Source organism: Cheilinus undulatus, linkage group 3, assembly GCF_018320785.1.
Source record: "Cheilinus undulatus linkage group 3, ASM1832078v1, whole genome shotgun sequence".
In the NCBI taxonomy this organism is placed as follows: Eukaryota; Metazoa; Chordata; class Actinopteri; order Labriformes; family Labridae; genus Cheilinus; species Cheilinus undulatus.
The window spans coordinates 23,481,736-23,549,534 of record NC_054867.1 but is presented as its reverse complement, the minus strand read 5'-3'; the positions used below and the strand labels follow the sequence as shown (position 1 = coordinate 23,549,534).

The following is a 67,799-nucleotide window of genomic DNA, read 5'->3' as shown; positions in this document are numbered from 1 at the left end:
TGGGCAGGCGGTGTGGGAACGAAGGTGTTATGATTTAATACGATGCACTGTCTCTGTAGAGGGAATAGTCCTGTAATGGTCGTTTTTACCTCCTTCACCAGTGTGCCTTTGTTTTTCAGCTTAAGGCTTTGACCCATACAGTTGAAATTTAAATCAGCCAAACACAATCACCATCGATATTACTCGGCTGGAATCACAACATGAGTCCTGCTTTGTCATTAATTTTTCATTCTGTGCATTTTGCTGCATTATTTCTTTGACACATTGCAAATGTGTGCAGTGAGGCGTGTGTGTTAGAGGGGTGTGTCTACTCTGCGGTACAGTGGTAGGCTGGGAAGCAATTCCGCTGCATGGCGATCTTACCATGCATTTGCAATGCATGAGAGATGGGCGAACAAGCTAAAAATAGACGATTAAACAACTCTACTACACGATCATGCAAGGCAAATATAGATGGTATTCGTGTTTTCCTCCGAGTGAGCATCTCGTTTGTTATGGAACCTCTAAGGATAAATGTGCATTCACGGTGGTGTTCACTGGGGGCTCTGGTATGTGGTGTAAATACTGTGTGTGTGAGTGGTGGTGGGGCCATGCGGAGGGGGCTTAGGTGAAGGTCAGGGGTGTGTCTATAATGTAAACACAGTAAAAGCGACAGATATGAAGGGGAGAGGGAAAGAGTGAGGAGGGCCTCATCCGGTCCCATATATCCTCTTCCAAGTAATGGTTCTTTCCTCCTGCTGCTGCCTGAAAACAAAAGAGGAAACTGTGCAGTTTCAAAAGAGAGTATAGAGCTTAATGGTGCGAATAATGGACAATTTAAATGATACCACAGAAACTTCTTTTCTCACAGTTCACATTCTTCACAAGTCTTGGACATACGTTTTTAAAGCCTGAATAAATGCTAGATCATAATACATTTGACATTTGAAAAAGCAAATAGTTTAACTATTTGAGCTTAATGATCAAACGTCTCTTTTGTTAACGCAATCTTTTAGTTATTCTATGTTCTATTTTAGAATGATTTTTAACGTGAAACAGCTTTGCAGCTTATAATGTTTCGTTCCTTTAAATAAGTTAAGCAGTCATGAAACAGGCAATAGGCTTACTGATGCCTCTGTCTACAAAAGCAGCCAGACCATTGGCAAGAAGTTGCTTATTTCTTGATATTTATTTGATGGTTGAAAATGCTGTAATGGGCAGGCCTGCCCACAGAATTGTCTAAGCCCCTGAAAAACCCAGTGAATAGGGCCTCCCCAGTTTTGATTTATTGATGTTGCCAATACATGTGTGTTGGATCAGTGGCATTGCATCCGGGCTTACAATAACCTCATTTTAGAGCTGAAATGTGTATCAAGCTGTTATTGGGTTCTGATGTTCAAATAACTTATTCATGCCACTTTTAGACCCATTTTCATCACTGCTTCTGCCCATTTTGTCACATTGTTTTCTACCTTTAACCCATTTTGCCTCTTAAATCCAAAATTTGGACATATTTTTACTACTTTCTTACAAATTTACTTCTGATTTTCACCTCTGTTTTGCCAATTTTGCTACTTTTTGTCTATTTTTTACCCAATTTTGCAACTTTTTAACCACTTTTCACCTTTTTCACTACATTTCTGCCTGTTTTTGACTTTCATCATCCACTTTTACTGCTGTTATCCATTCTAGGCAATTTTGGCCAATTGTAAACCATTTTGCATATCTTTTACCACTTTTCACTAGTTTTTCCTGCCATTTTTTTTCACTTCTTCACTTCTCAATTTTCAACTTTTTTGCCTCTTTTCACAATTATTAAATTAATTTTCCCTTAAAGCTATATCAGTCCCTTTTACTCTATTCTCTGGCATCCTAAAGTTTGTGCACATCATGACATTAGTAGCTATGAAGTCTGACATTACTTTCATAATGGATTAGTTCAATGTGCATATCCATATTATTAACATAATCTAAAAAATCTAATTCTGATTTAAGGAAAAGGGTTTACATTCTGAAATGGGTCATACTTTACAACAGTTTAAATAAATAAAAAGTCATTTTTGTAAGTTTCAGAACAGTGGTTATTATTTAGGTTAAAAATAAATATGGTTATCACAGATTGACTTTACAGTGGACCATAATTTTCCTGACTTATGGGCCCCTATTTTGCGGCGCTCCAGAAAGCTCTCCTTTTCCGCCTTTATGGGTGGCATTTGTCACAGGGTAGGTGTCAGACGACTTTTTTTCACTTTCTACAGAAAAGATTCGCAGCAAGTGAAGCATTTGACCTTTGCATGAAAGCAGGAGATATTTTTGTTCATAAAACACGTGTGCAGAGCAATATTAGCAAAGAAATACCACTTCATCCACAGGGGGTGCTAAAATCACCACAAAAAAATTCCCCACAGGAATTTTAAACAAATATTATGTGTTTATTTCAAAAGCATGCTGCAGCACCATCCATTGAGACAAGGCTAAACCTTCCTCTCTTGAGTATATCAAATGTTTATCAAGTACTTTAAACTCTCATATGCTCCTATTAATCCCTTGTATCAACAGTCAGAAAAGTAGTCTTCCTAGCTCTGCCTTGTTCTAAACAAGAATTTATAAAACCAACATTTCTTAAATATTTCACTCCACTTAACAATACGCAGACAGGATTCCTGTATTTTGTACCAGCTGTTCAGCAAAAGAGTACAAACCACTCAACAATTAGGCCATTCTATAAAACCCAGCACACATGCAAACTTCAATACCAAGCTCTCTAGTTTGTGTGAAACTACAGAATTAGCATAACCCAATCCCTGCAGCACCCTCAACGTATGTCACAATCTTGTTAAAAGGTGATTTATGTGCAGTACGTAGTAGTAAAGTGTGTGGGTGTTAGGTTCATGCTCATGGAGAGTTGATCCTTGTCCTGTGGCTTGGGCGGTCTCCAAGTCTGGCACCAGCACTGGATCAAGCCGTTCAGCTAACGGGGATTTGTTTGGCTCCACAACACCCATGTCAGACATGTATGCTGGCCCAGCCAGTTTGTGTCCTCAGATGCTCCGGCCCTGCACACTGTGCTTGGCTTGCCGTTTGGAAAACAGGAGAGTGGAAATCATAAATCAGAAACACTTGACCCACTAAAAGTAAGGGAATTAGTCTTTGTGGCAGTGGTGCAGAGACATAAATAACTTGCATATTAACTGAGTGCATAATGGCACATGCCTTGAGGAGAGGCTGACTTGACTTGAAGCTAATTTAAAGAGCATTGGGACACTGCAGGACAGGTCAGTGCTAGAATAACTTTTATAACACTTTTTTATAGCATATAAGATAACCCTTCTCCAATAGCCGATCAAATTCATTGCACCACATTAGCATGTAGACTGATCTCATTTAACTGGAAGTAAGCCTCTCTTCAGTCTAATTTAATTGAATGAATGAATTGAGAGATAACTAGATTTGCTATTCATGTGTTTCTTAACAGATTCATAAAAGTGACTTTAATCTGGTATTTGGTCTACAGGTTGCAAAGAAATCTATTTCTATTTCTGTTTGGACAATTCATTTCAAAATGTTCACTTCAAAAGAACAATCTATTATTTCTTATTAAGGATAAGCGTCATGTAGTTTTTCTGTATATTCATACTCTGGCTGATACTTTGGCAAATCACTCACTCCTATCCCTGTAGGTGGTGGGCCCACAAAGCGGCGGCTCTATGTCTTCTTTTTGGGCTAAGCCCGACCAGGTCCCATGGAGTGAAACTGGGCCACCAGACGACTCCTTCATGTTGAAAGGAGCCAGCTGAGGTGGTTCTGCCTGGATGCCCCTCTGTGGAGGTCTTCTGGGCACGTCCAACTGAAAGGAGACCCCAGGGATTATATGTTCCATTTGGCCTGGAAGTGCGTCGGAATCCCTCAGGAGGAACTGGAAGATGTTGCTGGGGAGAGGGGCGTCTGGGTGGACTTACTTCACCTGCTGCCACTGTGACCTGACCCGAATAAACAGAAGAAGATGGATAGATGGGCAATTTTTCACCTTTTTTAGGTGAAAAACAAGGAGTAAATTTGACCTTTTTCATTTCAGAAAGTAGAGGAAAAAGTGAACAATGTGACACACTCACTGTGTCCACAGCAAATATGAGCAGAGTCCTCAGGTGTACAAATCGTCTGAAAGCACCATGTCTCTGGTGGGATGCTGAAGTGTCTGGAGAAGCTGATTCTCCACTCCACAAACTCTCTGGACCCTCTACAGTTCACTTACCATCTCAACAGATCTGTGGATGACACAGTGCTCCTGGCACTTCACTTTAAACTTAAACACTTGGAAACCATCAACAGTATACTCTTCTGCTCTTTCTAGATTACAGCTCCACCTTCAACACAATAAGGCCTGATTGGGAAGCTGGCAGAACTGGACCCTGGACTTCCTGATGGACAGATCACAGGTGGTCAGGATAGGAAACAAGGTCTCAGCTGAGCTCACACTTGGCACAAGAACCCCACAGGGCTGCTTCATCAGCCTCAAACTTTTCTCTGTACAAATAAGCCCATGAAAGTGTCTCCACCTCAGACAGTATCATGATCATCAAATATTCCAATGACATGACCATTGTTGGCCTCATCAAAGGGAGGAATGAATCACCAAACAGGGAGCTAGTCTACAAGGTCTAGAGGACAACAACCTGGTGCTCAACAAAGACAAAACCAAAGAACTGATTCTGGACTTCAGGAGAAGTCCTCCTTTGCAGCACCTACCATCAAGGGGACTGAGGTGGAATGAACTAACAGCTGTTTGCCTTCACAGCTTTGAAAATTGAAGCTTTGACAAAGACAGTGAAACACAGAAGTATGCATGAGGCTACCAAAGAAGGCCAGACCTAACTCATCCCAAGACCTACAGAGGACTCGCTAAAGTTGAGTCACCATGTGGTTCTGAAATACCCCACTGGCTGAGGGGGAATCTCTTCAACGGGTCATCAAGACTGCAGCGAGGATCATCTTTGACCTTTCTTCCACGGATACACTGCACTCAGCACTGCAGGAAGAAAGCACAGAGCATATCCAGGGACAAACACCATCCAGCCCTTACTCTGTTCAGGTAGAAGGATTCAACCTGAGACGCCACATCACCACTCACAAGGCCCACTTCCACATCAGCCTCTGTCCACCCTTCATAAGACTCATAGAAAAGCACATAAAGGTGGGAAGAACACATCTCAACCCACATCTCATGGTCTCAATGGATAGCTAACTATCTCACAGGCCAGTAAAAATGTGCAATAACTAGTGGCAAAAAGTGGCAATAAATATCTATTCTTATTCGCATGTAAATTCAGTTTAGAGAGCTTTATTGGCATTAGAACATTCTGTTGCGCGCCAAAGCAAGTATACAAATAAAACAGAGTTACAAAAATAATTTAAAAAAAATTGTAAAATTACAATAACAGGTGAAGTTAAATAACAGTTTAAACAAACAGAGCATACAGGTTCACAGTATAGTAATTTCATATATACAGGTCAAAAATGGAAATTTTGCTGTTAAAAATATACAAAGAAGTTTAGATATCTTTAAGATAATATATAAAATAGAAATACAATTCCAAAAAAATTGGGACATCACACAAGGTAAATCAAAACAGAACATGGTGATTAGATGGAACGGTAGAAGATAGAATTTTTTTGGAATATGCAAAACAGAGTGCAAGGTGATCGTACAGAAAGAAAGAAAATAATGCTCTTAAACAAAATTAAAAAAACAGTGCAATACAAATGTCACATGCAACAAATTGATTTACATGTCCAAAAAGGAGTGGTAAGAAGTACACACTTATTTAATCCCACCCCTCAAAACTTCCATGTACCTCTCAGAGTTAATGGTGCCTTCACAGATGTATGTTACCCACTAATACACCCCAGCACCATCACAGATGCTGGTTTTATACTTTGTTTTAATACTTTGTATTTATAACAAAGTACAAAGGGATTGTCCTTTTACTCAAAGGACTTGTCAGACCTTAGTACACATTTCCGCTTGGTCAGTCCCTCTCCGATGAGCACAGGCCCAGAGAAATCTGTGGTGATTCTGGATGTTGTTGATATATGGTTTAGGCTTTTCATGACTGAATCTCAGCTTACATTTGTAGCTGCAGCTACTGACAGTGGTTTTGCAAAGTTTACCTGAGCTCATGTTGAAATCTACTGTATGTCAGATATTATTTGTTCTGTGAGAGGATGTCACAATAACTAGCAGATATGATGCTGGAGTGGAGGTCAAACACAATTTCAGTGGGTCAAGTGGGCAGGGCTACTTAAGATTTTATAGATGATAAGTTATATTCTAGTCTTTTCTTGCTTGTTCGTGAGCAGATGTCCTTTTAGTCACATTCAATCATAGCCTGTTTAAGTGCTGTAGCATGCACTTATGCAGAGCCTATGAAACCCAGGATATCCTGCCTGAGGTACTACCACCCTGTTCCACTTACATCTGTCATCATGGGATGCTTCAGGCTGCTGGTAAAACCCCACAGAGAGAGAGACTCACTTCCCTAGGGCAATCTGTGTTGCTTTCATAGAACAAATAGATCATCTGAGGATCATTTAACCCCTCACTGCCCTGCCATACATACGAGAATGCTGCAGCACAGCATTCACTTGAACTGTCCTCGTCCTCTGGGGCCACGTCTTAAGCATGTGCGACTGGACTTGCTGACAGGCAGGAGACCTGTGGTGGAGACTGGCACTTCCTCCTTTCGCTCTTAGCACTCCAGCCCATGCCAGTACTCCCTGGTCACACATTAGTGTGTGGCAAAGCTCAGCAACACTTTCATCAGTCTGAGAACAGCACAGAGGCCACTGACTCATGACAAGTTTTCATTTAAGAGGCAAGAAAATCTGATTGTGTCATGATTTTGATAATGGCCATATTTCTGATCCATAGATTTGGCAGTCAGGCAAAATAATAATGATAGGAAAAAAAAAAAAAAAAAAAAAAAATATATATATATATATATATATACATATATATATATATATATATATATATATATATATAAATGGTTCTACAACATTACTTCAAATATGGTTAAAAATCTGAGATATGCTTTTGCCTGCCTGAGAAAAGAGTTATAAGATTAGCTGGATATATTGAGGGCATGCAAATCCATTTGTTTATTTATGCAGCATCTCCCAGTAACCTGGTTGTGCATATAAAAATAGATTCTTATAGTGACAAAAGGCAGAGTCAATACCTTTAAATATGGTGCCAGGATAAGTAGTTGTAGGATATTATAGTGAAGGAGAAGGGGGGGTAGACCCTCTTTCTCATCAATATGCCATTAAGCTGAGGGAGTCAGCAGTTTCAGGTTCCTTTGGATCAGCAGTACAGAGAAATGTCAACATGTAAATTCAGCAGGGCTCCTTAGATCCCCTCTATACCTTCTACACTGAGACAATCTGCAGCAGCTGCATCACTGTGTGGTGTCCAAGCTGCACCACCCTGGACAGTACAGTTTTACAGCAGGTGATGTAAACAGAACAGTTTCTCACAGGCAATAAACGACCAACCCGCCGGGACATTTACCACACGAGACACTTGAAGGAGGCCCACAGAAACATCCAAGACCACACTCAGCACAGGCCTCAGACTATGCAGGCTGGTAGCTTCTGGAAAACATTACCAGAGCACTATTTCCAGAGCCGACATGTTAAGGAAAGCGTCGTCATCAATGCCATCAGACAGTTACATTTGTAAGCAAAATATTTCACACTGTACTGCTTTGTTTAACTTGCAAAATCTTTCTCTCTTCTTTAAGTCGTTGTTAAACTGCTCCTACTCTTTTTTTAATTTGCAAATGAATGACTCAAGCGAAGAGCGGCTGACAAAAAGAATTGTTTTGAAATTTTAATCTTCAAAACTTTTGATTGTTGTTGAAGTACGAAGTGTGCAAAAGCACTTTGGTGGATGTTGTTAAAATCCATTTTTGCTGTACATGATAACAATCTACAATTGTCTTCAGTGATTAAGTGTGTCTTAACAAAATGCTTTTCTTCTCTACCTGGTACAAACTATAGTATCACATCTTAAAGAAATTAACTATTCTAACAGTTAAAATACTGTAGATTACTCAAAGGCAATTTTAATATGTGACATATGCTTAAGTAACAGTATAGTGTGAACTCTTCAGCTTCTACTTAAAGAAAAATATACAGTTTTCTTGTCTTTTATGTTTTGTGTAGCAACCGATCTTGAGCATTGTTGGAATTCCTATGTCTTCTTCAAATATTTACTTAAGAGACCAAAGGTTAATTTTCTTTTTGTAATTCCTCAGAAAACAGCAGGGGCTGAAGGGCTCTTACACTTCATAAAGCACTTCAATGACAGGACTTTTTGAAAAGTTGCTACATGAGCTAGATCTTATATTAAGTGATGTGGTGAGACTGTCTGTAATCTTTAAACTGCAGGCACACAAATTTGAAACCTTGTGGCACAACCTTACTTTTTTCCTTCTGTGACTCACCAGGAGCTTCAGTATTGAGAACAGGCTTCTCATGCAGAGGACCACAGTCTATAAAAGTCCCTCTAGTTCCCTCTTCTGGAAAGACAAAGGATGACTTATTTCCCTACACTGGACTATGAAACAAGTATTCAGACTATAACAACACAACATTGCAATTTACTACACCCTAGACTGCCTGCCAGAGGCATGCACAGATGTGCAACCGGCTGAGCAAGTTACAAGTAAGAATACAAAATAGAAGTCTTCATTCTATTAGATGAATACTTAAAGCACAAAGATCTTAGTATAATACTCTTATTAGTATCATACTATGTTAAATAGTGAGTAGGCTACCTTTAAGATAATATTATAACATTTACACCATCATGGTTTTAAAGGAAGAAGAGGATAACGTTTAGATTAAAGAGTTGCATGGTAAGTCAGTTAAATAACACTTCTGTGTGTGTTTAATTATTAAGAGCTGGAACACCTAACAAAATCAGTGTTGTTTGTGTGTAATGCATAAACTAACTGACACAATTGTTCGGCTACGGCCAGAGCAGTAGAATATTTGTATCCTTTTTTACCTTTAAAAAATTGGAATAATTTTGGTGCTATGTGCCTTATGTTTTGCAAATGTTTACATTAGCAGATAAATTGCAGGGTTGTGATCCAGCCCTAATATCAGAGGGCTTAGACAAAAGTACGATTGCTCCACAAAAAATGGGGAAAAGGGAAGCTTTCACAAAAACTCAGTAGAAATACTGCTGTAAAATCGGATGACATGCGTTGACAAATTTATAAAAGAAATTAACTGTTACTTTGCAGCCTTTCAAATCTAAACTTTATTTTGAAAATAACGCTTTTATTTTTTGAGACACCGGAAGACTGATAGTAACTAGCTAGCGGCCCGCCTAATTGAAAGTAGCTAGACTGAGTTTGGAATATTTATAATGTAGCTGTTATTACATGTTTGCTAGCGTTGTCAAACAAACGTGGTTGATTGTCTCAACCTATAGATGGATGCGTTTGAAAATAAGAAGTTGTCTAATAATTGAGACTCTGACGTCGCAACCAGCTTTGCAAAACACGCTTCGTTAGCATGTAAGAGTTAGCTAACGTCAGGTTAGCTTTAACGATGTAAAGCTAGTTGGTAATGTTGATAATTCGGTGGACGCTATCTCGGAAAGGGTTCATTGCTCTTAATTTGGTTACTTTCTACAAAAGTATAGTTTCTAACCTGCATGTATATGCTATAATATGTAAAGTATGGTGTTTGACTAGTGTGCTTTCAAATTCCTGCAATGCTGGGATCGGTAGCAGTGTCGGTCCCATGGTGTAATGGTTAGCACTCTGGACTTTGAATCCAGCGATCCGAGTTCAAATCTCGGTGGGACCTCATCCTTTTAAATTTCGTCCGTATAAAGCCATTTAGGTCGTGTAAATGGAAATAACAATGTAAAATGACTAGATATTCAACGGAGAAATGCTAGGAATGTAACGATAGAAACTGTAAGGCGCCCCTCATTGTCAGACGGTGAACGAAGATGTAGAAAGAAAAACAAACCTGAAAATGGAGGAGATACAAACACAGCACAAATGTAGGCGTGGAAGAGTGCGCCAGAAAAACAGAAATAAAAACCCCTTATTACCACTGAACACTGATGAACGAAATTCGCTTTGGTACTTAAAGTAAGAAGAATAACCTTCAGCAACACACACGCCCATAGTGGTCGTAAAAAATTAAAAAAAAAAATAAATAAAAAATGTAGGCCTATATTTAAAAAATGTGATGACAGGTGGGAATCAAGTGATGCCTTCAGTGTCAGAATCTTTAAATACGTGAATAACTCCACTTTATAAAGTCGTGAATTACAGGAAATATTAACCAGGAAGTATTTATTGCCGAAGAGAGGCAAATACACCAAAATAACATTGCACATCAGATGCCATTCAGCAGAAAATTAAATGTATTTTGGACACCTTTTTACAGAGATGAAGCTACATTTGTAGACTTGATTTGGGAACTATGGGTTGCTGGTTAAAGAAATTCTGGGAATTGGTGAAGTCGCTGGAAAGGTGCTGGTTTACTTCCTGAGGACTGCTGATGTGCGTTAAGAATCAATCTCCATTTGAGGAAGCAATATCTTCTACTTGATGAATTTTAGAACTCGAGCATGCTGAATGTTACGGTGGTGTATTGTATTCACTTGAAAATAAAAAAAATGCTTTACATGCTGTAAAGCATGTGGAATGTAACTAATCTTTCATTTTTGAGTATATGCATCTTTTGCATGTTATGATAAATATCACTATACCAAGTTTTGATCAGAAAAGGCAGTAAACGTGCCAGAAATATTAAAAATTGGGTGTTTAATCCAGATATTCAGCTCTGTCTGGTGTACAGAGAAATCTTATCCTGACATGCCGGATGGATTTGTTTCACACATCCATCTGAAAAACCTTCCATAGATAGCGTTTGGGAAAAGGCAGAGCCTTTGGCCTATTAAGCCTATTAAGGAGGAGATTAGCAAAGACCACATAAAGTATTAGTAGTGATGTCACAAATCTAGCTGTGTAAAAGTTGCAGGTAACAGATGCTCTAAAGATTTTTTCAGATACTTAATGAATTCTGATAATGTGAGTCTGTAAAGACAAACAATGAGACAGACGCTTGTAAATCATTTGATTTTATTACTTAAACTTCCTGTCAAATATTTGACATATTTGCACCATCTCTAAAATATATTACTTCTTTTACATAAAAATCCATTATGAAAAATAATGATTGTACTTAAATCATCTATATACTGTATCAGTTTATAGAAAACACACATACCGAAAAAATGTAATAGAAAACAAAATATCTTTACATAATACCCAGTCTTTGGCTTGAAGTGAAACTCCCTCTTAAACTTAAATCCCTATATGTCTCTTTGAAAGGTCAGGGTCAAACTGTTGTGGATTATTTCTCATGTAAGAATGCTCTGATGCCATGATATTCTAAATGTCAAAAAATAAGTCTTTAAATGATTTGACTTGTAAATATTTTGTCTAAATTGTTTATACTGTCATTTTTTCTGCATGAAAGCAGAGCGCTCTTTTACTTGTGTATAGCGTAATAATAGCTACATAATATTTATATTTTTTAATCATATTGTCTCTGTTAACCTTGTTGCTAAGTTTGGCTTAATACTTAAAAAAACATTTATTTGCCATAGGAAGAAAATGTTGATTGTAAAAAAATGTGTGATGCTACGTTTTAATGCATCCTTTTCCTCATAAATAATCAAAACAACCCTCATTAGATTGCATCAGAAAAATACAATAATACTGATTCACACCTTCATCCATGACTCTGACAATCTACATTATTGAAAACCAGCCTCACCCTATTTCTCTGTTAGTTTAGGATGTTGATATAGAGAATTATTAACACAATAACAGCGCTGTTAATGGACAGCTTGTTTTGTTTATTGTACATTGTGTGAACAGTTTAAACAGGATAATCATTAAAAAAGCTGAACCAAAACAAAACAACCCACTCACACAGTGTTATTTCAATCTCATTTGGCTAAGGATTATAAAGTGAGGTCACCTTTGGCTTATTTGGCTACTCCTTCTCTCAGTGTTTGCTCTGTAACCCGACATTTTAACAATACTTTTCCCTTCAGAGCAGTGATCTGTAATAGAAACAGTCATACAGCCAGGCACAGCAGTGCCACCTGTACAAATACACACACACATCATTAAAAAAGTCAAAATCACATTAAAATCTTCCCCCAAGGTTCCCCTTTAGCCCAGAGTCTGTGCTCTCTCATCTGTGTAGCTGTGGTCCCAGCATGACTTTGTTGATAAAGTTGACAATAGCCACAGCTGGCTGCTCGGGGTCCATCTCTGCAAACAGGTGGCACACGTTCTCTGTGGTGCTGCCTGTCCGCCTTGCCACAAAGCCAAACATCCTGAAGCAGAAAGAAAACAAAAGGCCCTTATGTAGGAGAGAAAACAAGCAGAAAAGATTTTTTGTACAAAAAACTTTGGCCCAAAAATTTTTAGCATCAAATCTAGCTGTTGTGATTGCCATGCAAAGTAGCACATGGAATTTGTCTACAATATCACTTGCTTTAGGAAATAACGCACAGTAAAGCGAGCACTTACTTGCTTGAAGTGCTATCAGAGTTAGTCCACCTGAAGCATGAGTGCACAAAGAGAGACAGACAAGACATTGGAAAAAGTGAACAACCAAGACAAGGAGACTAAAGACTCCGCTCTGACTAGCGGTCTAGAGCATGAAACTGGCAAGCAAATCACAGAGAACTTATATTTACAGATGAGGATAAAATGATTAGCCCACTTTCATTACTTTTAAAGTATTTCCCTATAGCACCTAAACAGAACAAAGAATGTTTAACAGCTTTACATCACATCCTAGTTGGTACGTTAATTTAGTCAAAATTAAAGCTTTCAAAAAGTATTAAAAACTCTTAAATACATGACTGTTAGGTCTTCAATTTTTCTGCTTTTTAAAATTTGTATAATCACCAAACAAGGGTGTAATACTTTTTTCTGCTTTTGAATTTTATTTTATATTAATCACATGTGATGTACTTTGGAAACTCAGATTATTAAAATGAATATGAGTCAACTATAGTGAGCTATACTTTATCAGTTTCAACAGTGAAGTGATAATGGATACAGTAGTGCATCAAACTCAGAGTTAAAGAAAGCTGTAAGTATCCTGAAATGGGCAGTAATGCTGTGTTATGTTTTTCTCAAAACCTAAATGTAGGCTGTTCTACTTTTTAGTTTCAACTGATGCACAAAACTTGTAAAGGGTTGACAGTGATATGGCTACTCTTGGCTGTTAGAAAATAAGACCTTCCTTTGTCAGCTACCTTATGGTAGCAAACCAAGGTATTTTCACTCATATTCTAATCTGAAAATGCTCCAAAAACTTGATATGCATACTAAAACAAGAAATACTACTGGTCTTTTCTATGTTGTCACATTTTTATCCCACATTTAGCACAAAACATAAGAAACTGTGTCCCCGCCAAAAAGGGATAGAAATTTTAGATATGATAGAGACTTAAAATGTATGAAGAAGGGTCTTGAAAAGTGTACTAAAAGTATTGAATTTGATGTCCAATTTTCTGTACCCTGTTTTTTACTTTGCACACAGAAACAAAATTATTTCACAAAAACCAAAAACTAGTAAATTATTAGCCCCCCTGATGCTAATAGTCAGTAGTGTCTTTTTTTTGCTGGATAACAGCCTGCTGTCTCAGGCTTGTCTCCTGAGCAATCCCAGCCCATTCTTCTTAGGTGAAGCTCTTCAGCTCCTCCAGATATAATCTTCTGGCATGGACTTTGGTTTTCAGTTCACTCCACAGATTTTCAGTGGGATTCAACAAGTCTGGGTTCTGTGCAGGCCTGTTAATTATGCTCACTGGTCCTCTGAAGGTAGTTTTTCACCAGGAGCCACAGATGTTTTTGGTTGCTGTTGTGTTGGAAGACAACGTGATGGCCCAGACCCAGTTTTGTTGCTGACTGCTTCAGGTTTTCTTTCAAAATCTCCACATATCCTTCTTTCTTCATGGTTCTTTCCACCTGGACTAGGTCTCCAGTTCCAGATGCACTGAAGCATCCCCACAACATATTCCTCCCACCATCATGCTTCACTGTGGGGATGTAATGGTGTTCTTTAGTTGATACGCCTCCTCCTTCTTTCTCCAACCATTAGCGATGTCTCTATGGCCAAAGAGTCCTAGTTTAGTTTCATCTGGCCAAAGGACACGCTTACAGTACGCATAATCATCCTCCAGGTTGTCCTTACTTCAGTCTGGCTTGAAGGTGTCCCTTCTGCAGAAGTGGAGGTTTTTATTTTTGATCTGCAACGTTACAGTCCATTCCTGTGCAGGGCCCTAGTGACTGTCTTCTTTGAGACTACAATTCCTGACTTGGCTAAGTCATTCACTAGTGTCTTGGCAGTTGTTCTGGGATCTTTAGACACATCTGTCACTATTTTTCTTTTCAGAGTCTTTGAAATCTTTCTCTTCCTACCCCTACCAGGCTTGGTCTGTCCTGTGTGTTTCTCATTGAATTTCTTGATGATACTTCCCACTCCAGTTCTTAACACTTGGAAACCCTGTGATAACTTTGTAGATCCTTCTCCTGCTTTGTGAGCACCAACAATTCTTTTTCTCAGGTCTAAATTGATTTCTTTTGTTTTTGCCATGATGTTTTCTCCAGTGAGAGGTCAAACCCTCACTTACGTTTTTATTCTGTGTGTGAATTGGAAGATACCCCTCAGTTTTAACCTGATTTTACAAGCTTTGAGCATTGTAAAGTTAAAGCACATCACTGAACACAGTGGTTAGTGCTGTGGCTCAAAAAAGCTGGTTCTAAAGGGGGATAGTAACTCTGACTGGTAGATTTTTGGGAAATATTTTTGTTTCTGGGTGCAAAGTAAAATAATGCTAGCATCCAAAATAAAACTTGGTTGTTTGGAAAGCTGTTTAAAAATATGTTTGCTCTGTTCAAAAGCACATGGGAAATATTACAACAAAAAGATATTTTAAATGGGGATAACAATTTGGTCCTCATTTGTATGTAATATAAGTGAAAAAGTTTTTTTTTTTTTTTTTGCAGTAACAGCCAACAAACAATCTGTACCAGCAAACGTAGTCAGCAACCCCCTGTATGAGCATCATATTCTTACTAATATGACACTTTTTGATTAACCCACCTCTTGTCTTGAGGGTCAAGACTGCTAAAGGTCACACTGTTGATTGGATAATGTCTCCTGAAAAATAACCTGTTTAAACACAAACAATATAAAACACTTCAAAGTTAATATCTAATGAATGTATTACAAAAAACAACACTGTTGAAATATAAAGTTACAGAACATCAGGTGTATTTAAACTGTTGTGTCTAAGCTTTCACCTTCTCTTGCTGTCTGTTAGAGTGATGCCCTGAGCGGACACCTTGAAGTGGACCACAGTTGCCACCGGACGCGGACTCAGAGCCAAAGTACACTTAGTTGCCTTGGAAACTGCCTCTGGGCCCGTCAACGACTCAGTTTCCACAGAGTTCAGGTAGAGCACGTTGCAAGCTTGTTAATTAGAAAGATAAGAAAATTTAAATAAAAGACATGCCCTCCTGGGTCAGGGCTTTGAAATATGCGGCTTGTGCAGCCCCTGCTGGTCACATTGGAGACCTGCAACTATTTCACAGCACGTTTCGGCAAGGCGAGGGACATTTACTGTATTTATACAGCACTTTTTAGCAGTACGGCAGTTCAGAGTACCTTACACAAGACATAAAATCATAATGACCCGGGGAAAAAAGGAGCGGTACAAGAAAACATTACAAAAGGTATTGAAACAGACAAGAAATCTGTAAAAAGACTAAAACAAAGACAGAAAAAAACAGCTGAAACAAAACCTAGAATATATCAAGATGGTAAAAAAAGAGGGTAAAAGTACAGTGTAGTGCTGTTATTACAAACATTTAATTGATGGATCCTCTTGCATTGATCAGCTCACAACAGGATCCGCAAAAGCCAAACTAGTTAATGCTTTACCTGCTCCTTGTTTGAGGAGGTCAGCTGCTGTGCTTGTATTTGTAGCGCTCTGAGCCTCCTGAAGCTCCCCAACCAGATCTGAAACGTCATCACAGTCAGTCATTCAGTAACTCCTCTCTCTGACGAATATATCTTACAAAAAGTAGGTTTCTAAGTAGGAATCTAAGCTTAATATACACATTTTTACCTTTTTCTGGTATGCGAAGGGCACACGGCAGAGAGATGGGAGTAATTGAATGCTGGTACACCAGGGCAGATAAACTTCCTGAAATAAAGACAGGAACAGAAAATAAGTAGAACATGTAAAGAAGGCATGCAGGGAAAGACAGTTTTAGGGAAAAAATAAAGGAGGGACTGTATTCAAAAGAAACATTCTCTGTGGTTTTCATGTGTTTCAGTATCTCTTACATGTCTAAATATATTAAATATATTGTGGCAGTTGTGTCTCTCACATGACTGACCGAAATAGGACTCGTTCTGACAGCCCTTGATCTTCACTCCCCGTGGCCCTGTCTCGATGAGGAAGTGTCTCACCAGCTGTTCCAGTGGATCCCCTGGGAGAGAGGGGAGGAGAGGAGAGGTGAGGATAAAAACACGACAGACTTTCTTACAGCAGAACGAACTCCATGAGAAAATACGAACAGAATTACCAACGATCATGTCGCTTTATTTTCATTTAATGACAGTGCCTAAACTGTCATTTTATTTGATCCATTAACAGAATGAAGGCAGAATGCATGCCATTTGTTGTACTGCAAGAGTACCATTAACAGAAAAGCACAGTTACATACACAGAAATGCTTGATGCAAAAATAGGCACAACTGTTACTCTGTTGTTCATTATTATGTATTATGCTTGATTCAACATTTACACTTTATGAAAATATTGTATTATTTATCAAAAAATAGAAATAATTTGGATTTTGAATGCAAAGTAATTTAAACAAAGTGTAAAAGAAAATCATCGATCACATCCTGTTTTAATTTTCATTACTTTGTTTACAAGTATCTACTTCTTGATCCTCTCACCTTGCATCTAAAAACAGGATTTGCAATTAAATGAGGACTATGTTATTGACCATTAAAGCATATAAATGTTAACAAATATGTAGACATAGTTTTCTGAACACCACTATGGTGAAGAGAAAAATTACTGAAGGGTCAGCACTAAAAAATGTCCTTTCAATCTATTTAAATTTCACAATAAGATTTTAATTGCATGCCAGAAAATATTTGAAAAACACATAGAGAAATCTATACATACACAAAACATCAAATATACTATATATATATATATATTACACTTCAAAATATGTGTTCGTTGTGTCTTTAGTACCACCTTACTCTGAATTAAGATAACTTGAAAGGACATTTCTGAGTGTTGACCTTTCAGTTTAGATTTTTTTTTTGGTCGTGCACCTTAAGAAGCTGGATTGTTTGACTGCATGCCTATATTTCTCTACAGAGAAAAATAACCAAAATATTTTTGCACAGCTGAGATTTCACTTGTCCTTGTTGGGTGAACACAGATGTTACTCATTATGATCCAGATGTCACTCATATCGATAAAGAAGGCTATGTAATGTAATGTGCCTTGAAGTTTAGTCTTGTCCTGTTTGATTCTATGTTTACAAAATCCAAAGGGCACCTTTTTGAGGCAGGAAGCACCCCTTCCTGTGTGTTTCTGATATCAAAGAGGCCCACCAGAAGCCACCTCAGTGCTACAAATAATAAATGAGTATTGTATACCTTTGATGCCAATGGTGTTGGCATTAGGAGGTGGAGTGGCCACTTTGAGGGCAAGACCGTAGGCCCCCTGAAAGGAGTTACTGTCTCTGATGAGGAAAGTTCCTGGTTCTTTATCCTTCAAAACAGCTATTGCTACAGAAGACAGATCAGAGTATGCATGTTTTAGTATCCAATAAGAAACAACAATGAAAATTAACAGGTTAAAGCAGAAGGTCAAGCTCCTGTTAGGTTTGATTATTTGATAATCATAAGATCCATGACAAAGACTGTTCATCTATTGTCACAGTTCACTGGTCCCCTCACCTTGGTCTCTGGAGATGCCTGGCTTGTACCAGTACTTGGAGCTGTCCTGGACAAACTTGGCATTGACTTTGATGTCAGGGTCATCCCTACAGCTGAACTGTGCAGAACCCCGTCTCTGCTCCCCCATAGCGGGGGAGAAACTAACATGGTGCGTGGGAGAAGGAGCTGAGGAAACCCGTAGCAGAGAGTTGTGTCCGTTCAGGGATCCTGCTGAGCTTGACAGACGCTTCTTCTCAGGCAGTGGGGGCTGGATGGCTGGGATGGTAATGGCGGTGTACCCGGTGTATGGTACATGGGGGACATTTAGTAAGGGGTAATAATAGGACGCTAAGGGGAAGGTCGGTGTATGGTATCCATCAGGCACAGGAGATGGTGGTTTGGTGTCAGATGAACTGTTTCTGTCTGGTGTCAGTCTTTGTCCTGCAGTATCTGAAGCTGGCGTCAACCGCTGAGGAGACGACTGGAGTTCTGGGGAGCCAACTGGAGAATTTGGGGAGGTGGTGGAAGGGCTAGAGGTGATGGAAGGGTTCACTGATACACCTCTGTTGCTGCTATCAGTGGGAGTATCACAAGGAAGGTTTGAGCCATTGAGTTGCACTTGGACTGGAGCGATGAACACAGTTGCATAGCTTGAAGACTGCAATTGCTTTGTTCCTTCTGTGCTTCCTTGGAGCTTGCCCTCTCCAAGCTTACCATCAGAGCTTGAACTCTGCTCACTCAGTGGTTGTGTGGAGTTTAGGGATAGATTTGAACTTTGGCTTTCTTTTGGTTGTGGTGTCATAGATAGGGCACTATTTGAGTTGGACTCAAGATGTTTGGAGGTTTCTTGGCTTTGAGGAGGGCTATCAGCGGTCACACTTTGAAAAGAGTAGAAACAACATGATTATGATTCAACTCTAAACATAAGTGGATTTCAAGATTTAAACATATACCAACCTGTCTTCTGTGTGTGTTGGACTGCTGCTTCCAATGACTGTGTAGTCATGATCAGAGTCTGCTCCTGGGGTGCTTGACTGGCCATTGGAGTCTGTTTTACCCTCTGAATCCTGTGATATGTTATCATCCACGTCAGTCTTGGCTTGTTCTACTTAAGATTACCAAAAAAAAAATAAAAGCATAACAAAGAAATGTAAAAAGGTTGTAAAAGAAGCTGCAGAATAATTTAACAATTTTCTACGTCACAACTTTTTTCTATGTAACTACATTATTCATCATTCACCTTTATGAGGTTCATTGTGCAGCTGCTCTTTTAATCCAGAGGGGGTCTCAGGTAGTCTTCCTCTCCCAGGTGAGGGGCTACTTGCAGGTAGCGGTGAGGCTGATCCAGAGTGGTACCCTGAGGCGTAACCCCGGCTCTCGTGGCTCTCAGCTGGGGACGACTGATAAGAAGAGCAAGGACAGGAGTGGCGAGGCTGTGGAGGTGTATGGTACCCACTGCTGGCTCCATCGCGCACATCCACCAGAGACTGGGGACCTGGATAGCCCTGGTGGGGCCCCATGACATATCTAGGTTGCTCTGGGTTCTGGCCTTGATCCAAAGGCGGATGACAGACATGAAATGCTGGCATTGTTGATTTGCACTGCCAGAGTTCTGCCTCCCTTGCCGCCTCCCATGGGTTTTCACTTTCCCACAGTGGAGGCGGCTCTCTGGATCTTTGTACCCCTGCTCCTTTGGGCCAGTGAGGGGTCTCTAACTGGTCTGGGTGCAGAGGGCTGAATGTCCTCACTGAAGCTGGCTGGTGCTCCCGTCTGCTGGAGCAATCCCGACAGGAACAACCAGACGGCACCGGAGAGCCAAAGAACATTTCCCTGTAGGGGCTTGAGGGCAGTGACTGATGGGAGTGATGAGAGGCTGGACTGTGGCTGGGATAATGGAAGAGATGAAACTCCTCCCCTGTACAGAGTCTGTTTGCTGCTGGGAGGGTGTGGCTGTGTTGATGGGTGTGTTCAGGACTGGAGTAGGGGTAGCAAGGCCTGTGGAAACACGGCAGGGGTGGGGGTGGGGGTGGACGTTCCCATGGTAACTCTGGTAAAGGGTGAGAACTATGTCGATGGCAGAGCTCCATATGAGTTGAATGAGGAGGTGGGGACATGGATTTGGACGGCAAGGCTGGCAGTGTTTGGCTTTTTGGGTGATTTTTAATGCTGTTGCACCGGCCGAGACAATGGCTGTTAGAAATGCAGGGCTCTCGCTCCCTCTCCCATCCAACATCACCACACTTTAGACTTGGTCGACCACAGCACAAATGCTCTCTCCTTTCCCCCCCAGGACTTGACAGGTCTGTGTCATCTAAAATGGCAGTCTCTCGATCTCTCTCTTTAGCTCTTGTTTTTTCCTTTGCTCCATCTTCTCCTTCTCCCTTCCCTGTTGGAGATTTTTCTCTCTCTGGTTGGTTTATTGAGTCATCAATATGATCCGAGGGAACAGAAGAACGTTTAGAGTCAGGGGTGTAGGTGAAAGGCTGGGGTGGACTTGGAGGCTGGGGCTTGACTGTTGGGCTACTTGTTAGGCATCCATTGGTTGATGTGGCAGACGCAGTTGTGCCTGGCCCACGGCGCTTCCTCACCTGGGCGTACAGGCTGCCATCCAGAGGGCCTTTTGTATGACAAATATCTAGAAGGAAGTTTGATTTGTGATGTTTGATTTTACTCTGTTGACTTAAAAATAACTGAACATCTGTATGTGCATATGTTACTCACTTTCCATGCTGTCTTGATGATGAAGGTTGAAGTTCTCATAAGAATCCCACCTGACCACAGGGTCCGATGTGTTGTAGTCCACTTTTATGGACGCATCATTTTTGCGGTATTCTCGACCTAAGAAGGCAGCAGTTTTGATATGAAGCACAGATATTCAAAGAAATATAATAGATCTGAGAATGCACCAAAGGATGCATTGACAGACAGGCAGACAGCCGATAATAATCACCTTTCATCTTTTCTGGCCCATTGGAGAAGATAAACTCGACTGTGGCATCGGGAGGGAACCTGTCATCTATAAAAAGAGGAGCATAAAGACAATGACAAAAATATCCAGACTGTTACTGATGATACGGATAAAAAGGCAGACAAAACAGTGTGGTCTGTGAAGTGGAAATACGTAAGTGGATAAATAAAGATACTTGAATAAGAAGATGTCACTCTTCGTAATGGAAATAGAGCATGAAAGTATGAAGATGTGTACCAAAAGTTAAGTTTCCTTTCTACTTTAATTCATGGCTGTACGTACTATTACTCATATATTGTATGCATGTGTCAGCTTGAAGCACTTAAAGCAATACACATGAGATTACTGCTTCTTCCGCCATGTACAAGCATTTCTGCTTCATTTTCAGTGACAATGTCATTCGATATCATTCTCAAAATACAAAGAAACACTACAATGATCGGAACAGTACGTGGTTCATGAATTATACAGCAAAATTAAGGCAACAATATATACAGTGTCTATAAACGGACCCCCCCCCCCCCCCCCCCCCCCACTGGATGTTTTACCCTTTTTTGATTGTATGAATCAATCATGTTCAAAGTATTATGGAGTTTTTAATAAAAAAAACTTACCAAAAAAACTCTTTAATGCCAAAGTAAAAACAGAAGTTTACAAAGTAATTTCAAGTAAACAAAAATATGTATGGTAAAATAAGTGACTGCATTATTATTCATCCCCTTTAAAGTGGGTGAGCTAATTAAACAAAGGTCAAGACAATTAGTGCTGGTAGTCTCACAATGAGTGAAATGAGTGCAGTGAATGTATCTTAAAGGGATATTTCGGAATTTTTTAAGTTGGGTTGTATGAGGTACTTGGCTATAGTCGTGACACTAGCCTCAGTGATTTCTGTGAAAGTTGCTGCTGTGGTTATCATGAGCTCAGAGAGCATTGTGGCTGTAGATGGGAAGATTTTATCCACATAGTTTAACGAGTTTTACGTAAAAATGGGCCAAGAAAATATGTTGGATCGCCTGTACGCTGTGTCGAAAACATACAAAGCACTTAATTTCTCCCAAAAAAACCCCCCTCCGTGTAAGGAACTAATTTACGATGCAGCTTTCGTCATTTTGTCTCCTTCCGCCTCCACGCACTAATATCCTCTGATCAGCTGTGTGGGTCTGCGGGCTTCTACAGGGATAATAACACCACACCAAGCTAAAACAAAGATAATATGAGGGATTTTGACTCGAGTGATGATGATGTGCCGTTTAACTGTGGAAATGAGAGGATATTTATATGAACTGGAGAACATCAAAGAGCATGGGTTCACATTTTCCACACCTACACCACCAGGTAACTCGAGATCTCTCCTGCTCAAAACTTTCAAATGAGGTAAAGCTAGAGGGTAAAATGAATGTGGCTGAATAGAGGAACATTCTGGAGAACAGTTTGATTGAGTCTGCAAGAGACCTACAGCTTGGGGGCAGTGTTAATTTTGGTAGCTATTTTTAATTTTAGTCTTAGTTTTAGTCTTTTAATGAAATGCATTTTAGATTTAGTCACATTTTAGTCATTTCTATCCTAGTTTTAGTCAGTTTTAGTCGACAAAAACTCAAGACATTTTAGTCTAGTTTTAGTGCATAAAAAATCCTCACATTTTAGTCTTTACTTTTAGTCCAAGCATTTATTTTCTTGCCTAAATCTGGTACCAAATCGTGGTAGTGTGTTCTGTGCATTCTGACAAACCTGGGGTCCCTGCTTTCTACAGCCAAGAGGCAGAAGATAGCTGCACTTGTTTTTTGACAGATTTACCCACAGTGGAAATATATAACAAATTTTGAATGTCCCACAAAAACTACATTACATTTTAGTCTAGTTTTGGTCATCTTGAAGAAAACTAAACTTAGTTTTTGTCAGTTTTAGTCATCACAGATCTATTTTTATTAGTCTTAGCCTAGTTTTGTCATGGAAAAAAAAGGCTGTCGACGAACATTTTTAGTCAAAGTTTTAGCCTGCGAAATTAACACTGCTTGGGAGAAGAGTTATTTTCCAGCAAGACGATGATCCGTAGCATAGAATAAAAGCTACACAGAAATGGTTTAAAGACAAAGTGTGGCCGAGTCAAAGCCCAGACCTCAGTCCAACAGAGAATTTGTGAGTGGACTTGCAAAGGGCTGTTCTTGCCTGATCCCTGTGCAACCTGACAGAGCTTGAACAGTTTTGCAAAGAAGAATGAAATAAAATTGTTGTGTCCAGATGTGCAAGCCCGATTGAGATCTATCCACACAGACGCAGTGCTGTGATTGCAGCCAAAGGTTCAGCTACTAAATACTGACTTAAAGGAGGTGAGTATCATTGCAGTCACTTATATTACAGCATATTTTTTATTGAATTGGCATTACTTTGTAGAAATCTGTTTTCACTTTGACATTAAAGAGTTTTTTGTAACAAAAAGCCAAACACCATGATTGCTGTAAAAAAAATAATAAAAGGGTTAAACATCCAAAGGTAAGTGTTTATTAAGCAGGAGGTTTTTATTTTTTTTTGTTGTTATAGTGAATAATGTGAAAGGAAATAAAGCACTAGTATTGTCTAACAAGCCTCTTAGCTGTGATTTGGTTCTCTGGTTATTGATACAAATATAAACCAAATGTCCTTCACTCTTCTCCTCTCTGTTAAGCTGTTGTGGATGTCTGAAAACAGATAATTTCTCATTTTTATTCTTCAGGAAAGTAATACATTCTGTTTTGTTATACCTGTGCATGCCATATCCAGTTCAGTCTTGCCAAACCACAGCTGGGCTCCGTGAACAGTGCAGGTGTGGTACTGAACTCTAAACACAACCTCCCTCTCTGCTGACCGACTACGCCGATGGTAACACTTCACCTGCAGGGACAGGAACAGGTGAGAGAGTGGCGTACGAATACAAACACACCTCAAATAATCATCACGTAAGTTAAAGTAAGAAAGAAACAGGCAGTATATTTTTATCTGCTTTGCTAGACAGTTCTGTTGCATTGAATCATTTGTTTCAGTAAGTTTCTCTCTAGGTCTCTAAGGAATATGAAGCCTTTTAACCGTCTCAAGGAGACATGCAAGACAGCCCAAGAAAATAATTAAGTGCGCATCTTCATAGTCTACAGAGGATTTGTAGCTTAAGTGGTTTAAAAATAATCCAGCACTTTTCAAAGGCAAAGATTCAGAAGTATATCAAAGGCAGCAGTCTAGTAAGCGGGAATAAGAGCCTCAGTCTGCTGGATTTAGGTATAAAGACAATCGAGGTTTTGCAGTGAGGGACTGTATCTTTGGATATGCATAGGGTTTATATCAAAGGAAGGTTTTCAATAAGGGAAGACGGTTCATGATAAACTTTTCCTCACCATAATGTCACCTTTTAATAACAGTGCTGGCTCCATAGTCACACACAGCTTCCTCGCCCTGGAGCTCTGGGGATCACTAGACACACAGAATATTAAAAACTAAACACCACATCATCTTAAAACATACATAAAACCAGTCCAAACATGTCTCACCTGGGTAAAAACACTGCTAAACAACACTAACCTTAACATAAGCACAGACAAGCCTACACCTAAACATAGACTGTGGTCTGGATAGACAACATCTGTCAGGAAAGAAAGAGATCTGCTTACGTGACAGTTTCTACTTACTAGACGCCTGAGGTGTAGACAAGCTGTAGAGACTGGTAGATCCTTAGGAAGGGGTAGAACCCTAAAGAATCAGAGCAAAGATAATGAGAGAAAAAACAATTAAACAAAGAACAGAATTCTTAAAAAGGCAAAGACTTCATCATTTTTCTGTTAATATTTGCATTGTTGAGGTTTTGTTCTAGGTCAAGACTGTCATGTCAGACATGACATCACCTGCTGGATGGCTCAGAATTTTCTTCAACTCAATAACTCAAAATCAGAAATAATACTTTTTAACATTCAAAACTCCACCCAGCTCATACAGTCCAATCTCAGTCCCCTCTCAGAAAACATCAGACCCACAGCCAGAAATCTTGGAATAATATTTGAGTCAGATCTCACCTTCGCCACCCATAACAGTAAAGTTGTTCAATCATGTTTTATCCACATCCGAACCCATTGCCAGAATAAAATCAATACACAGCCAGTCAGAACTTGAAAAAGCCATCCATGGCTTCATCTTCTCCAGACTTGATTATTGTAACCCTCTTCTCCCTGGTATTACTCAGAAATCTCTCTCTCGCCTACAGTTAGTCCAGAATGAAGCAGCTAGGCTTCTAAGACGGCATCACATTACCCCATTTTAACATCCTTACACTGCCTCCCCGTAAGTTTTAGAACTGATTTTAGGATTTTACTCCTCACTTTTAAAGCACTGAAGGGCCTGGCTCCAAGTTATCTAATAGAACTTTTAACCCCCTATGATCCAGGCTGGAGCCTCAGATCCTCTGGCAGGGGCCTCCTGGCCGTTCCAAGGTCGAGGCCAAAAACTAAAGGTGACAGGGCCTTCTCTGTCAGGGCTTTTGAACGACCAGCCCGAGGAGATAAGGCACTCTGAATCAGTGACATCTTTTAAACCACTTCTTAAAACTCATTTTTATAGACTTGCTTTTATGTGATGTTGTCTTCTGTCTTTTCCTGTCTCCCGTCTTTTTGTCATTTTTCTCTCTTAGATCTTCTACTTTTCCATCAAATTTAACCTTAAAGCCTCTTTGTCTGCTCTTCTTGGCTTTGTATTTTATGCTTATTGATTCTTATGTGATATCTCCACTTCTCCTACTTGGTTTTTAGAGCCCTCCTACTTTTATTGCTTTTATTGTGTCCCCCTCTTTTTACAGCTATATCGTTTTTACCACACTGTTATCATTAACATGATTAATATCTTTTACTGTCTAGAATCTTAATTTTTGTATGTTGACTTATTAATGGCTTCACATTTTAATTGTTTTTATTCTCATTCTTACCATTTCGAGTTATATTCCTTTCTGTCTCTTCAATATTTTAAATGCTCTTACATTTCTGGTCCTTAGGTCTGTTTTGATATATTTGGGTTCCTGTGTTGCCTGGACCAGTCTAGGTTATTCTGGGTTTTTATCCTTGGTCCTCTCTTTTATTATGGAATCTTACATATCTGGGTTATTATGATGACTTTCTAATCTGACATCAGTTTCATCTTTAGAATGTTCTGCTAGTCTTTTATGATGTTGGACTTACATTGCTGGCTGAGTTTTTCATGGGTTCTTCTGTTGTTGGGGTTTTGTCTTTCTTGTGGTGTTTTGCTGTTTGTGTTTGATGCTTTGTAACTGTGATTCTGCTTATTGTCAAAGCACTTTGTAAACCTCTGTTTTAAAAGGTGCTATACAAATACATTTTATTATTATTATTATTATTATTATTATTATTATTACAAATTACTCTGAAAACAGGGGTGTCCAAACTTTGTCAGAAAAATTTAGGTTGCAGGGGCCACACTGATATACCTCACCTTTAGCATATGAGAATTAGACAAACCAGTCCAATGCAGGTTAAGATATGTTAATAACTGAATAAGCTTAAGAAAAAAATAGCTGACTTCCCAGCTTCCCATTATCAGCCCCATCATTGTCAAGGATTATTGGGAATGGCTGATTAGATTCTAGGGGGGTCGCGGTCATCCTAGGCTATCACTGGTTTTACCCTGGTCAGGGTGAGAACGACGTTAAGTAGAGCAGAGATGTAAGATGCTGATGGCTCACCTCCGCATTCAGACTTAAACAACAGCAAACTGCATGAAGCTGCCAACCTCTCTAGCTGTGTTGGTGCTAGAGGATGATTAGTTAGGAGAGAAAATGAATGCTATTCATGCTACGATTTGTTGCCATAATTGCTTTTATTCATCAGGGCATCATGAATCTGTTATTTTGCGTACAAAATGTGCACCAATTGAGTTGTGGTCTCAGTTTAGCCTTGATTAAAGCATGTCACCCAATTCTTGTCAGCTGCAACCTTATCATATTTTATTTTTAGAATCCAAATGAAGTCATTCCCTGGGCCTTGGTTTGGACACCCTCCTCTTTAAACGTCTTAAAGTATTTGGCTTTTGAATCAAACTGACCTCCTCCAGCCTGGAAGTTTGGCAGTGATGGAATGAGGATCTGGTGCAGGAACAGAGGGCTGCTGTTCATTTTTATTGTACCTGACAGTAGACCTCCAAAGTAGTAGATGTACCTGGGGAAGAAAGGTGGCAACATGATGAGAGCAGTAGCACAAAGTAATGATTTTGATAAAAGGGCAGGAGGACGAAAGTCATAGACATGGGAGTGGGTCTCACCTGTTCTGAGAGGGCTGAAGTGAAGAGGAGACTTTGTCTTCACAGAACTTTCTCATTGCTAGAGTAGTGAGAGCCTGGTCTGCTCTGTAAACAAGTTAAAAAATACAGTATACGTATCAATCATGGTCAAGATAATTTGGCTTTTTTGCCATAAAAAAAAAAAAATCTTCAATATTAAATTGGAAACATTTCTATAAAGTAATGCCAATTAAATAGAAATATGTGCTATAAAATAATTGACTACAAAAATATTAAGTAGATCGACCCTTGGCTGCATTCACAGCACTGAGTCTGTGTGGTTGGGTCTGTATTAGGCTTGCACATCTGGACACTGCAATTTTTCTCTATTCTTTATGCAAAACTGCTCAAGCTCTGTCAGGTTGCACAGGGATCAGGCATGAACAGCCCTTTACAAGTACAGTCACAGGTTCTCTACTGGACTGAAGCCTGGGCTTTGACTCGGCCACTCCAGAACATTCCTCTTGTTGTCGTTAAACCATTTCTGTGTATCTTTTTGCTGTATGCTTCAGGTCATTGTCTTACTGGAAAATAAATCTTCTTCAAAGCCGTAGTTCTCTAGCAGACTGGATAAGATTGTCCTCCAGGCTTTTCCATTATTTTGTTGCATTCATTTTTACCCTCTACCTTTACAAGGTCTCCAGGGACAGCTACCCCACAGCATGATGCTGCCACCATTGTGCTTCACAGTGGGGATGGTGTGTTTGTGGTGATGTGCAGTGTTTGGTGTTCACCAAACATAGCATCTTGTCTAATGGTAAAAAACAAACAAACATAATTTTGGTCTCATCAGACCAAAGAACTCCCTTCCACTTGACCCTGGATTCTCCCACATGCCTTTTGGTGTACTCTAGTGGAGATTTAATATGTTTTTTTTCAACAATGACTTTCTCTTTGCCACTCTTCCATAAAGCTTTGACTGGTGAAGAACCTGGACAACAGCTGTTGTATGCAGAGTCACCCATCTCAGCTGCTGAAGCTTGTAACTCCTTCAGAGTAGTCATAGGTGCCTTGGTGGCCTCTCACTAGTCTACTTTTGCACGGTCACTCAGTTTGTGAAGACGGCCTGATCTTGGCAGATTTACACATGTGCCATATTCATTCCATTTCTTCATGGGGATGTTCAGCCCTTTGCAAGTCTAGTCCAGGGATGTTCAGCGCTTTGGACATTTTTTTTATCAATCCCCTGACTTAAATGTTTCCTTCACCTTTCCTCTGAGTTGCTTGAAGTGTTCTTTTGTCTTCGTGGTGTAATGGTAGCAAGGGATATTGGTAAACCAGCTACTGGACCTTCTAGACACAGGTGTCTTTACACTCGAATCTCTTGGGACACATCCATGGCACTCATCTAAACCCCAGTTTCACTAATTGTGAGACTACTAGCACCAGTTGGCATGACCTCTGTTAAATTAGGCCAGCCATTTTAAAGAAGGAAAATATATTCATGCAATTACTTATTTTACCTTACATACATATTGAAGTTGTTTTGTCTATTTTCTGGGTCAAAAAAGCCAAATGATATTGACCATGATTGATTTACTAGACCAATAAAAGGGCAAAACATCCAAGGGGGTGAATGCTTTTCATAGGCACAGATGGTAGCAAGATGTTAACTAGTATGGATAACATTAGGCTCATTTTCTCCCTCATGATGCATGCTGGCTGGTCAAGATGCAGGGATTATGATTCTCTTTATTGAAACTCTGCTTTGATGGCACTTGTTCATTTAACATGCATAACTGATCTTCATACCAATGGAGTGCCCTCTTAGATCAAACAGAAAGCAGATTACCCTGCTGATATCTTGCTGTAGTGCATGTAGGCAGCCACAATGACTCCTGTCTTCCCTTTGTTTCCCTGTCAGACAACAGATTGAAGTGATTATGACAAGGTTTTCTTTTCTATTTTACATTTTCCCAAAAAGAACAAGCATATAACTGACCCTGCAGTGGAGAACCACCACATTCAGGGGGTCAGCAGTCAGCCAGGTTTCCATGGCTTTACAAACAGCACAGATCCTGTCCAGGGGAGGGGCGTGATGATCAGGCCAGCCAAAGTCCTGCACCTAGGCAGCAAGAAATGAACATAAAAAGATATGTTTACTCAAGCTTCTCTATTAGCTTTCATATTAAAGTTGATGCAAGAAGTTTATAATCTGTGATCTTTTTTAAAATGTTTGTACCTTTGGGTTTAGCCTGGTGATGTCATGTCTTTTCTCTGATAAATTCAGTAGCTGGAAAAATCAGAAATTAGATCAATAACAATTTTTTTTAAATATTTGGAGACACACTACAACATGAGGCTTCTTTTGTTTTCAGATTGATGACTTGCCATGAACTTGTCTTGGTGCTTAGACTTCAGCATTGAGGCAACTTCCTGTATGTTCGTGCGATACCGCTGCTCCTCAAGGTCTGGCAGGAAGAAGACGGAAATGATCCTCTCTGTGATGTAGGTGAGGTCGAAGTCATAGTGATGCTCCATCACATGCTCCATCACTTTTTCCACTTCTTTACTCCTAGACAGAGAAAGGATTTATTGCTTTAGTGCCGCTGAAATTGGCCTCAGAGATCCAGAGTTTATTTCTGTAATGTTTATACGTCTTTGTAACCATTATATCATAATTTTTTTGTTGACTGATGTGCAATTCAGGCTTCTCTGTACCTCGTAAGGGAGTGTCTTTTCTTCTGTGGTGTGGATTTAGTGGAGCCGTGCTGAGAAAAAAAGAAAAAGAAATTACCCTGCAGTGCATGATCAAACTATGTATTATCAAACTACTTCCTCACAAGCCCATGCAAACACACTTACCAGGTCTGGTGATGAGGTACAGGCAGGAGTTACCTGAAAGAAATGGAAAGCACATGTTTGATGTTAAAAACAACCATATGGACAGACAACCACACTGGGAATGAAGCAGCACATGCAAAGTCATGTGTTTGGTTTAACGCTCTTGGTCTGGCTCCAGCAGCGCAGATGAACGGATGGAAGGATGAGGGGATGAAGAGGAGGGATGAAGAGCTGATGGAGAGGATAACACGTTCATTCTCACTTTCCTCTCTGCCGTCTGCAGCAGCTGGTTTGAAGAAGAGGCTGTCCACACAGATCTGCCTCTTGTGCATGATGGGTTAGCAACCCAAACACACTCTCAGACTCACACAGACTTAACAAAAACATGCATAAAAGGCAAACTTCCTCTCTGGAGGACATTTTGTTGATTTATTTATGTTCTTTTCCTTTTTTTGCCCACAGAATCTTAAGAGCTACTCAATTAAAATGATTGATGGCGTTTATGTGCCTCCTAAAGAAGCAGGAAGAAGAGAGATGGCTCAAGTTTAAGGAGGACTCTACATGTGGCGTGCAGTCCTGGTTTTCTGCTGGTGAGCCAACAACAGCTTGCAAAAACCCCAAACACACGTATACACAGAGGCAGAGAGAGGGAAGATAAGGTCACTCAACCAGCCACAAATAGACATGAACAAGTTTCTTAACATTCATCTTTTCTGGATTTATTTATTTTGAGGAAAGCAACTGGAAATGCCAAGTTAGTTTTCTCAATGTAAGTGTATCATTTTCTGGTGATTTTGAAACGAAAACAGTAGGTCTGACAGTCCAGATCACAACATGCCATGCTGCCTTTGCCGACATTACTGAGGTAAATTTAAAGCACAGTGTGTAATATTTAGCCTAGTAGCATTTTGTTTAACAAACTTGGTGAAAATTAAATGTGATATTTATAATCAGGTTGATTATTAGTGTTGAATAATTTGAACATATATGAAATAAGCCTTTTAATCATACATAGGAAGGGTCCCCTCCTTGGACTCCGCCATCTTGGATTTTTACATCTTCATGCATGTTTTTACAGTGCCACAGAAAGGACCAAATAACAGATATGGGTTTTTAAATACCACTGTTTGTCAAAGTTTCCCCTACATGTAAACATCACAGTCTAGAATTTAACTGTTAGATGTTGCCAATATTCCCATTTTTACATACTATACCTTTAACCTTATGCTTTTGCAACTCTGGAGATAAAAGATGAATAAGTAAAGATCTCAAGAAAAAAACTGAAATTTATCCCTTATATCAGGACAGCAGTTTAAAAAATGCATAGATGCATGTCCTCTCATGGCTTCTGTAATTTTGAGACTCATTTTATGATAATTTATTAACAGCCAATCTGAAATTATTTAAAAACATGGCAACAGATACACAAGAAGCCAGGAGGGAAAATGAGCTGAGAAATACAACCACTGTGTACTTCAGCTATAAACCTTGACAAGTGCCACACTCCCGACTTTTGACCTGTGAACTACCCCATGAGAGTGACTGACAGCTGAGCTGCCCTCTGACGCTGAGTGCTGCCGAGTGCTGACAGGTGTCAGACAACAGGTTACCGAGTCAGATGCCAGACAATCACAACAATTTACGGCTGGAAAAATAAACACCTTTGAGCATAATTACACTCGCTGTACCAGATTATGATCATTGTTATGGGACAAGTTTAATTAGATGTCATAATTACCAGATAGATATGAATTTAAAGGACTAACTTTGCTCCATTTTACCTCAGTGAGGGCCACTTATGTACATGAAAATGGACTGTAGGGATTTTTGATCCAAGTATTTTTTTTCCTCTTGTAGCCCTTACAAAGAGGCCTATTGTTCACTGGGTGCAGAATAGTTCAGTATCTTTCCAGGACATCATGTCAGCAACACAACATGACATGGTTAAATAATTAAGGAGCTGAGCATCAACTGAGGAACAGATTTCGTAAGGGGCTGCCACAACTCCTGCATAATGCTCCCTGTATTGCATGCTCTAGGGAAAAGACATTCATGTGCACATGTGATTTCTATCTGATTAAAAAAACCAAATCTGCAGCAGATTTGGTTTGTGCTCCCATGGCAGTCAGGAGGAGTCCAAGTCAACTGAGTCATATTGTAAAGAATTAGTGCTGTTAAAATGTTTGATTAATTTTGATTCATTAATCACAGAGGTGAAAAATGCATTTAAAAAATGTATTTTGATTAATCACACTGATGCCATCACACAACTGTCTTAAGCAGCTGTATACTTTGATCGGAACACATGTAGAAAAAAAAATGCTCTCAATTTTTATAATTTTATGAATAAAATAATATTCTACAGATTAACACCATCCTAGATTGACCAGTAACTTCTCTGTTTCAAAAGCTAGTAGAAAATTTTGATGCCATTGAAAAGCATGTGCGTTCTGATTGTTTTGTCACTTTTATCTTTAAAACTGCCAGCAATGCAATCATTCTCAAATCACTGACATATGCAATTAATTGTGATTAATCAATCACAAAGCCTATAACTGATAAGTTAAATGTTTAATAGACTGGCAGCACTATAAGGAAACAGCAGTATATACCTAGAAGGTGATAATGAAACATATTGAGAATGCTGAATGAGTAAAACTTTTCAAATGAACCCTTTTTCAATTGTGTGAGCTATTTTTTTAGTTGAACTATACATTTCAAAGAGATGAGCAAAATAACTGAAATAGTTTTTCTAGGATCATCAAATGATTGAAACTGATCTTTTTTAAGCACGATTAATCACAGTTTTTCTGTAGTTGATTGCAATTAATCTCCCTATTGTGAATTTTCATTATTTTACATCTAAAACTGTTTTTGTTTCATTCTTGATTTTTGTACTGTCTTAGACTAAGGGAAGTTGACTTCCTGTTTGGATATGGACCTGCTTTTATTATGACAGAAAATAGAGAACCCCAAGTAGATCAGCGAATACGACATGAACTTAATGTTGGGGGGGAAATGAAGTTGTTACGGACTGAAAAGGAAAGTGAGAGAATGAGATTAATCAGGACTAAAAAAGGAATGCACTAAGTACAGAACTTACTAAATTGCAATAAATTCAGTAATGCTGGCTGCTCTATTTTTTTTCTTAATATCTGTTAAGACTTTACATCACTGGTTCCCATCCTAGGGTCTAAGACCCCCAAAGGGGGGGTGCCACAGATCTCAGGGGGCCATGAGGTTTTGTCTGCCGTCAAAATTAGATTAGCATATATGCTGACCCTCTGATTCTGAGATTGTTGTATCTCAGAATCAGAATTGTTGTATAGGGCAAGAGGAATCGCAGGTCAGCCCTGAGTTTTGCAGTTCTAACCAAGCTATCCTGTCTTCTTAGCCCTAATAGAGGCTTCTCTAGTGAGCCTGAAACTTGGGTGACTTTCTGGGTTTTTTAAAAATATATCCATACCAGGAACTATGAATGTCTTTTTTTCCATTTTAAATCAATTTTTTCTATCTTTTCTGCTGCTAGTGGCCAATGCTGTCCACCAAATAGTCTGTTTTGCATCCCACAGTGCACTGTGACTGGGCTGTGACAACCAATGGCAGGCTGTTCCATCGTCATGTCATACCTTGTCAAACTGTGCTTGCCATCCTAGAAGAGAAGGCGGGAATAGCTCAAAATGGAAAAAATAAAGAAGGCAGAGAGCCTGTGATGTGTCCTGCTGTGTCACTGCAAACAGGACTACTTTGAATAATGGCTCAAATAAAGCTAACACAAAGAAGCAGGAGGACTTTTTTGTAAATGTGTGAATATTTTGAAAGATCCTTTTTAGCTTTTGAATGATTATTGCTTAGTTTTTGGTCCCCAAGAGGTGGGAGAACAAGTTTGTGCAAAAGTCTTAGTCATTATTGTTTTATTGTGTGTCACATAAAAATCTTTGAGTTTTACTTTCGGTTTGTTTTTTCTTTTGTCTTAATAGGAGCATAACTTTTTCACAAATTTAACTGACATTACTGCAGCACACACAGACTTAAAGCCCTGGTTGTCTTCTGGGGTCTTTAGAGGTTGACTGTGCACCACAGGGTTGATATTTTACAAGCTTTTAGAGACAGTAAGTCCAGGTGAGACAAAATGGTTAAAAATAGCTTAGGACTTAGAGGGTTAACTAATATCATGGCAAAAGTTAACTTCAATAGTCTAGACAAATGTCTTTTGGTATGATAAACACCTTTTTCTCAGGGTTTTTCCATGAAACAATTCAAATAATGTTGATTTCTGACAGCAGTCTTTAACTTTTTTATTTGAGTGGGACTTGGAGTGAGTTGGCTTTTCTTAAGTACAAGTACGGGGGCTCCAGGGAAAAAGGTGAGGAACCACTGCCGATCATGTAAAAGTGTCTTTTTTTTTTCCTTCTTCCTTCCTTCTCTCTTAGACGGACAGCAGTTTAGAGAGCTTGATATGAAAAGAGGAAAGAAATACAGACTGACATGTGATCTAGGGAGGAATGAGCAAAGGGAAAAGTGTTAAAGGGCATGTTGTAATTGGTTACTGCATGGCTGAGAAAATACCTCTTAATATGCTGTTGCTAAAATGATGCCATGATCATGTGGTTATTGTCACACAGCTCTCAGAAACTCTCACACTAACTCTCTGTTTTATTTATTTATTTTTATATCCATGATCATGATGTGATATCTGTTATATCCACATCTTGACCAGAGTCAATCAGTTCTTTTCACATTCCACAACAGGAAGCATTTTTAGTCCTCTGTACTGCATAAATGTACAAAGCTACATCATAAACATGTTACAAAACCTGCAGTAGGAAATGAAAGAACACAGAGATTCAGCCATAGGGAAGAACTTGTCTCTTAATAGGCTTAATAACTGTGGTTAGGGGGATAAAGTGGTCGGCTCCAGGAAGGAACAGACGGAGACAGACACAACATACTCATGTATAACAATACATTAACAAAAAACATACAAACACAACTATACACACACCAAAAAAGAAGACAAAAGTTAAACTTAAAGACAGGGAGCACCATCATGCAGCATGAAGGCAAAAGAAAGGACACCCGAGTCAACAGGAAACATTTTGCAACAGGATGTCAGTGCTGGTCAACCCTGGTTCACATGTACACAAGCACATGCAAAATACACAACACACACGCACACACATGCATAGTGTAAACACGTGTCTTTGGTGGCTCTACCAGCCTCAGGCTCTTCATTAATTCATGTGGACTGTATGCTGGAGCCACAGGGAACAGAGCCATCTGGTTCAGTTTGTCTTGTTCATCAGCTAGCATTTACTGAGGTGCCAATGACAGCACTCAACGACGCCCTCAGGGACTCACTCACTGTTAGACCACTGGGTGCCTGGGATCTTTTCTTTAATGGTTCACTTTACCTTGTTTATCAAGTAAAATCTTAATACATTCATCAAGTGGAAAATACTCCAGAGTTGCAACGTGTTACATGTGATGTTTTGTAGCTTTTCTAATATGCTGATTCACTTCCTGTTTACAGTTAGATAAAAAAGATACATTTGTGATGTCTACAGGAGTAATATAAAACTACTGCCAACAAACTATCCGTTTAGCATAAAGACTGTAATCAGGGACACAGAGCTAGTCTGGCTCTGACCTAAAAAGGAATTAATAATATACTATTGCTTGAAAGGGCTTGTAGGGGGAATACTTTGCTGAAAGAGCCAAGAGCTGGTTTCTCATCCATTTTGATTTTGTTAAGGATGTGTGTTGTTCATAATAATGGCTGACCTGACTGATGGATTGGCAAAGTATATCTGTTTGTCAGAAGGCTTCGGTTTGGCTTGACTGAAAGTTAGGTAAAGACAGTAAATTCCAATATAACAACCACCATCAGCATTCATCAACAATCTCCAGTGGGTATCACTGAGGCATACTGAGAAACAGAGGGGACCAAGCACTGACCCTTGGGGCATCCCTGTTGATAAGCCATGTTGTTTGGACACACCTCCCCTCCATGATACTCTGATAGGGCTTTTCTACTATGACTTTTGGCTGCGCTGATCCAAACTGAGTTGTGCTAATCTACTTTTCCATCATCAGTTTGGCTATGCCAGGCCTTGCCTAAAACGGTCCTCACAGACATCACAGTGGTTGTCAACATTTGGGGACGCTGTGCAGAAAACAACGCTTACTGAAGCTAAATGTCATCAACTTAAAATGCTGCAGATCATATGTTGTGTAAAAGCATATCTTCTGCTGCGCTGGGCTGCCGTCCCAAGTCAAATCAAAATAGAGTCAAGCTGCTCAATGTAATCGAAATGTCCATGAAAGATCTCCTGTTGAGGTAAGACTGAAGGACAGACCCTGAGATACCATGTGCAAAGAGTGTGGAGAGGTGTGGTTTTGGTGGACATCAAAGGTCTCCAGTGGGTGATGTCACTGAGGCTTCATCCATGAGTATATCTATGGTGTGAATCTCATTTATGGGCATGGCCTTAAGTATAGATCAGGGGTGACCAAACATTTTCCAGTGAGGGCCACATACAGAAATATATAAGGATGTCGGAGCCACTTTAATATTCACAATGTGAGGTTTATAAAAGTTTGTAAAACCAAAAAATGTAGGTAATGATATGCTTAGTGGCTGAGTATGCCTGAATGGTTAGTTCAGTCAGGAGACACATTAGTTATGACTGTAAATATTCTATTATTTGCAGTTATTGCTTAGCACTTATTGCTGTCATTTATATATTTAGTGATGTGGCAGTTCCGGGATCCCCCTGCCCTTCCATGAGCCTACATGGAAAGTATCAAGCAGGAACAACACACATTCCTCCCAGTGAGGAAAGCCTAAGGCAAGGAGAGAAGCAGCAAAAACTCCAGAGCAGCAGGCATCAGGGACAACAGAATGACCTCGATTAAGTCAGAAGCAGGATCAGGGAGGAGCAGGGGTGGAGGAGGGTTGCAAGAGCACCTTGCAGAGAGCGCGTCAGAACGTGGCCAGGAAAGAGCAGTTTAAATAAGGCAGCATGAGAGCGATTGGTCAATAGCGTGCTTAGAGCTGATGAGGGCTTGCATTACATCAGATGATCTGGGCAGAGCTTGACTCCATGGCCTACCTGAACTAACGCTAAGTGCTTGATTTAATGGCTGACAAGGCAAATAAACAATAATTTCCAGGTTTTTTGGATGACATTCAGATTTCAGCGGGCCCTGTTTGGCTCAGTTTAGTCACAAAAACATCAATAAATTCTTCATGTTGAGATGTCTGTTTACAGAATTAGCATGGTAGCACATGGTTGTGCTGAAACTATGAAGAACAGTACAGTCAGGCACAAGCTTCATGTTCAAATGTGGATCATATTTCATTTTATTCTTAGCTGCGTTCCAATCAAAATTGGACCGGGGGCCCTATTTAGCCCCAGGCCATAGTTTGGGCACTCCTGGTATTGATGTTGTAGTAATCAGACAGTCCAAAGTCTAAAAATAATGGAGAAGACGGTAAACAACCCTTGGAATTCATGATAAGACAAAACTAGCAAAATGAAAACTGAACAACTTCACTGACTGGTCATTGAGGCAACAATTTGTGAGGGTGGGCTTAAACTAGGCAGTCCATACCTTTTGGAGCACATTTGACCCCAAAGTCCAGTTTGTTTGACTAGTGGGAGTGCAATTTCTTGTGCTTTGGCATGATGCAAGTACACAAGCATGGGTGCACAATGTGGCTGTTACATATAATCAATACATACAAATATTTTAAACAATGGCAGAGTGTTAAAATGCCGTACACGACCATAACAGCTCAAAGAAACAAGCTGAGCAATGTTGCTGGTTGTTATGTTATACCATGGATCTGTGCTCAGGCCTGGTTGATTCTAGATCAATGTTGGTGCAGGCCAGAAGGAAAATGAGGGAGGACAATCACGCTTCAGCAAGGTAGGGCATTTAGCCCTGGTGTTGGTGCACCCTGAGTCTGGAAGAAGCGTTGGCTACGTTTGAAACCTCAGAAAAGAGTAAAACAAGAAATAGCATGCCATGTTTCAAGTTTCCTCCTGGCACCAAAACTTATTTGCTATGATGTAAAAAAAAAAAAAAAAAAAAAAAAAAACACCTTAAAATAATGCTAGTATTTGGCAGAGCTTGGTTATCTTTGCGTTTTGCCTTTTATACGAACCAGCTGCTTGCTCCATCCTCTAGATGTGAGAGGATAACTCAGCTCATCCTGGACTTGAGTTTATTGCACATTTTCTCCACTTTCTCACGTATATGTCCAATCTGATTAAACTGCAGATTTGACAGATTAATCAGCATTAATCAACATCCAAACTTCTTTCTAATTTCCTTGCTGTGAATCCTCTGCACGACAGATTAACATGGCGTGAATCTCCAAAGTTTTTACTGCCACATCGTGAATCATCACTCCTTTTCCAGGGAGAGGAAATCCAACATCGAGCACTGCCAGCACGGAGCAGCTGAGTCAGTTTGAGGGAAGCTGGAGATACATGTGAGTATTTGAGACACAGGCGTCAGCGCACCATCCAGGAGGAGCGAGCTTCATTCTGACAGGCACCTCAGATCTGACATCACACTCTTGAGAGGGAGAAGTGAGTAAGCCTTCCTGTTAGAAATGGGAAAATCAAAATAACCAGCGCTTATTCCAAGTTCCACAGCCTTGCAGAATGACACTGAAGCCCAAAAAGCTAAATAAAACTCAGCAGTGCTTTTTTTTGAGCAGTCTGTTAACTTTTCTCCAAAGCTACCAGAGGGCAAATTTAGGAGTGGCTGCGATTTAGGAGGCTTAACATGAAAGTACGGCATTCCTTCTTTCTTCTCCCATTATCACTCTGCTTTTTTTCCGCTTTTCTCTCATCTTTGATCCCTCTTTTTTATGCATTTCCTCCACCCTGCTGTATCCCAGTCCTCCTGCAGCCTCACACACTCTTTCTTTATCTTCTCTCTGTGCCCGGGGACAGGATAAACACCATCATCCCTGCTGTGAGATACAAATATGTCCTCCCCCTCTAAATAAACAACATCAGATGACAAAGGACACCTCGATAAGCATCACACATAGCTGGGGCAAGCCGCTGCAACTGGAGAAGAAGGGAACAAGAGGAGGCTCAGAAGAGGGCTCACAGCAAAATTAGAAAAAAAAAAACCTGTCCAGAGAGCAGAGATACAGACGGAGCTTAGAGGGGTGAAAAAGGGAATCGTGAAGAAGGAAAAGTGAGAGTGAGGGCTATATGTGAGAGAGATGTCAACAGCTGAACATGCTGACCACTGACACAGAGCAGAGAGATTTCATGGAGCTATTTTGATAGAGCTCCTTATTTTAGACTGCACGCCCTCAGAATTAGAACACTTAAAGGTTCAGTTTGTCGATTAGTCCGTCAATCATCCCACAAGTCCACTTGGCTGTCCTGGCAGCAGCAGCAGGAACAACATTGTAGAGATGGAGATTTTGCTACAGCTGTGTCAAAATGCATTTATATTTTGTCTTTGTTGCTTTAGCTACACATTTGACACCAAATAATCACAAAATAACTTCAATGCATCAGCCAGGCTATGACTTTCAAGTCAAATGGCACCTTATGCTCAAGTAGTTTCAAAGACATTCTCCTAATCCCACCAAAATAAGAGCAAATTCCTGGAATAGTAAACAAGGCTTTCAGTGCACTTATCACCTGGCTTATGCTCTCAGGAAATTAAAAGCATTGGGTAAACACAAACACTCTGTTTGCATGCATGCCTACGTGTGTGTGCTTTGTAATATTTCATTAAAACAGAAAAGCAATAAATTAACTGATCATTTTCATTTACATTCAGTTAGGGTGGTTAAAATTAGCAGTCACAGTGTGACGCCCATATGTCAATAGCTTAATCAAGTTACACACATAAAAGGACTCTGTTCATATCAGTGTCTTCAACTGTTATCCTGCTGCATTCTCTCTGTGCGCTGATACAGCTTTCTCTACCATCTCAATGACAAAGGGCGACACGCAGAGCTACTACAAGGCAACATGTCTCCTGTGGTGAGATACTACCAACAGGACAGAGTGAAACTTCTTGAGAAGCAAGAACCTGGAAAGCCAAATCAAAAACAAAGGTAAAAGGAGCAAAATGCTTGTTCATAACCAGAAAAAAAAGCTTTGCATGTAGCTTTCTGTTTAAGCTCCACTGCTACTAATCAGTGCAAATGGACTGCGCAATAATGTAAATCAATTACTCATTACACAAGCACAGAGCCCATCAGATTATCATAATTTCTATACCAATTCATAAATCAGCATGAGACTTTAGCAGAACAGCTGGTGTGTATGAGCAGACAGTGTCACCATCTGTATTTCACTACACAGCATTAGTATCCATCAGATAATGTGAGGACAGCTGACAGGGGGTTACACACGGCTATTTATCTCCGTCGGGAGCCCTTTGGTAGTAGAAAATTATCTGAACACGTTATGCAACACAAACATGTATGAATGTTATAGCAGAACCATACAGTGTAAAATAAAATTTTCAACCTTGCAGTATCTGTACACTGCACAAGTTATTAAAAGTTGTGCATGCAGATAAATACATGCAGATTGATGCAAGCACTTGCAAAGTCACACAGAGAAACACAAAAGTGAAGTAGAGTGACACATGCCCACAAACATGCTCATGCAGTCCTCCCCTCAAACTAGCATGTAAAGAAGCATATGGCACAGGAAATAAGTATAGCGTCTATATTCTACCAACCTGCACACACAGTCAACTAACTCATTAAAAAGTAAATCTTATACGTTCACTCTCAAGTATTAAAAATTAAAGTCTCTGTATTTTTTTATAGGTCACAGCAGGGGTCTCTTCATTTTCTGCACTTGCCTTAATCACAGTCAATGAAATCCTCTTTCTTGGCAAAGCAGGGGCGCTCTGACTTACAGCTTTAATGGAATAATATGCACAATCACATGCTGCATTATCAGAGCAAACACTCTGAAGAGGCTAGAGGCTTGTTAGACCGCTCCTCTGTGCAGAGACAGACACACAAAGTAGATGAAAGTGTCTATTTATGAGTAAACCCAAGCCAGTACAAAGTAAATACAGAGAAGAGTGTTTTTACCTCTCAACAAGCAGCTTCAGTGTTCCCCTCTGACTCCGAACAGTCCTGTCTGTAGAGTGGGATACACAAACCTCCCCTCTCTGCCTCTCATACAAGCTCTCTCTCTCCCTCTCCCTCTCCCTCTCTCCAGCTCCCTCCCTCCCTCTCTCATCATAACACACACTGTCTCACTGTGCCAGCAGCACATGCAGCACAGCTTTCCCTCCTCTTGCTCTGCCTCTGTCGTATGCACTGAGACTGTAAAGCACGTCACCGTGCGAGCACTTTCCCTTTAGCACGTGCGCTCACATACACATCATTGAGTCGGTGCAACACATGCAGACAGCGGGCAGCCCTGCAGAGGCACAGCAAGCTGATGTGCAGTGACCAGAGAGAGATAGGACAGGAGGCAGAATAAAGAGGCAGCATGACAAAGAGAAAGAACTAAGGGGATTTAAAATATACAATATAATGCATATCTTAAAACAGATCTGTCCAGGAGGTGCCTTTATAATTGCACATTGTATTGTGGCTAATATTTTTGCATTTAATCTAAATATGTATAACTGTATCTACCTTGCTTTTGTATTTTTACATGTATAATGTGTCTTTAGCTTGACCTTGAGTGCCCACATTTCAGAATGATGATAAAACCTCCTTAAATTATTAAATCCTTAACAGAGATTTGCATTTACTAATTTAATAAAGTAATGTTTTGTTTTCCTGTATTTGGCTATATTATTAGCGTTCCCTTGCCTAATCTCTTTACATAAATATCTCTGCCTGAAAGGCACACAGCACATTTGTAAAAGTGTACACAATGTACAAACAACAAAATACCCCTTATTTCATTTAAAACTCAGTCATCTAATTTCTCATTTTACATTTCTTGTTTTCTTGCTATTATTTGATGTAATTAATCGATTAAAGCTCCTGTTAGGAACTTTTTTGTTGAGTTTGTTGCTCCTGTGGACAAAGTGTACCCTTTGCTTCACTGTTGATGTGCGTTAAGTGTTTGGTTTCTTCAACAAAAGAACTTACTGAGGTATCAATTGTTGCCGTATCACTCTCTCTGAGTCTTGTCTGTAAAAATGTAAATAAAGTCTATGTTTCCAACTTGCTGTTTATCTCCTTGTCTGACTCATATGATATGTGGTGCCTGTAGAAATGGGTAAATGGAAAATAGTTATGAATAGCACTTTTCTAGCCAGCTACTCAAAGCACTTTGTGCACAGAAGGTCACACTTACACATTCTCACACTGATGGCGAAAGCGTCTATGTTGCCACCAATATCAGCTATTTCCATTCTTACCTATTTCCATGCCACTGATGCAGCAGTCAGAGCAATTTAGTGTCATATGTCTTGCCCAAGAACACTGACTGTTGGAGCTGGGTATCATACCCATGACCCCGGTTTGCAAGAGAACCAAACAAACCAAACTAAATCACAGCCACTCCACTCTTAATTTATGCCCAACATTGTGTTTGCTATCCATCCTGTGAACAATACATTGTCTGGTATTGACTGCTCTTATAAGTGCATCTCAAAAAATTTAAATATCATGCAAAAGTTTATTTTTTCCTGTGATTTAGGGGAAAACAGGGTTGGTTGTCACATGGGTAGGTTGTCACACTCATTATATCTTTCCAATAGAGGACACTGTCTCTGGAAATTTCCATTTTTGTTTGCTAGCTAACTAGTTGTTAGATGGTTGTTAGCCTTGATGCGAGCAGGAAATTCCAGTTGGGGTTAGTCGTCCCATTCTTTTTGTGATTGGTTGTCACATGATAGTGAAAGCTTGTAGTGCTCATGTTTCTTGCTCATTTTGGGCTAAGAAGCACAGGTATTTGTCAACTTGTAAATTAAAGTCTGAATTTAGTTCTGCTGTCTTGCCTTCTTTTTAAGATTTTTCCCATTGAAATAACATTGTGACAAAAAAACCATAGTGTGTGCCAACCATCACTATATTGGGGTTGGTTGTCAGAATATGCCAGTGTCTTTGATTGTTAATTACCTCTTTGTTAAGATGAGTTGGAAAAAAGGAATACACATTTCAAGGCAACACCTTAAGCTTGAAAGTTATAATATAATGACTATTGACAGATGTTTGGTTGAATTCACACAAGGATGAACAGTGTGACGTCTAACCCCGTTCTCCCCTATTTCAGAAAATAACTACTTCAGAAAGTTTCCATACATTCCATACTCATGTTATACAAAGTAAAATATTTTAAGACTTTTTTTGTTTAAATCTTGATGAGTAAGGCTTACAGCTTACTAAAATTAAAAATCCACTATCTCAAAATATCAAAATATTGTGGAAAAGTCCAGAAGACAATCATTGACACCATTCAGAAGGAGGATAAGCCACGTAAGGTCATGGCTAAAAGGGCAGGCTGTTCTCAGAGTGCTGTATCAAAGCATATTCAACGAAAGCTGACAGGAGGGGAAAAGTGTGATAAGGAAAGGAGCAAAAGAAACAGAGATGAGCTCAGCCTTCAGAGGATTGCCGAACAAATCGGATTCGAGAACTTAGGGGAGCTTCACAAGGAGTGGACTGAGGCTGAGACTGAGTCAGTGGATCAAAAGCCACCACACACAGACGGGACATTAGATGGGCTACAAGTGATGTGTTCCTAGTGTCAAGCCAATCCTTAACTACAGACAACATCATAAGTGTAACTGCATAAGGAGAAAAAAGAACTGGAAGATGTGGTCCAAAGTCCTGTTTTCAGATGAAAGCAAATTTTGCATTTTATTCAGAAATGAAGGACCCAGAGTCTGGAGGAAGATCAGACAGGCACAGAGTCCAATGTGCTTGAGGTCCAGTGTTTTCAGTTTCTACAGTCAGTGGTGGTTTGAGGTGCCATGTCATCTACTGCTGTTGGTCCACTGTGCTTTATCAAGTCCAGAGTCAATGCTGTCAGCCATCTATCAGGAGATTTTAGAGCTATGCATGCTTCCATCTGTTGAGAAGCTCTATGTAGACACTGATTTCCTTTTCCAGCAGGACTTGGCACCCGACCACAGAGAAGCTAAAACTGCCAGAAACTGGTTTGCTGACCATGGTATTACTGTGGTTGATTGGCCAGCTAACTGGCCTGACCTGAACCTCATAGAGAAACTCTGGGGAAGAGTCGAGAGGAAGCTGAGAGACACCAAACTCAACAATACAGATGAGCTGAAGGCTTCTATGTGAGCAACCTGGGCTTCATAACACTCTGGCAGTGCCACGGACTGATTGGCACCATGCTACGTTGCATAGATGCTAGATCTCCATTAAAAAGTTTAGGCTGGTTATGAAACAAACTGAAATCAATAGTGTTGGCTCTATGGGGCCTTAAATTGAAACAAGATTGATGATCTCTATATTTTTGTTTTCAGTGCCTGCAAAGTTTGCCATCAGGTAGGTGTTACATGAGGTGATCATCACAGCCTGCCAAGCAGAACTGATCAGATTCAGATTTGACTGTTTAGAGAGAGCAAGATGGGATTACACAAACATGTTAAGATTGGTTGTAAGACAAGAGCTGTCCACAAGGAGTGCCAAAAACAGCACAAACCAAGAGTTTCTTTGAGGAGCTTAAATGCCAAAAATTTCACTTGTTCAGTAGTTGGTTATTTCATCAAAAATTACAAAGGAAATACAAGAGATTGAGCTATGCAAGACAAATGTAGAGAGTCCATAATGGAGAAAAAATGATACTGATAAAAACATTTAAGTAAAAAAAAATCAAAGAGAGAAATGCCACTGAGGACGTGGCAGAAGCTTCATGTGTAACAACAAAACAGCAGGAAGAGACGACACCTAACAGACTGAAGGTTAAAAAAAAAGATGATGACAGTGAGACGCAAGAGATGAAAGAAGTCAAAAAGAGAGGAAGCAATATGTTGACATATGAGACACACATAAAAAATACTTTAGGATACAGTGAGAGCATAGCGTGACATGAAGCAGACAGCAATCTGCAGCCTTGACCTTATGTTCACCCCTTTATTTATGAATACCCCCAAATGGGACTGATTCCACACACAGACACAGTCTGCCTCCCCAGCTGCCTCTCACTTATTCGTGTCCCCCCACAGATCACTCTCTGCCAGGCATCTTCGGCACTCTTGTTATTTTCTATATTTACCCGCTCAGACCTCTCATGTCCACATTGATCATCGTCCTGTGTGACGATGTCCACCCTGGTCGCCACAGCGACTGCCTCTCCTGTAGCCACCATGAGTTGTTTTTGGCTATCGCTGTGGTGACCAGAGGGGACGAGTATGACAAAAATAATAATCCTCTTTTGATGCGTGCTGCTAAGGCACAACAGCTGGTAGTGCCCAGTTGTACAACACTACGGTGTGTGTGTGTGTGAGGAAGGTGGGGGGACTTTGCCCCCTCCAGTCATAAATCCTGCAGGATTTGTGCTGACCTGAAGAGCTGGAGAGTAAAGGCGATGGTGCAAATGTGCTGTTTTACTGTTAGTTTGCCCTGTTTGGAGGTGAATCTCGGTTGCAGTAAGGTCACAGGCTCTCTCTGCGGTGTGACACTGAGCCACTGTGAGCTGTGAGGTCAGAGAGCAGACGAGACAAAGAGACAGAGTGCAAAATGACAACAAGAAGCCACTTCAGTTCATTTCACTTCTAAACACCTCATGCTGATGCACTGATCACTGATGCAATGCCTGAAAGAGCTCTGCAACTAAAGCCCACTGTAATGATAAAATGTTTTAAGGTCATATTTATCTTCTCTTTCCAAGACTATGTTGATGCTTTTGCACACACTCTTACTCTTCTCAAAGCTTTCATACTCTGGACATTTCAGCACGTATCACTCCAGCTCTTGATCATCAGTGTTTGCAGTATGCACAGTTTGGATGGCCTGCTTTGTCCACACAAAGACTAAAATACTGTTTTACTCTTTTTTAAGTCAATCTTTGGTCCCAGAAACTTTTCCGAGCATCTATTCCAAAAGTAACAACTGAACATTTAACTCTGCAGAACCCAAAACATGAAACAAATCAGACAAAGAGACAAACCGTAAAACTACAGTGAGGAGTTTTTCTGGTTTTGAAACATACTGGCTAATAGTTAACTTTGCAAAGCAGATGGGTTTGCCAGACTCCATCTCTGTCATCAGGCAATCCATCTTGAAAAGCTCCAATCCATAACGTTTGTGAACTGAACACTGTTCGGACCAATCAGCATAATTTGAGGAGAATGAGGTGGTAGCTATGGGCGGGGTTTAGTTGTATTCAAAGCCATTTGCAATGGCTGCCTGCAGTGCTTTGATTACCTTGGATGTAGCAGTAGTAGTACAGTATCCATACAATGGAGATATAAAGCAATCTATCTGGCATGTCAGGTTATCTAATGGTTACCTCATTTTGAACCTTCAAAAATGTGTTAAACTATGATGTTGGAATTATTTATTCATGCTATTTTCACAATTATGTAATTATCATCCAATAGAGTTGTCTCAGTTTCTCCTGTTTTTTTTTCTGCCACCCTGACGTTTGTGCACATCATGGCTTAGCTTTGAAGTTGAATACACTGTTCATTTTACCAATAAAAAGGTCATTTGCTTTGTTATCACAGCCTTAACTGTAGAGTGGACTGTGATTTTGCTGACCTCCATGGGCCACAGGTTTGGCTGAGCCCCAGAAAGTTCCTCAGTGGCCAAGAGACAAGGGACACCTTTAACTGGTTGCAAGGCACACTGAGCCTGTGTCCACATGTAAGCAGGTAAGTTGTTGGATGCCTGTTTGGCACTTCACCTTGTCGACCTTGGTCCTGTACTGCTCTGGTCCCTCCATCGTCCAGACCTGCACCAGGCCCATGCCCAATCTTTCCAGGTATCCTCTCAAAGGTCAAAGCATCGTCAGCAAAGTTTGGAAGAAGTCTGTTTTTGTAAGGTTCAGTTAATCACTTTGTCTGACTCTACGCTGCAGCACTGGTTTCATGCATTAAGAATAACTATAGAAATAGAAATACAATGATGGTGTCTCATTTGCTTTTGTAGCTCATAAAGAGAAGTCAGTTTTAATTTCAGGCTGTCTTGTGACCAGCTAAAAAACTCTGACAGGAGCTTTGAAATAAAAAGATGTAAATATTTCTTGGTCTTTGAACTAAAGCTTATTTTTCTAACATCAAATGTCACATGTATTAGATGTTAGTAGAATAGAGGGACAAAGCTGAAAGGCCCATTGCTCTGACAACTTCATAGCAAACACAGAACGATCATATTTCCAGAGACGTGACATAAAAAGAAAGGATGATCTATTAAGAGAAGGAGATGCCTTGAGTCACAAACCCTAAAACAAATCTTGAAATAATCCTCTTTGCAAGGTGCCATCTCCCTGAGCTGCGCCTCTTGAAGCTTTTCTCCTCCCTTGACCCCCGTGGAAAACACTCACAGCTCACTGCTGCCCCCCTCAGATCAGACCAGGAGATCCGCACTCAGACAAGGCTAATGAGTATTTGTGGAAGTTATTCTTTCATAAGCACAGAAGCTGTTTTAAAGAGTAATTTCTGCTGAGATGTTCTTGGTGTTTGAGGACTCTCAGGTATCCCAGCTACATGACTGAATTGCTCATAGCAACCTGGCTGATTGCAGTTCAGAGGGAGGCCATCTTTAACCACAGATGTAGGTCAGTGCACATGGCTACCTCCACTCAAGACTAAGAGCATATTTACATGGGAATCTGTGACACAGTGCTGACACAGGGGCACTTTTTTCTTGAGATGGAAGTGTTTAATTTGTGATGAATGAGGTGAAAAAACATGGGGCTTACCTTAGCTTCACATCTCTTATGAACTGCCACCTTGCATTCTGCACAGAGTGAGAAGAACACAGAGATAAAGGACATGATTAAGTGTGACAGTTGGCTTAGACAGAGAAGCAGAGAGGACAGTCAGGGGGAGCTCATCACTGTCAGATCTAGGTGTATATCTGTCATGTTGCTTGGAGTCTGCAGCCTGACCTTTCTGAGATGAAGACTCACCTTTGCAGAAGGCCCCGGGGTTGTCGATGTTCTGCTTGCACACATCGCACACTTGTTTCCTCTTGAAGCTCTTCTCAGTGAAGGCATGGTTTCCAGCTTTGGCGAGCTGCAGACACAGGGGAGTCAGATTATAAAACTAAGAATTAACATGCTTTCAAAAAGACTGACCATATGAAAGCCTTTCTACTGATCATGTGGTTGTGACATATTTGTTCTGAACATTTACTGTGTTTCATTGCTTCAGTGCTGCTGTCAGAACAGATGTACGCTGACACAGGGACACAGCAGCATAAGCACTGATGCCCTACCTGCTGTAAACTCAGCCTCTTCCGCTGAAAAAACCTGTCACATCACGCTGTGTTTAGAGGCATCCTGTTGTCTTGTCTTTTAGTGTGTCCTAATTCTGTCTCAGTCAGCTAAGATGATGAGAAACAAGCAGCTTTCTGTGCAGCCAACCCTGTCCAATTTTGCTTTGTGGTTGAAGGTAATCTAACTGAATAATTGACTTGCTTTTGATTGTTTTAGTATGGAAGCCCAAAGGGGGCATGCATAAAAAGAATGATAACAATATTAGTAAGTCATGGTCTCCAGACAACAACCATCATCAAGGCAAATGAGGCACATTAGCTTCTAGTTCGTGAAAATCAGGCCATTGGAAAGGATAAGCATGATGCTAAAGCATTAAGCACAGCATTTAACTAGCATAGCTAGCCAGGGGCATAGCTAGGGATTTTGGGTCCCCAGAAAGAATATTAGACAGGGCCCCCCTTAACGGGCAAGCCAAGCAACAGATGTTTGTCCTGTGTTTTTTAAACTATAATTTCCTCATTTATGAGCAACAATTTTACTATGGTTAAATTAACTTTAAATTAACATTATTTTGCAGTGCTGGACTATACCATTTGGACATTTCTAAGGGAGAAGCAAGGTCCCCCCATGTATTTTATTTTATTCTATTTGATATAAAATTCAGTCTGTTTACTGATTCATTCAGTCAATTTTGATGCAAACACCAATTACTAAGAGAAAAATGAATAAGAACACAATTTTATTGCAGCCCACTCAAGGGCCCCTTACTACTGTGGGCCCAGGTAATCAGTACCCTTTCCCCCCCGTGCTACACCCATGTAGCTAGCTTTAAAGGTGCAATCTGTACACCTATTTTAATTGTTTTATCAAAAAGCATGATAGCATGTCAAAAGATATTTCCTGTCCTTGTAAGTATATATATGAAAGAAGTAAGTAATAAGTGACTGCATAAATGTTCACTCCATTTAAAGTGACTGATGTAATTCTACAGAGGTCGAGCCAGCTGGTGCTAGTAGTCTCACAATTAGTGAAATGGGGATCAGACGAGTGCAGTGAATGTGTCTGAAGTGACTTTAGTATAATGAAACCTGTGTCTGGAAGGTCCAGTCACTGGTTGATCAGTATCCCTGGCTACGATTACACCAAGAACACTCAAAAACTCTCCCCTGGAGTTCAGTTAAATCCATCATAGAGAAATGGAAGAAATATAGCACATCTGCCTGGAACTGAGTGACCGTGCAAGAAGGAGACTAGTGAGAGAGGCCATCGAGACACCTATGACTACTCTGAAGGGGCTACAAGCTTCAGCAGTTGAGATGAGAGACTCTGCATACAACAACTGTTGCCCAGGTTCTTCACCAGTTATGGAATTTTGGGGGATCAGCAAAGACAGAGCCACTTTTGATGAAAACTTGTGTTAAATCTATGCCAGAGTTCACCAAAGGGCATATAGGAGACTCCATGGTCGAGTGGAAGGATGTACTTTGATCTGATAAGACCAAAATGGTGCTTTGTGGCCATCAGACGAACAAACACTGCACATCAGCACAAACACACCATCCCCACTGTGAAGCATGGTGGTGGCAGCATCATGCTGTGGGGATGCTTCTCAGCCTCCTGCCAACCTTGTAAAGGCAGAGGGAAAATGAATGTGGCAAAATGTTCTGGAGGAAAATCTTATTCAGTCTGTGAGAGAACTACAGCTTGGGAGAAGATGTATTTTCCAGCAAAACATTGATCTGAAGCGAAAGCTACACAGAAATGGTTTAAAGATATGAAAGGTGAACATTTTGGTGTGGCTAAGTTCAAGCAAGGAATGAACATGAGGTCTGGTGATCTTGACCTTTGAGCTACAACATGCAAAATCCAATCACTTCATCTTTGAATTAGAGTGGACATTTGTGTAAATTAAAGAAAATAATCCCTCAAAGTGTCTTGAGGTTAAATGCTCACAAGAATGGCATTGGAGCATGAATAGATGGACAGACTGAGGGACAAACGGCAAATACAAAGACTCCAGCCCCTGGCTTCTTTTCTGCACCATTATGTGGCACCGCACTGGAACATGATGGCAGCTGTGTGAACATGAGACATGATTTTCTGCAGGTTCAGCAGAAAGGTAAATCTGACCTGACACAGAAAGACAAACATCTAAATAAACACTACATCGCTGGATTCAAGGTTTAGTATTCTTTCACACTAAATGAAATTAAAGAAAGTCAATACCATCTAACACTAAATGCAGAGACATTCAAATTAAGCATTAAGACAGGAGAAAAACATGCACACTCACTCACCAAATGAAAACAAAATGTAATGCCCTGAATTATAATCCATGGATTTGTGTTTTTGTAGCCCTCAGCTGGGGCAATATTTATGCACAGTAAAAGTAATGCCCCACCGAAGCTATGCCGTCTGACAGCATGTGAAGCACAATAAAGCATTAAATCTTTCCTTGAGGAGATGAGAAGCAGCCTGGAAACATAAAGGAGATGTTGTTTACTCTGTTTATGAGTATGATGCAACAAGGGAGGTGGAGGGCCATGAATAACCGGCCTACCTGCACACACTAGTGTTTCTTTTCCCTTTAGATGGCTCAATGCATTTCTGTGGTCCTGAGAAAACACCTCACAGCTCTAGAATTTTTCAGTTTTTTTCCAAAGCCTGGAAACAGGAGGAGCATTGAGATGAACTCTGAGCAGGGGAGGTTCATCCTCTCTAGTTTGTACACAACCTTCTCCTCTGAATCTCACTTCTCCTACCAAGTTGAATAAGGAAAGTCATCCTATTAACCATAATCCATTATAGAAGAGATGTGTCTCTGAAGTGAAGTGAACACAGACTAAATCCTTCATGACTAGAAATGTGATATGAATGTTTCATGTGGCCCTACCTAGTGCTTTGTGTGGTTACATAATAGGAAAATAAATGCACACAGTTTACTCAGACTGCACTTCTTAAGACCTAAAACAACATGTGCAAACAGAGGAAACCTTCAAAATGCTTGTTAATTTATAACAGTTTGGTTTCCTTTTAAGAGACTGACATACAGTCACTAATTTAGAATTGAATGGAAGCATTATCAATATTTTGGGGAACAGGTCTCTTTTATCTCTGTTTTTGGTCTCCACCATCCCCCCTCCAGTACATTCTACAGCACTCTGCAAACTTAGTGTGGGGGTGTGTTCAGGTTTTACTGAAGACTTCAAGGGCTTTGAGGGTTGATAAGACAGGACAGTTTCATCCAGAGCAGTCAGACAACAAGCAAGGGGAAACACAAGGGATCTGGCCTCAACAAGCTTTCATAACTAGTAAAGTAGCTGCAAGCTGTTTCTCAAAGCCAAGGGAGGATCCTGGAATGGCTGGTTTTGAAGGATACTGTGTCATCGACTGCTGTCAGAGGACTGTTTCAATGTAGAGGATCCTCAAATTTTTTTCAAGGACCGCATCCTTCAAACAGAGGATTTCCAAGGATGCACATGTGTATCCTCCGCTACAGGAATAACCCACAATCGAATGTGCATTGTTTTCCTTAAGCCCTAGCCTCTTTTATTAGGGTACTGCTTGAAATTTCCAGCCCATCTTTAAATGAGTATAACTCTGTAACTACAAGGTCTATCTGAATGATCAAAGTACAATAATGAAGAGTGCACTTGTGAAATTTGTTCAGAAGTGTAAATATGTGTATATTTGTTACTGAGTCAGACTGAATCAAGTTGGCACACACATTATAAATGAAAAAACTCCTTTTTTTTTTTTTTTTTTTTTTTTTTTTTTCAATTTTAGCATATATATCCCATAGAAATAATGCAGTTGAAGTCCAAAAACCTCCAGTAGGTCAAAGCACCACATTTTGACATTACCTGTTTCAAGTTTTATGCCACTAGAGGGTTATTAGGACAAAATAAAATAATCTATTAAGACATTATCTGGATGAAATCCCCTCTTTTGCAATTTGGCCCAATTTGGCACTGTGTATTTGAAAAATCTCAGGTATAAAACTTTTCTTTACTCATATGCCATTATAGGTGGTCACTGCGTCATGAAATTCTTTTTACCCTCCTCAAATCACCCAGACCTCCATATAGTTCCCTTTCAAAGAAAGTCTTACATAGGAACTAAAGTTTGACACCAAGAGGAGCAGATTTATTTTTAATGGCACAAAAATGACACAAATAAAGTGCAGAAAACTCAAAGAAAACTGTTGAAACAAATGGAAATTGCACAAACATGACTAGAATTTTCAGTGGAGGCTGCACTTTCAAATGAGACCATATTTGTGTCTTAAGTGCCAGGCATCATCCCACAGGGGGCAGAAGTGTCTGGCTACGTAGCACTATGGCCACTTTGATATGTGGTAATAGTGCTACGTAGCCAGACACTATTACCACATATCAAAGTGGCCATAGTGCTATGGCCACTTTGATATGTGGTAATTGATTTGATTCCTTTTTGAGTTGGATGTGGTGTTGGTCAAAACGGTTTATTTTGGCTTGTAGCCAAAACACACATGCGCTAGCTTGTTCCAAACATGTGTTCAAGAGTTGCCAGGGAGGACTCTGGCCTCACCTCCAAGTGACCTGACTTGGGAAGATCCTAGACTGAAACAGCTTCAGTCTCTCAGACCAGCATGTTAAAGGTCCAGACACTTTAAATAGTGATGTAGCAAAAGTCAGATACACCATACAGTGCCTATAAAAAGTATTCACCCCCTTGGATGTTTCACCCTGTCATTGATTTCATAAATCAGTAATGGTCAATATAGCTAGGTTTTTTTGAAAACAAAACAAAACAAAACAAAACAGAAAAGCTTTCTAATATTCAAAGTGAAAACAGAAAACAGTAATGTCAATAGAAAAGACATATGTGATGTTAAATAAGTGATTGCATAAATATTTCTCTTTAAAGTGACTGGCTGAATTCAACAGAGGTCAAGCCAATTAATGCTTGTAGTCTCACAATTAGTGAAATGGGAAAGAAGAAGACCCATTAAATTTCGACTAGAGTTCACCAACAGGCATGTTGGAGACTCCATGGTCAAGTGGAAGGACATCCTTTGGTCTAACGAGACTCTTTGGCCACCAGACGAGACGCTATGTTTGGTAAAAGGGTAAAATTAATGCAGCAAAATAGAGGAAAACCTGGAGGACAATCTATATACAACAAAAGCTACACAGAAATGGTTTAAAGACAACAGGATGAATGATATGAGGGGAGTGGCCCAGTCAAATCTTAGTCCTCAATCCAATAGAGAATTTGTGGCTGGACTTGAAATGGGCTGTTCACTCACGATGTCGGTGCAGTCTGACAGAGCTTGAGCAGTTTTGCAAAGAAGAATGGAGTAAAATTGCAGTGTCCAGATGTGCAAGCCTGATTGGAGTAGAGTCAAGTCCTGTGGAATCGTTGTTTTCAGATCTGTGTTCACACTGGCAAGATAATGCTGAACTTATAAGAAAAAACAAGTAAACTTATGAGGCTTTCAACATTCAACCAGTGAACTAGGGCTACACTGGACTGAAACAGTGGGGAACCAATGACTAAAATGAAGGACATTGAATAAATGCTCAAAGCTTTCCATACAAGGGTCTTCTTGTCTATCTCAATGAGTCTATGGTCTGCTTTAAATCTCATATGGTCTGCTGTTTGTTTTTATGACAGCTACTAGTCCCACATTAGATTAAGACATTCACAAGGGGAGTTTTAATTGTATTTGTAAGTGTATCACTACAGTAAAAGCACTTGTTACATAATGACTTTACAAGATCATTCTATAATCTTGGTCAAAAACATGTAAAACATCATCAAATAAAATACTTATCGTGAAAAAAACAGTATTATTTGTGGTGAAGCCCCCCACTGATCAGATACAGTAAGCCATCATGATACATGTTATTGATTCCATGATGAGAGCTACACAGTTACAGTACATCGGACTATTGATGTGTGTCCTCTGCTGTTATGATGAACGGTGGCTGTTACAAACTGTGGCATGCACAGCTTTTGTTGAATCTGGGTCTCTAAGTGTTTGTGTGTGGGGGTGTGTGTGTGTGTGTGGGTGTGTGTGTGTGCATATGTGTGTAGGGATTTAGAAAAAGAGCTGATGGGTGACGAACCTGACAAAAACGAGGGCATACGAGGAGAGAGGAGGATCATCATCCACTTCAGCCATTACATTTGAAATGTTATTACATAACTCGTGAATCCTGGAGCTTGAATAAAATCGACTTATGCAATCGTCCACTGAGTTTCTTTATCAATCTGAAATCAGATTCCCTGAAGGATTTAAGTTTTCAATAAAAATGGGTGTGACTCACAAAACAGGAATGTGTCTAAAAAAAATTTAACATATTAGTTTTTTATATGCTCTCAAACGTTCAAACCGTATACATCAATAAACCTTTATTATGTATTCTTCTCAAACTACATTTAAGCCAATAAAGACTAAGTCTGAGCATTATATTTTGACATAAAGTACCTCTGTTTATTTCACTCAAGGTAAATCTTCCAAATCCTTAAAATTATGGGGAAGGGTCATGTGACTTTGATCAGGGCTTTCAAGAGGACCTGCTAAGTTAAAATATCAGCTTTGTCTTTGAACAGGAATTTCCTGGAAATCTTTCTTTCTAAAACTTACATCAGTTCTTTAAAATTTCAAACAAATTACCTAAATTTTGTGTAAAAAATCTTAAATATATATGTTTATAAGAATTCTCCAATAAAAACTGGCCCCAAATTTCTTTAAGTAGTTGCCAAATGTTTTAGTGAAGAATCATCATAAAGCCTTAAAATTCCAATTAGAAAATATCCCAAAAATTCAATATAAATTCCCAACAAATTTCAAGCAAATTCCTAAAATGTGCTGTTAAATTCTCTCAAATTTACAAATACATTCCCAAAAATTCAATGAAAACGACAGAAACTTTCAAACAAATTCTTCGAAACTTCTTTTAAAAAAGTATAAAAAATGTCAAGATACAAATACATTCCCCAAATTCCAGGAAATTGCCAATAAATTACCAGAAATTTACAAATAAATGCCAAAAAATGAAATGAAATGAAATGCAATTTTCTCAAACATTCAAAGTTAAAAATAAATAAATAAATAAAACAAATTCAAAAATATATAACATATCTCAACATTTCCATGAAAATACATGAAAAACAAACTACCTGAAATATCCAGGCAGCAAATTCTTCCAACATTTCCTTTAAATCACTCAAACTTCAGTGGACGCTCTTGACAATTATCTGGAAAATTCTAACAATAGAAATGATTTTATGTTGTAGAAAATCCAGAATGTAATATACTCATATTTATATACAGGTTTTCAGGAGATTATTGTCTGTTAATGTTTGCACATAAATGTGTGGTTTTATATCATTAACAACAATCCTCCCCAAAATATGGCTTTTATAAGGACATCCTATCCAAACAACTCCCTCTCATGTGAATTTCATCCAAATGAATCCTGACAGAAATAGCAGACTGACATGACAGGACTGTTTCCTCTGAGAAATAGACAGCTGATTCTGTCCAGGTTCATCAAAGTGGATTATTGTGTGAATTTTTCAAGAGACAAACATCTGTGAGAACAACTTACTACTGTTTTATTTTGGTGCTTATCATCAGAACAATTCAAATCCTCACTGTGTTGATTCTCCTTTTCTGCCAGTGTGTGAGGATTAACTTGCACTAAAAGCACAACAGGGCATCATCTGGTGGACTGATAGTAGTACTGCAGTTTAGATTCATTCATCTGTGTGATCAACGGTGATGCAGAAGAAGTTTGTGTCTAACAATAGAAGCTTTTTTAAGGATTTGATAATCCAGGCCAGATGGCATCATCTGTGTTTCACCATTTGACCTCCAACTTTACTAATGCGTTTTAACCACATTTTAAAATGATAAAATCTTCAGTGTTCTGTGCATCAATAGTATCTAAAAGTACAAAGCTTCAGATGTTCAGTTACATTTTTAATGCAAAAAGACAAATTACTTTTCAAACTGCATAACTATATTGGCAACATTTCAGTACTGAAGCATTACAAATGCCTGCCTTTGCCTCATGGTAAACTGTCTTGGTGCTATGCTGCAGAAGAGTAGAAGAGTAGTCATAAGAAACACATTCTTAAGCCCAGGCAGGGTACGGATGGCCTAGTGTAAGTACACCCTAAAAGACGTCCTACACTACATGTAAAACAATAAATGTATGTTGTACTTGTGGATATTTTCGTTGCTTCATCTTACTGTAAACAGTCCTTTCCTTTGGGATTATGTTTCTATTCATACAATAACAATGTATTTCTTCACAGCCAGGGGCAGAAATGCCATGGCTGGCGTCTTGCATGTACTGAAATCAATCTTGATTCTTTACAGAGTTCACAGCTGGTTCTTGTTGTTTTTCTCCAGAGACAGAGTACCATTGTCCCCTTACAGATTTCATACAGGTCTGCTAAGTCATAATAACCTCAGATAGCTGTGGTTAGTGCCTCATACAACCCCTCTTCTTAAAACCCAAACTTTAACTTTAACTTTAATTGTGTCCTGATGGACATTTGAATTAATCAGTTTCATGATTAGTGTTTGAAATCATAGATTAACACCAGATGATCACAACCTTGACGTTTGTCCTACAAAATATAATCAATTCATCCTGAAGCCAGAGTGGATGTTTGAACAGACTTTCCACCCACATGTTCCTAATATGAAAGTACAAGCCAAAATTACAATGCCATTGATGTGAGCTGTTGTGCCACAGAGGCGCAAAAAACAACTTAAGTTCTATTACCCCAGCTGTTGGCTGAATGCTTGTGTGTTGGCTTGATAGATTTAGCCTATTATGGTTCTGATCTGTCTAATAATGTCACGAGGGATCAAAAACAGCTATTCAATCAAAAACAGTCTCAAATGAAATGAGTCATGGATGTCACAATGTGTCACTATCTTTTGTATGATGGTGAAACTCCTCATGTTTTCCACATTTGCTGCTCTTTCTCTCCATTTCTACAATCAGTGTATAACATAGAGCAGAAGAGAGAAAGTCAGGGATTTCAAAATATAAAGAATTAATTCCACATAATTAAACCTGACATAGACTTACAGAATATTTGCTGGTTCTGTGGTAGTATTTTTGCTTAAATCCTTTCATTTCGATTTCTGTAAGATCACCCAAAGTCCATTTTTTAAAAAAATAGTCAGTACATGTGACTGTTACATTGCATCAGCCCCTTCATGTTCTTTTGATACCAGTGAAAATGATTTTTGTTAAGTGTACATTAAGTCTCCAGAGGCTCCTGTGACTATCAGCAGTGTTGCAGTATTGCATTGCAGTATTTAAGAACCCCACCCCACCAGGATGTTTGCAGCCAAACTCTATGTCATCCCACAAGCATCCCTGACCACTGCAGAGCGCCCAGAGCACTTCAACTTCTACCATGGAGATGAGGAGAGGGTCAGGCAACAACACAAGCATAATGGATTGCTTTATTACTGCTGCTGCACACGCCTTTTCATTTCTTACTGTGAGAGCTGCAGCAGTAGCATTTTAGGATTCCAAGTCATTGAGATTTACAGAAATACTGCTGTAAAGTTCCTTTCAATCTACTGCTTTATATGGATCCTATAAGAGTATTCACCTCCTTGGATGTTATAAGTCAGGAGATGGATACCAAACATTTTCAAGGCACTGAACATCCCCCAAACAATCCATCATCAAGAAATGGAAGGAATATGGCACATGTAAATCTGCCTAGATCAGGCTGTCCAACTGAGTGATCATGCAAGAAGGCTAGTGAGAGAGGCCACCAATACACCTATGACTACTCTGAAGGAGTTACAAGCTTCAGCAGCTGAGATTAGAGAGACTCTGCATACAACAACTGTTGCCCCGGGTTCTTCATTAGTCAAAGTTTTATTTTAGGCTGGCAAAGAGAAAGCCATGGTTGAAGAAAACTCAATTTAAAGACTTTATGGTCAAGTTGAAGAAAGTTCTTTGCTCTGATGAGACCAAAATAGCGCTTTTTGGCCTTCAGACAAACTTATATGTTTGGTGGAAAACAAAACAGTGGTGGCAGCATCATGTTGTGGGGATGCTTCTTGACAGGGCATGAGCAGTTTTACAAAGAGAAACTGAGTAAAATAGAGCATCCACATGTGCAAGCCTGGCTGAGACCTACACAGTCTGAGTGCTGTGATTGTGGCCAAAAGTACATCTACTGAATACTGACTGGAAGGGGGTGAATATTTATGCAGTCACTTATTTTTTACCTCACATTTTTTGTTTAATTGACATTCTATGTAAAATCTGTTTTCATTTTGACTTTGAAGAGTTTTTTGTATTTTTTGGTCAAAAAAGAAAGTTATATGGTCCATTATTGCTTTATAAAATCAATTAACAGGTTAAACATCCACAGGGGTAAATACTTCTTGTAGGCACTGAGGTGTGAAAAGTGAATTTTCCTGCCATGCCTGAACACTTTAAATCCTAAAGAACCCTTAGCTTTTGTATCTAAATGGGTAAAATTTACTGACAGAAACACATACACACAGACAGACAGAGGACATGCATGCAGAGGGCAGTGACACACCCCCTTAGCACTAAAAGCCTGGGTCAGCGTGATTGTTTTTTTTCAGTGACACTTAACTGGTGATGACATGCTGGAGAGCAGGAGCCGTAACTTCTAACTCACACAGATGAAATCACACACACTGACGCACACAAGATCTTCTCAGGAAGGGACGGGAGCAGGTGGCGAGCCAGGGGTATGTTCAGGCTCTGGTGGGGTATTTATAACCTGCTGGAGTAGCGGGTGTCACCTCTAAACAGCCATGAAAATGCTGAAAATAGGTGTTGGAATGAGTGTAGCTTTGTGTGTGTGAGAGCGAAACCGAGAAAATAAAACCACACTATAAACAACATGAAGGACTCCTGGACTGGTTGCATGTATGACACATTGCATTCCCCTCCACTACTGAGTCCACCCATTCAGCAGGGACTATGTTATCATAATTTGGCTTCAAGAGGCACATAAGCACACACAAAGAAATTCAGAAAGGCACACAATGAGTGCTTTAGGGGATTTGAAGCCACATGTGATCTGAGTAATGCTCTCCTTCCAGCTAGATCCAAATGTTCACTGTGCAATACCTTGCAGCAAAATTATGAGAAAAGTTTTCTTTTTCTTATTCCTCAGCATGCCAGATTGTGATTCACTCTGACATGCAAGAACACACAAATTCTGCTGCTAAACCAACACACTTTTTATTTTCGTCTCTTTAAATGTCCCCTGGTGGCTTTACGTGCAGAGCAGAGCGGCATGCTCCTAAATCCATACATGTTCCTAAATAGAGGCAGCAGACAGGCGGACTGCGGGCCGGAACTGGACAGTAACTTATACCACTTCCTCTCAAATGTTGACCCCTGAGGGACATGATTAACAGCCATCAAGCACATCATCCACCACTGTTTGTGTCTTATTTTTACATTTCCTTTGCATGCAGCAGGAGTGACGAATTAATACTGATGCCATTTAGAGACACAATCACTTTGCACGCAACCCATGCATCTGCTGCCGCTCTTAGCGGGACGTGTGAACATGTTTATGTTTGGGTGTGCATGCATGTGATGCACGAGATGCTGCAGCTCCACTATCGGTCATGCTGACAAAACAAAGCAAAGGAATTCCTTTCCAGACGTCATCTAATTTGGAGATGTGATGGTCATACTTTGGTTTCCTTCGGTTGATTTGTGGTGAACCTTGCATGCTACAATTAAAGCCCCTGTTGGGAGTTTTTAGATGCTTTCTAAATCATCTAAAATCAATACAGATGCAATTTTTATGACCTTGAAAAGCAGACAAGGACTCAGAATAAAGGCAAAAAATATTCTATGTTGTTATTTTTAATGTTCGAAAAACTGCTGCCAGGGGGTAGGCGTCAAATAAAGCTGAGCTGCTACAGTAAGAGACCAAGATTTAAAGTGAGTGATATACTCTATTTTTTAAAAGATAAGGGACAATGACCATGTTTTGTCAAAAATGTCAAAAACAAGAGGTACAATGTTATCCAAAGGGGGCGCTAAAGTCACTCAAACTGATAGTCCTCACAGGAGCTTTAAACAAACTTCTAATTATTCTGCATAGCAAAGTATCAACATGTACCTGATGAACCCAGCACATTGTTTTTCTATCATGTTTCATCAACATACTTTAATTACTCATGCTTAATATATCCCATAATCATATCCAAGACATTTCTGGAGTGTAGTGATACCTTCAAGTTGTCCTCTTACCTCAGCCAGCTGAAGGATTTCAGGATGCACCTCAGGCTCTGTCTTCACAGGGCTTCCTCCTGTCTCCACACCGGGTCCATGCTTCTTTATCCTGCTGCTTGTGCTGTGAATGCACCCCATGCCTCCTCTTTTCTTAAATTTCCCTTAACTCTTTAAACAAGTGCTTTCCTCCAGAAGGTCCCTCTCCTCTTCTTCCTCCTCTCAGCGCTTCATGTTGTTCAAGGGCCTCCTTGTGTTCCTGCGACAGCTTACGTCTCCAACATGCTCACGCTTCCCCAGCAACTCCTCACACCTCTGCCCCCTTCTCTATGACAGCTTGTCCTGCTTTGAAATCCACCCCAGATGACTTTTTCTCCCCTCCTCTTCTCTTGCAACAGTGCCTTCTCCCGTCCAAGAAGTGTCACCAAGCACGGACCCTGCACTCTTTCCACCCCCTCTTCTGTCCCCTTCCTTTCTTCCTGGCTGTCCTCACTCAGAAAGCATGCAAACACTCATCTCTCTCTCTTCCTTTCCCCCTTTTCACTTGCCAGTACCTCCTTCTCTTCGCCTCTACAGACCCTCAAATGTCTTGCCTGTCGCTCTCTCCTTCTCCACTCTCACAGACCCTCCAGTCTTCCCCCTCTCTCTCTCACTCTCGCTCCATCAGGCTCCTCTTGCCGTCTCTCCACGGGGGAGAAGGGGGCAGCTGTTTAGGCTTGTTGATGTCAGGCCCTTCCCCTTTCCTTTGGCTTCATTTCAGCCCCTCTCTCGCTCTCCTCTTCCTCATGGGGGAGTGATTAGATAGAGCTTCTTTCACACACGTCATTCCTCCAGACTGTAACTTTGCTCATGAGAACACACGCTGGAGGCTTGACCCCTCGTTTTCACTTCCTCTCAGCTTATTGTGAGGAAACTAAGACGACTTGTAATCATGATCTGATTGCCTCCAGCATTGGACAAAAGATAGAGAATGTATTTTCTTTTGCAGATAAGGATTCCTTTGACAATACCACTCCAAATTCAATAAAGTTGGGACAGTGTGTGAGAATACATCAAACAAAAAGTGACCATTTTAGAAACTCTGAGACCCTTTAACAAAGACAACACTGGATGCTCAAAGTGAGAAATGTCATGTTTTTTTTTTTTTTTTTTTTTAAATTAATGTGCCCAATTCAAATTCGATGGTGCCAAAACCTTTCAGAAAAGTTGGGTCATTGTTTACCTCTTCATTGCATCACTTTTTCTTCTAACAAGCAAGAAACTGAGGAGACAATAATCTGTCATTTTAGAAGTATAATTTTTTCCCCATCCTTGAACCATAGGCAGTTTTACCATTAGGCAGTTACCTGGGCTCTCAGGATACAGAGGTGGTAATGGTAATGTATCTAATTACATTTACTCAAATAAATTTTTCTTTTACTTAAGTAAGATTTACCCAGAGCAGCTGTACTTTTTGAATACAATACTTCTTCCACCTCTGTCAAATACACAGTAATACAAAGTGAGAGAATGATTCCACATCACATCTCAAAGCAGCTGTTGTGTTTACTTTCTTATATTTTTGTGACTTTACCTGAACAACCTGGTTGAAGGTCTGTATTCTCATGTTGTTAGTGCCAATAAGGAAAGATCATATTTTAAAATAACAATATAAAAACTTTCCTACATTTAAAAACTCTGTTTAAATTCAACCATAACATGTTTAAGTACTTTTTGTAAAGCTGTGTTCTGCATCCACTGCAAGTTCCCCTTATTTCTTTTCTCATACATTAATCTTGAACATTTATGCCACTCAAGGTATGCCAGCTTAAATGACGACGTGACAATAACTGAGAGGCGTACACTGACCCAGGAAGCCCACCTCTGTCATGTTCAGTATATCCTTCATTGTGTTGTAGTTGTTCCCAACAGACAGGAATTCTATAACTGAGTCAGTAACTTCACTTTTGGTGCAAAAGTGTCAAAAAGGATTGTGGCAAAACTCTGCAGATTAAGGAATGACTGTCAAAAAGTTCAATAGTGAAAAAAATACTTGAATGATTGAAAACTATTTGCTTAAAACTAAAAACGTGTTAAATCAACTCAAATAGAGCTAAAATTGCTATTTTGTAATTTTTTAGTTTACACAACTGTCTGCTGCTTGGTTGTACAGTACAGGTGTGCATTAAATATGAAGTTGATGTCTAAAGCTAGTTTTACTGGTTAAATAAGTGTTTTGAATGTAAAAAGGGGAGCAAGAGAAAATAATATTGTATCAAAATTGAGTTTACTGTCCTAAAAAGTCCCTTGGGAGAACCCATGACCCCAACAGCAAGGTCCAAGCCCCCTCAAAAGCTCAAATATGTCTTCAAATTGTGAAATCATAGTTAGGTAGAAGGGCTAAGTGATGATGCAGGGGCTCACCATGTTCCTAGCTTGAACCCCCTTATACTTTCTACGCGCATGCATGGGTTTTCTGTGGGTACAGTCTAAAAAAAGGTTTATCAGTTTAATTTGTGACTCTTAATTGACGATAGGTGACTAGATCAGCTCCAGAGCCATCTCTCCCTGAGACCTCCAAATTACCAAATCACTGTACCTGTCAAACAAAACATTTTATTCTTCAAGTTTATGCCAGTTCAGTTCAATTCAGAGTGTTGAACCCTGTGCTATCTACACCTAAGATTGAGTAAGCCTCTCTGGGATGCTCTTTTTATACTCAGTCATGTTACTAACCTGTTAAGTCAACCTGGTTAACTGTGAGATATTGATTCAGGGGTTTTAAAACATTCTACTACTTTTATAATCTTTTGTTGCCTTTGTCCCAGCCTTTTTGAAACATCTTAGTGGCATCAAATTCAAATTGGATGAACAGTTTCATTATCTGACATGTTTTTTTTTTTTTTTGCTATTTTCAATAGTCAGAATAATCACTGTTTGTTTTACACAATGTCCTGACGTTTTTGAAACCATGGTTGTATTTTAGCAACTCATTTAGATGTGAAAAATCCAAGATGTAATGAACTCAAGCATCCTTTTTGAAAAGACACATGACAACATTAATGTCCTCTCAGTTCCCCGTAGTAGCTCCCATCCCTGGGTTTAGGACAAAGAGGGTCTCTGTGCTTAGAGCTAAGATCTGATGAAATCCTTCAGACTACAGCTCTCTCTGTCACTCTCTAACACACACATAACTTCATTCCTTAAACTGCCTTCTCCAGACAAAATGCTGCTTTAAGCTGGAGGTTTCAGGGCTGTTAGGGGGAAAATCTCCAACAATAAGCTCTTTCTAAAACCATGTTTTTAGCCCCTGGGTAGGCCGTACAAAGCAGGCCTTGGTTTAAACAAATCCAGGGCTGGGAGCTAAATAAGGCGACAAACCATCAACATGCGTTAGTGTCCGAGCAACATTTCCACCCCTTTAGAGAAGCCTCTGTTTTATAGTTCCAGTCATGAAAAGTCGACCACTACAGATTTATATTAGGTACATGATCACTGCAAATAACACCTGAAATATCACCTTTCTTCATCCAGGAAAGTGGGTGACACCCAGCCCAGTCAAGCTGTGGTTAGAAGTGGAGGGAGGCACGACCCACCTGTGTGATTCACATGGCAGAAGAGGTGGGGCTGGTTGGTGGGTTGCTCAGACACTGAAACTTAAAGAAGGGGCAGTCTTTTCACTGAAAAGTGTTCATTTCACTAAAACTATGACTAAAAATGTTCACCGACAACCTTTTCTCCATGAGGAAGACAAGACTAAGAGTAGCCAAAAGAAGATCTTTGGTGATTAAAACTGAATAGCTTTTGTCAGGAAGACTAAAAGGAGACTACAACTTTGCAAGTTTCAAGGGTCAACTGAGATCATGGCTCAGGACAAAGCAGAATTGTGACCATGTTTAAAAATTTCATTATCTCTATGCATACATACTTAAATAATAACTATGTACGCATCTTCTGTGCAATACTACATACACAGAAACACTTAGGTATGCTATCCCTGTGCAATAATATTTGCATAAACATATGCAAATGTTGTGCTATAGGGCTATGTGCAGTCATATCAGCACTTTAAACAAACAGGCCAAAGGCAAATGTGCAATTCCCTTCAGTACATTCATGATCTTATGCAATACGTCAGTTCATCAGCACTTTTGCACCGTACACATTTTAACTGTAATGATCACTTTATTCCTGGTCAGTCTTAAGCAAAGTCATTTAGCCAGCCTCTGTATTGTTATATGTGGGTCTTTCTATAATATTGTACTGTTTACGTTGTTTGGTCTCTGGGGGCTGTCTGATTTTATGTATATTTTATATTGCATATGAACTCAAGTGACATCCCATTCTTAATCCAGAGGGTTTAATGTGACGTCAGTCCACCCTTTGCAGCTATAACAGCTTCAACTCTTCTGGGAAGGCTTTCCACAAGGTTTAGGAGTGTGTTTATGGGAATTTTTGACCATTCTTCCAGAAGCACTGTGAGGTCACACATTGATAGTGGACAAGAAGGCCTGGCTCTCAGTCTCTGCTCTAATTCATCCCAAAGGTGTTCTATCGGGTTGAGGTCAGGACTCTGTGCAGGCCAGTCAAGTTCATCCACACCAAACTCTCTCATCCATGTCTTTATGGACCTTGCTTTGTGCACTGGTGCACAGTCATGTTGGAACAGGAGGGGGCCATCCTCAAACTCTCCCTACAGAGTTGGGAGCATGGAATTGTCCAAAATCTCTTGGTATACTGAAGCATTCAGAGTTCCTTTCACTGAAACTAAGGGGCCAAGCCCAGCTCCTGAAAAACAACCCCACACCATAATACCCCCTCCACCAAATTTTACACTTGGCACAGTGCAGTCAGACAAGAACCGTTCTCCTGGCAGCCGCCAAACCCAGACTCGTCCATCAGATTGCCAGATGGAGAAGTGTGATTCGTTACTCCAGAGAACGCGTCTCTGCTGCTCTAGATTCCGGTGGCAGTGTGCTTTACACCACCGTATACGACGCTTTGCATTGCACTTGGTGATGTATGGCTTGGATGCAGCTACTCAGCCATGGAAACCCATTCCATGAAGCTCTCTATGCACTGTTCTTGAGCTAATCTGAAGGCCATGTGAAGTTTGGAGGTTTGTAGCGATTGACTCTGCAGAAAGTTGGTGACCTCTGTGCACTATGCGCCTCAGCATCCGCTGACCCAGCTCAGTCATCTTACGTGGCCTACCACTTCGTGACTGAGTTGATGTCGTTCCAAATCGCTTCCACTTTGTTTTAATACCACTGACAGTTGACTGTGGAATATTTAGGAGAGAGAAGATTTCACAACTGGACTTGTTGCACAGGTGGCATCCTATCACAGTAACACGCTGGAATTCACTGAGCTCCTGAGAGCGACCCATTCTTTCACAAATGTTTGTAGAAACAGTCCGCATGCCTAGGGGCTTGATTTTATACACCTGTGGCCATGGAAGTGATTAGAACACCTGATTTCAATTATTTTGATGGGTGAGTGAATACTGTTGGCAATATAGTGTGTATGTATACAAACAACCTGCTGAGGACTATGGATGGAAATTAGCCTAAAGCTACAATCTGGCACATTTACATGTCCATGCTCATTAATGTGCACTGTCCCCTACAACAGATATATAAATTGTTAGTTCATTTATTTATTTATTTATTTTTATTTACACTGCTACTCTTACTATTTTTCATAATTTTACCCCCTTCTTTCTTATCTCATATTCATTCACTTCTTTATCTCGTGTTTACCTACCTAAATCTCACTTACCTGTCCTCTTTCTATTACATTTCTGTCTTGAATCTTATCACTGATGTGATGTCATCATCTTCATGTATTTTTTTGATTGTTTGTTTGAATATATGTATTTAACTCTCTCCTTCTACCATATCCTACGATATCTTTCGGAATATTATCATAGGTATCATAATTTTTCACTGATTTTATAATCTTCTACTGAAACTGCTATTTAAGATCTACTTGTACCATTTTCATTTTTGTTATTTTTCCACTGTGTTCACATTATGTTTTTCCCTTCCTGTTTGATTTTACAGAGCTCCTATTCTGCTCTGATGGTTGATATTCATTTTTCCCTGAGTTTTTCCCTATTGCTATGTGTAAAGCACTTTGTAAACAGCTGTTTTTAAAAGTGTTATATAAATAAAGTTATTATATTATTATTCATTCGGACATTTGTTATCAATATTGTTCTGCTCTGCATATAAGGTTTTTCAGCAGTTTCATCAGTGTATTTTAAATCATTTAAAGTGCTGATAATGCATAAATGAGTGTTCTACGTTTATATAAATTTTACCATTTGGCTGGTTCAATTAAATGTGACTTAAAGTATTGGCTAAAACGCAAGACTCTTTTGATTAAAACTGGACTAAAATGTGTTTTTAGTCTTTAGTGACTACTACTAGACTAAAACTAGAAAGGTTAAAAAAGTGTTAAACGTCACTAGAACTAAAGAATATTTTAATCTTAAGACTAAATTTAAAATAGCTTCCAAAATTGTAGTCACTGAGACAGGCTGTTGTGGAAAAATGTTCCCCTCTTTGGTTGAGCAATTGTAACTCAGTTTTAAGGAAAATAATGCAAGTTAGAGCAGCTCAGAGTTGTTATGTCTAGTATCTGATTATTATTGCTAGCTAACTGTAAAAAATGAAACTAGTTCCTTTTTACACCGTTGTTGTCTGATAAAGATGTATAACATAATGCACTGAATAAACCATTACTGAAACTCTGAGGCCAAAAAGGCTGTAAAATAGATGAAATTAGGTTTATAGATCTACATCTATCAATGTGTTGACTTCAACGGAGATCCCCTTTCTTGCCTGGAAGGTCAGGGGTCCGTAGGGTTGGGTATTATTTTCTTTTCAATACCAATGCTAAATGGATGTTTTTAAAAAGGTGCTGATGCCTAACTGGAACCTGAATCGGCTCTTTTAAATTCTTTCAAAAGCTGGCAGCTGAATAAAAGCTGCCCCTGTAACATACATGAGTCAGAAATAA

General features: G+C 39.7%; 1 protein-coding gene and 1 non-coding gene across 7 annotated transcripts; one reads left to right on the top strand and one right to left on the bottom strand.

Moving 5' to 3' along the window:
* The first annotated feature begins 9,792 nt into the window (after nucleotides 1–9,792).
* trnaq-uug lies at nucleotides 9,793–9,864 on the top strand. The gene has a single exon. It is a non-coding gene; the product is annotated as a tRNA-Gln (tRNA).
* A 1,274-nt stretch (nucleotides 9,865–11,138) lies between these two features.
* LOC121506479 (tensin-2-like) lies at nucleotides 11,139–61,474 on the bottom strand. 6 transcript variants are annotated; one of them, XM_041782315.1, is made up of 27 exons: nucleotides 60,816–61,474; nucleotides 48,217–48,322; nucleotides 48,007–48,044; nucleotides 30,158–30,190; nucleotides 30,014–30,063; nucleotides 29,684–29,867; nucleotides 29,535–29,585; nucleotides 29,295–29,417; nucleotides 29,145–29,209; nucleotides 27,335–27,418; nucleotides 27,119–27,231; nucleotides 24,706–24,766; nucleotides 24,415–24,490; nucleotides 23,791–23,920; nucleotides 21,035–21,100; nucleotides 20,806–20,922; nucleotides 19,325–20,719; nucleotides 19,042–19,192; nucleotides 18,106–18,962; nucleotides 17,803–17,934; nucleotides 16,515–16,607; nucleotides 16,241–16,318; nucleotides 16,054–16,131; nucleotides 15,414–15,582; nucleotides 15,214–15,282; nucleotides 12,624–12,653; nucleotides 11,139–12,427 (listed from the first exon to the last, which is right to left on the bottom strand). In XM_041782315.1, the coding sequence occupies exons 1-27, from the start codon at nucleotides 60,933–60,935 to the stop codon at nucleotides 12,283–12,285; spliced, it is 4,614 nt and encodes a 1,537-aa protein (XP_041638249.1). In that variant the 5' UTR covers nucleotides 60,936–61,474; the 3' UTR covers nucleotides 11,139–12,282. The 6 variants fall into 6 exon arrangements, with proteins under 6 accessions (XP_041638249.1, XP_041638256.1, XP_041638278.1 ...); XM_041782322.1 differs by having other exon boundaries at nucleotides 19,042–19,189; XM_041782344.1 differs by lacking the exon at nucleotides 60,816–61,474 and adding an exon at nucleotides 38,310–38,753 and having other exon boundaries at nucleotides 48,217–48,308.
* Between the last annotated feature and the right edge of the window lie 6,325 nt (nucleotides 61,475–67,799).

What these genes read in the sequence shown, in the direction of transcription:
- LOC121506479 (XM_041782315.1), bottom strand. Translation starts at nt 60,935, where the DNA reads ATGGGGTGCATTCACAGCACAAGCAGCAGGATAAAGAAGCATGGACCC. An exon ending in CAACACCATTGGCATCAAAG is followed by an intron (nt 16,608 to 17,802) that starts GTATACAATACT and finishes CCTCTCTCCCAG; the next exon opens with GGGATCCACTGGAACAGCTG. An exon ending in TCAGAACGAGTCCTATTTCG is followed by an intron (nt 16,319 to 16,514) that starts GTCAGTCATGTG and finishes TCTTTATTTCAG; the next exon opens with GAAGTTTATCTGCCCTGGTG.